The sequence below is a fragment of the Emydura macquarii genome, unplaced genomic scaffold, assembly GCF_026122565.2.
Source record: "Emydura macquarii macquarii isolate MOO-44397 ecotype Brisbane River unplaced genomic scaffold, CSIRO-AGI_Emac_v2 contig_2768, whole genome shotgun sequence".
NCBI lineage: Eukaryota > Metazoa > Chordata > Testudines > Chelidae > Emydura > Emydura macquarii.
The window spans coordinates 27,760,717-27,832,805 of NW_027132905.1; the positions used below are offsets into that span (position 1 = coordinate 27,760,717).

The 72,089-nt window shown below is 44.7% G+C and overlaps 1 protein-coding gene and 1 non-coding gene across 2 annotated transcripts; both read right to left on the reverse strand.

The window, feature by feature from the left end:
- Window positions 1-4,271: 4,271 nt before the first annotated feature.
- On the reverse strand, window positions 4,272-34,935 carry HSPA9 (heat shock protein family A (Hsp70) member 9). Its single transcript, XM_067566769.1, has 17 exons — window positions 34,486-34,935; window positions 32,268-32,326; window positions 30,327-30,414; window positions 30,037-30,218; window positions 27,605-27,729; window positions 25,518-25,591; window positions 25,326-25,432; window positions 23,923-24,085; window positions 23,005-23,097; window positions 20,693-20,902; window positions 17,081-17,308; window positions 15,681-15,785; window positions 14,017-14,134; window positions 10,301-10,395; window positions 7,789-7,881; window positions 5,869-6,009; window positions 4,272-5,038 (listed from the first exon to the last, which is right to left on the reverse strand). The coding sequence occupies exons 1-17, from the start codon at window positions 34,570-34,572 to the stop codon at window positions 4,976-4,978; spliced, it is 2,031 nt and encodes a 676-aa protein (XP_067422870.1). The 5' UTR covers window positions 34,573-34,935; the 3' UTR covers window positions 4,272-4,975.
- On the reverse strand, window positions 16,163-16,233 carry LOC137166008 (small nucleolar RNA SNORD63). The gene has a single exon (XR_010923532.1). It is a non-coding gene; the product is annotated as a small nucleolar RNA SNORD63 (small nucleolar RNA).
- Window positions 34,936-72,089: the final 37,154 nt, after the last annotated feature.

Genomic DNA, 72,089 nt, shown 5'->3' on the forward strand with positions numbered 1-72,089 from the left:
AGAAATGGATCCACGACAGATATTTAGATCCAGATTTTGAAGTTCCCAAAGTACAAGGGCCTTTGGAGCTGAGGTTTGGTTCAGCCCTTTAGCCAGAGAAGGGCCAGCTGCAGAACGGACTCAGATTGGGATTTTTACTCCTCCGGTAGCTGAGGTTTATGTGGATCCGGGGTATTGGCTCACACCTGTCACTAATGTTTAATGAACAAAGTTGATCTGTATCCATTGCATCTTAATGAATGAAACTGTTCCTTTCAGTGCAAACCTGTAGCATCTTGTAGCTTGGTCTGCATTTTTCCTCCTTTGGTCCACATGGCACATACCTCAAGTTTATATGATCTTAAAATGTAGGAATTGCCAGACTGCCCTGGTCAGTCTGGTGCAGTGCCTGCCTACAACACTGCTTACTACCACATGCTTCAGAGGAAGGTGCAAGAACCTCACAGCAGGCAGCTGTGGGCTAATCTGCCTCTCACATTAGGTTTCTTCCCAATATCCAATCATTAGCGATTGGTTGAAGCCAGGCAGCAAGTGGTTTAAGAGCTCAAAACTAGTTAGCTTTATCTAGTACTTAAAACATGATTTTCCAGTTCCCCCCAAAGACCTGTCAGATTCTAGCGGCGTGTTCAATTTAGCTTCATGTTTTCAGTTCCTAGACTTTACATCATCTATATCGCATCTATATCGCCCTAAGCTCTGGGGAGGAATGCTTTTATGCACGCAGATGGAGGCACATGGCACATATATTGGCCAGTAAACCCCTCTCACACCACTGCAGACGTGAAAAAGGTGCCAAATTATTATTCAGGGATCAGCACAAATTACTCAAGAACCATATGGCACAGGACATAGGCATCTCAAGATGAATATCAGCTTATAGTAACAACGACCAAACTCAGTGACTCTAAAATATCCTCTCTGCTGACCGATGCCTTTGTAAGACCATGTCTCTGAAGCAGGTACTCTCTAGAACGGGAGTCACGCCTTTTATGAGCGATAAGGGCCATTTGTATAACTGCAATGGTGTATCTCCTGCCAGCTCAGCAGTTTTTTGCGGGGAGCTGTTCTTCCCATGAAAGAGAAAACTCCTGGTCCCACCCCTTGGGGGCTCTTTTAATAATTTAGTTTTCCAAGAAAAGGCAGAGCTAATGATAGCATTAAAACTAGAATCTTCCCATCCAACAGCTGTAAGCAGCTGGGAGCTCCAGCAGTAAAAGAAAGGATTCATTCACTAAGTAAAGGTCAGCCTCAATCAATAATGAAAATCCTTGAGAGACTGTTTAGGAGTAAATTCTTCTTTATATGATGCTTTTGTCCTGATGGCTCGACAACCACAGACAAGATCCAAGAGCAGGAGATCAGCAGTTAGGATGCCAAGATTCTGCTCCTGTCTCTGCCACTGAGACATTGTGCAATATTGTGCATGCTGTTTGCCTGTGGGTGAAGGCAGGAAGTAGCCAAAAACCACCACAGAATCCATTTAAACCAGATCCTGTAGCCATCCAAAACACCCCTTAGTCAAGGAAAGTCCCTCCTCTTTTCCAGACAATCAATAACTTGAGTTGGGGAATCCCTTTTGGTGAGGCCAACTGAGTGTAGTGAAAACTAGAGGATCACATTTGCGTACAATCTGGTTTGTCAAGATTGTTCTCATCAGGAGATACAGGAGTAAGCAGTCCCTGCCATTAACAGCTCCTGCATACAGAGCCTTGATCTTGTGCCACAGTGTGGAAATGTTAAGCACACAGCTGCACGTGCAAAATGCAGGCACACCTGCATGCCTAAATTACAGCAACTGCCACTCCATGGGGGTAATTTTGTGCACACATTTCCACAGCCAGACATTTGCCCGTGCAGCTGTGTGCTGGGCTGCTGAGGAAGTGCAACTTTCTTACTCACAATCCTTTCCATGACACGTGCTCACTGATTCTAGAAAGAAACCTGGAAAAGTTGGAACACAACAGCCCTTGAATTTCAGTGAAGGCCAATTGTGCCAAAAGGTTTATAGCTGCAGTTTTAGCATATAGAATACAATCCTAGCCCCTGGGATGTGAGTTGGAGTCCCAGTCTAGTTCTTAAGCAGAGGTGTCCACATACATGAAATTTCAGTTTCATACAGAAATTGCCCCATGACACTCCACAATCTAAATGGGCCCTGGAGACAAACTGTCCTCATCTCCGTGGGCTAGCATGCCAAGGTGCAGCTGAAGCCTGCGAGCTACAGTCCGTGACTGAGATCTGTGAACAGAAATCTCTGAGAGACTAAGGACCTACTACCCCCATCCCAAGCTATAAACAAACACCCCCCGAAGCCACCAGAGAATCAGGCAACAGCATCAACTTTCACACCCACAAAATTGACTGTCAAGTCACAGAACAGTCGGCTCACGAGAGATGCCCATTTTGCATCACTCTTAGCTACATTCCTCCATGTGTCATCACTTCCCTGCCCTATGACAATTCTGTCTACTCTGGAAATGCCTGGCAGCCACGATGCCCCGTATTGCCTCTCTCTCTCTTTCTGCAGTGATACATTTCTGGCCCCTCTCCCCCTCAAATGTGTTTGAACTTGGGAAAAAAAAATGCAAGTATATAGCTCTGGGAGAAAAATAATCAAACTCATTTAATTCTTTGCCACCCATCTTTTTCTCCTCAAGGCCTTTCCCTGGCCTCACTTACATTTGCGTCCCCTTTAGTAGCAGGGGACCACTGTTTATCCCACTCTCCCACCTCTTCTGGATCATCAGTGAAGCTGTTCAACACCAGACCCAATTCTGACCATAGTGGCACCACTGTAGATACCTTGACACATCATGTTACTCTCTGTACCAGCCTTCTGCCAAGTGCTCCTATTCAGTTTATTTTCCAAATAGACTTGAGACACCACAGCAATCACCTTCCTCAAATCCATTTCCTTCTTTCCCTAATTAGAACAGGGCCTTTAATGTCTCACGTCCCCTGTGTTTAGCTCAGCCATAGGCATCAGTACTGGACTCTTTCAGTCAAGGCATAGAACACTTAGATCAGATCTATTTGTTGGGACTATTTATATCTTCCCCTCAACATCGACTGAGTCACAGTTTTACAAAGCCCCCCTTTCTATAGGTGTAACATGCACAGCCTGTTCTCAGTTCCTCTCGAGGAATTGGCTAAAACCTGAATAGGCTTTTACATATGCCCCATTGGAGATGAAAGTAGCAGTTGACCTGACTCAAACCAACTCACGCAAATAGCACCAAGTTTCCTGGTAGAAACTGGCAGCATTAGTGGGTTAGTAGCTGAGCGAACAGTCTCTGGTGTTATAGGAAAAACAATCTTGGCTTGGGGGGGCAGAAGGAGGGTCAGCAGCAAGGGATGCAGGACACTTTAATCCTAAATCAACAGCTGTGAGTGAAGTTTAGGGAAATTAAGCAGCTAAGAGTGAGAGTTCAGGGTCAAACACTTAGGGGGAAGGGCAATTTTGGGAGAAGACCCTCAGGATGAGATGCTTTGGGGGAGGGGGGGGAGAAGGGTCAGGATCTAGTGTTGTTGGGAGGGTGCAGGAGACAGGCGTTTTGCAGTTGGGATGAGAGTGGGAATTGGATTTATTACAGAAGTGAAATCATCGCTGGGCACTTCAGAAGGAAGTTTGCGAGCTGAGAGATGAAGTTAAAAAGAGTTCATTTTCACAGATTGGGATAGTCAGGAGGCAGTTGATACACAATTGACTTTTCTTGCCTGTTCATGGAAATAGGACTTTTGACCAAATTTCAATAGATAAAGGCTTCTCCACTGCCTCACTTTGCACTACTAGGTATGCAGTGCCCTCCATTGTTTGGACAATTCCAAGAACTGCACCTAGCTCAGACAAGTAGACATTTATATGAACATCCAGTCACATTCATTTAAGTTTGGGTTATGAATGTAGTAATGATGGGTATAAAGCCTCTTTCTTCATAGCAATAGTCAACTGACTGCCTGGAAGAAAATTCTACAAAATGTGCATTATGGGGATTTTTGCACCACCTTCTGGAGCCAGTAATGCCAGGCTCCAAGACAGGACATTGACTAGATATAGCACAGGAACTGTCCCGGTGGCTCAGACCAATGTTCCAAGAAAAGCAGGAGGAACCTTTCTGAAGGTACACTAGGACTTAAACATCAATGCAGCTAGTTTACTTCAGAACATGTGGTGTTCAGGTTTTCCCCAGTGTGCTCACACTGTGCCAGCAGTGGGTCCACAACAAATGCCACCTCACCAGGATGCAACTAGCTAAAAACCTCAAGAGAAATTAAGACATTTTTCCATTTTTATTTAAAAAAAATCCAGAGTAGATCCAGTAAGAACAATTTTATTATCAGGGAAGTTGTTTTACCATATGCAGAGAACAGACATGGTATGGAACAGAAAGCTTAGATAAGCAATGCATGTAACTTCATTGCAGCCTTATTTAAAAGGAATAAAGTTACAGCCAAATTAAAGTAACCCATTCTCCTTCAGTACAATACTAAGCTAGCTGCAGATTTCATGTTCTCTAGCAATGTAGGTGGCCCTGCTACTGCTGAACCCAGGACTTGTTACAAATCAGTCCACAAGCACTTGACTCCACGAAGAGGATCCATAAGAATGTTATTCTGTTTCAGGCTTCATCAGGACTCCCATCCCCACCCCAGGATTTGTGACATGGTTTCAAACCTTTAAACGTAAATTTAGAACACCACTGTGTCAAGTGTTGAGATTCCCCCTGGCTGCTCAGCTGCCAACACCACAGGGCTGAATATTTAGAACTTTCTGTCTTGCATGAATTAACTTTCATGAAATGATTCATTTAGCGGACACATCACTAAATTTATACATTAAAGAAATTATATATAGAATACTGCAAAAACACAGTAAGACTGAATTCTGCCCATATCTGCTCAGGAAGGTCCCTTCGCTCCCAAGCTTCAGAATTTTCACCCTCTTCCTGCTGCAGTTGTGCGCAAGAGTGGCATTCTACTGCTTTTCTTCCTTCTGGTCCCCAGAACTGCCACCAGAACCCTCTCTCTCCGATGCCATCTGTGAAAGACACCGTCTGTTAGTCACCACATGCTACTCCCATGGAGATATCCTGCTAGCAGGGAAGCAGCTGACCAGGTTTCTTCTAGACTGATCATAAGACTTCTCACATTGGAAGACAAAGCCTAAAGCCAGACTGTTGACGGTATTTAGGTGCCTAGTGGGAATTTCAAAACCACCTGAAATCAATGAGTTAAGCACCTAGGTACTTCTGAAAATCCCATTGGGGCCTAAATACCTTTAATAATCTGACCCCAGCTGACCATTCTGGACAGAGCAGACATAAACCCATGCTGAGTCTGCAGCATCCAGTGACTACACACACACAAATTTAAACAAATGTTTGCCATCATGTGAATGTTTTTAAATAACTGCATTTGAACATCTGGACATGCCACTCTTTCTATACTCACTGAAAGATCTACAGTCATACTTCAGATCACAAGTTTGTTTGCCTGATTGATGCCCATTTATCTTTATGGATGAAAATAGTTTCAAGCATTGCTGGTAACCAATCAAGAGCTTTGTAATGACTGTTTCTACAAGATACTTTCAATAACGAAACTATCAAAGAATTGGTGGCACAGATCAGCAGCACAGAGAATGCTACATAATATTGAGGGTCTGACTTCAGAACTTCCAGGACTGGCTGGATAGCTCATGACATTGTGCTAGATGTTGCAGAGATGTCACTAGTGCAACAGTTGCCATTTTGGAGGAGTTGAACTGTGGCTTCAAATGCTTCACAGGCAATCTTCTAAGGCTTCATTTGGACCAGCTCCCTCCCCCCAAACAAGCACCAGTGTGATCCACAGACCCTACACACCCACCTTTTTGTATGCCATCTCAAAGAGCTTGAGTGAAGCCTGCTGGAGGCTGGATGCTGCCTGTCGGATGTTTTCTCCTGTTTCAGTGTCTTTACGAGCCAGCAGCTCTCTCATTTTAGCAATCTCTTCCTTTAGTTTGTTGCACTGTAAACAAGTTACAAACAATATTGTTACATCACACTTAGTTCATTAAAACTGAGTCATTCCCTTCACTTCTAACACCCCCCTGGCTGCTGTGGACTCTCAGCTTTTGCCAAAACTAGGGATTGATGTCTCAAATTAAGCCATGAAGGCTGCAGTGCCTAGTAGCTTGTCCAATTCCTAATGGGCAGACATCCTCATCACTAAAAGCACCACAGCTGGCACGAACTGCTCATCTTGCTTGCAGTCTCAGCACAGAAGCCAAGGACTGAAGGAGCCACAGAGACTCAACTGCCCCCTCTGGATGAGAGCTGGCCTCACTGACACCTCATGTCAGTAGAGACCAACTGCCAGCTCAGAATTAAGAGCCACAAAGCACAGTATTCAACGCATGAAGCCCGCAATAGTTTCCTCCCTGTGTGTGTAGGAGGCATGACAACGCAAACCAAAGCAATATGATCCCATCCCAGTCTCTGCTGCCATCTGTCAAACCCACAATCTGGCACTGTGCTCAAGAGGGCAGGATTGGTGATGTGAGGGTACTGTGGGGCAGCTGCACTGACAGAGCTGCGAGGGGGTGGAACACTCACTCAGCCATGTCTAGAGGCAGAATGTGGGCAGGCACTGCCAGTCCTTCACTTTTAGGCCCACAGGTTGGGAGGAATAAGATGTTCTTGAAGCCTGGTTTAACAGATTTCCCTGTTCCATGCAGGCCAGGCTCCTTACAGTGCCCATTACCACTGCCCCTCTGGTCTCTCACAAAGGCGATGATGGGGTTACACGTTTCCCATGCAACTTCCCTTCTGAGGCTAAGTATGTGGTCTCTAGCCTTCCCAGCCCCTGCTAGTTTGGAGAACAAGTTCTAACCTTTCACCGGATACCAGAGCACCTGGTGAGTCCACACCCATGTTTTAAAGAGAAGCCTGACAGGGATCTGGGTAGAGCCATTAGATCTTTACCTAAGCTGACTGAAGGGTATTTGCCAAGAATCTCCAGCCCCACCCCCTCCTAAAATCCACAAGCCATTTTACTCTAGGTATGAAGTTGATTTACAACTTTCGCAGCTTATGAAATCAGTGTTAAACATTTTTGAAATTAGGAACAATGCAGAGATGACGCAGTCACTGTGAACAGTATTAAAATCCCTCGGATACTAAGCATCTGACTAACTCCGGGTAGAGGAAGGAAAGTAAGTTAAAGTGATTGCAACCATTTAAGCTGCTCCCAAGTCCCTGGTGCTGCACATGCAAGTTCACCCACTGTTCTGAAACGCCCAGTACAGAATGGAAGCCTTCACTTAATGCTTATTAACTTAGAGGCAAAGAAAACTTGTTTAATAGATTCAGTGTCTGAAGAAAAAGTGCCCTCTGAAATCAGCCAATGCAAAAGGTGTCTATGGAGCCAGTACAAGGTCAGATCAAGGGTACGGTTAATTGAAAAGCCTTTCACATTAAGGTGTAAATGGCCTGTGAAGATGTTAATGACACTTGTGACCCAGGGTTTGAAAAATTCTCTGCTACAATAAAATGTCCTCCCTAGCAGGCAATCACCTCCACTGTTCAAGTGGGATGAAAAGCCGTCAAGGGCTGTGCCTGCTTTCCACAGGAAAGACTCCTTCATGTATCCTGGAAGTCAGCCTCTCTAGAAAGTCTGAGCCACATGATATTTTAAAAACAGTTAAGTATCCCTGAGAGGTTACGTGCTAACCAATTCTTCACTCGAGAGGGAAGATAAAGGGGCCCAGAGTTCCCTACAGTAACAAAGGCATCAGAAAATACCCACCTCATCTGCTGGCAGCTGATCCTTAAACTCCTCCATCTTGGATTCGGTATCATGGATGATGCCTTCTGCCATGTTCACAGCTTCGACAAGTTCCTGAGCAAATTGATAACTGAGATAAGGGTCTATGCAATACAACATTCATAACTGCACAACTCAGTTACAGTGTAAACAATAATGTGAGTGGCAAAGAACTGAATGGCTTAGCAGAATGGCAATGCGTAGAGCTCAGACAACACTGAGAAACTGTTTTCTGTGACTGATTTCCTTCCAAGGCTCCCCCACTCTAAACAAACAGAGTCACTTACAGGTGCATCTGTGTTTGGAAACACAGGGTTAAGCCATCTCAACCCTCATGCCCTGTGGAAATCCCCTTGTGCATTCCCAGATGGCAAGGCCAAGCACACAGCACTGTCTGCGTACAGACTGTCCTATGTGCTGGTAACACCAACTAGGGTAGGCAATATGGTCTTTGCTTCACTATTTTCAGCAAGACACCCACACAGCCTCAGCTTTCGGGCCTGGCTACCGAGTTTCTCAGCAGCAGAGTGGAACCCTGTGCATTCTGTGAATTCAGGGTCGTCCTTCAGCTTTTTGGTATCCCTAATGCTTTTGGCACTATGTAAATTATTTTTGCATACCAGGTATGAGAGTCAAGAAATGCAAGTCCCTAATAGCTTTTCTGGTTGCAAAGATAACCAGCATGGGACCCGATGCAGTGCTGCCTTTTGATATGCAATGCAAATGAGTTAATCCATGTGGCAATGTGAACTATTGCATTGATGGCAGCCTCAAACAGAGCAGGGCTGGATATTCCACCAGTTTGGAAGAACCCCTTCTTCCCCACAAGAACAACACTACAAGGTGCAATGGAGTTAGTTTAAAAATCCCTTTATTTTCTACTAACCCTCATCAGTGGTTCAAAGTTCCTAGCACCTAATCTGAAACCACCAACCCACGCACCTGAGCTAGTACACTCTGCAGAGAGGTCAAGTGTTAAAAATGCAAATTAGCGAGAATGGTCCTCATCCGTGAATGGGATCACTCCAGATCATGGTTTAAGCATGTTAGCAGGCAGACCAGGAAAGCTTATGCTACTATCTGTGGAATGGTTTGTGTCCCCCATTTCAGTGCCTCAATCTGAGCACCTGAAACCACTAAGACTAGTTTAGTGGCTTAGGAACACAAACAGTGACAAGACAAGGAGATGGGGTAGAAATTTTCAGACACCTCTACACAAGTCCTCCATATCCACAAAGTCTGCCTGATAGACTACACATGACAACAGACAGTTATGTGAGTAGCCAGGACCTCTCAATAGGGTATTTTGCACGTGTAACCCCTCCAGACGCCAAGGGGTCAAGAATGTGGGGGTTGCAATAGATGTATGAAGAAAAAGCTATAGTTCCTCCTAAGAAAACTCAGTTCCTTTCACAGAAAGCTATTCCAATATTCTATCCTTTTGTCCGTTCCTGAACCTTGCCCTTCTGAAGGTCAGAGTTTTAGAAGCATTACCAAAACAGAACCACAAGTTTGGTATAAAGAAGAGCAGTATAAAGCATCTACAGTATCAATTTCTGCAGTCTCTAAGCATATGCAGGTGCCATATCCTACAGTATCATCTGCTTAAATCCATGTGCTATATTTAGTAGTGCAATTCATTGATAGTTTACCCTCATTAAACCAATTAGTCCCAACCATTAATTTTATAACTATTATAGATTGGATCACTTGAGGGCAGAAAATGTCACTCCTTTTTGATTAACTCAATGTGGACTCTGGTCAGATATTCCCTGGGGGAATGGTGAACACACATGCACAGAAGGCATAAATACCACGACTCAGATGAGATCGGGCACCCCAGATGCTGTAGACCAGGCTTTTAACATGTGCACTGCGATTGCACATTGAAGAGGACAATGGTAGGGAAGTTAGGATTAACATTATTTTGGTTTTGTGAAATTTACATAACTTCATGAATTCAATGAGTTTGGTGAAAACAATGTAAACAGTCTCCTGCAGTGTTTGCAACTAATGATGCAGCATTGCATTATTCCATGAGAAACTACAAGTGAAAGTGGAAAAGTGAAGCTTGACTTAACAAGATGAATCAAATGTAAATACTGAACAGCATCAGTGGTGAAAAGTAGATTCAACAAGATTTTTAAAATTCAGTTAATGTATTAACAACAGATAGGGGAATTTGTCTATTTATAACATGACTATGTACCTTTAATTTTCTAGAAGAGAATTAAGTGTAAAGGCAGCTATTGAACAGAGGCCAACGAGCTGGGTATTTATATGCCTATATCTTCTTGCAGTTAAAAGCCACATGTAGAAATCTGGTAGTAGGGGGACAAGTGGTTATCTAGGCATCTAAATATCCATTTGCACATGTAATTGCAGTCATTGCACATGCGGCCCTTAAATGTCAAGCCAGAAGCTCTCTGGAGGGCAGTTTCATAATATGGAATGAAGATTTCTGACCAGCTGGTAATGGTCACCATCAAGTTACCTTTCTTCGCCTATCTTCCTCTGCATATTTCTCTGCATTCTTCACCATGTTCTCAATGTCATCTTTGCTGAGGCCACCAGAAGACTGGATCACGACTGCATTAGAAAATAAAGTACAGTATTTAAAATGTGTTTTTTTTTTTTTTTTTTTTTTAAATCTCTTCCCTTACATCAAAGATCAAAATATTCATGTCCTTTTGAAGACAAAGCGCCTATATTAATGCTCCACACACACCAGCTAGTTTACACTGCCAGGGATCATTTCCTTGTACTAACTAATGAGCTGCTAACACAAGGAACATATCTGAGCCAATTCAATAGTGACACCTTAGAGAACGCTTAATATAAACACAAACAAAGATCTGATGAGAGAAAAGTGACGATCCCCAATGACATTCATTCCTAGTGCCACATTTAACAGTTTGTAGGTAAACCACCTCTTTTGCCCTCGCATGCAAAGCGAAGACTGGCTGATGCGCACAGCATTCTGCTCTTGGGCTCAGAGAAGAATCCTTCAAAGTATAATACAAAACGGCTGCAGTTTCTCACAAAATTGCCAGTAGTCTGCATTATTCTAGTTTGCATACCTATCTAAGGAGAACTACTAGGAAATTTAAGGACACAGCACTTGGAGAGGCTTGGTATAGTGGACAAGACAACAGCCTGGTAACTCAGACTCAGGGCTCTGTTCCTAGCTGTGCCAGAAACTTCCTTTGTAACCATCTGCAAGTCACTTCAGACTCTTCAGTTACTCCATGTGGAAACGGAGCCTGTGTATATGGCCCTCAGGCCAAGGGGGCATTCTGGCTCAGAATGCAGGAGTCGTCTTTTTACCAGGTCATGGAGTTTTCTTTCACTTTTAGAAAGCAGTCCAGAGCAATTCTGAAGCAGGCTTTCAAATAAAGGCAACTTATTTTTTCATACAGCTGCCCTGTGAACACTGCCTTGTTTGAGCCAATACTGCAATCCACACATTTCAAGTGGGGTGATGTAATGCAATTTCATTGGAAAGTGAGGGACACAGACATCACTGGACATTTTACAACACTTCAAGAAAAGACCCAATTTTAGGTTTTCATCTCAGTAAGCACTTACATTTTTTAACAGAGTATTCTAGGAATCAGTGAGCCTAAACTCTAAAAACCTGACCGCACACGTCTTTTGAATTTAGGAGCTAAATGACTCAGCTTTATAATAGGATCATGGTTGTAACCTTAGTTATATATTCCAAATAGCCAAAGTGCTGGAACAAGGAACCTGGGCCCCCATCTCCAAGGGACAACATCTATCCTACGCTTTAACAGTACCTGTTGAACAACACCTGCAATCAGCTAATACAAAGCAACAAACAATGCATGTTCCTGCTCCAAATGAATTTGGTGTTCAACTTTTTTTTTGGTCAATAGCAGCAGGACAGAGCCCCAAAATATCCACAAAGATCATTAAAGCAAGTTTCTAATTATGTTTTCTTCAGCTATAACCCCCAAATAATTCCTCAAGGAATTCCATAAATCTGGAATGAAGAGGCAATAAAAGCCCTTTTTGAATGGAGACAAAAAAATCGGAAGTCACTTTCCTGTGAGGACAATTTGTTACGTGTCAAATGACAATTTTTCTTCAAGCTTTGTAGAAATCCTGAAAATCTGGCAATCCAGGCTAAGAAGTTCTCTAAGCCAAAGATATAGGGGTCTAAAATAGCACTTCATCATGGAAAATGGTTACAACATTAATTGTGGAGGCAATATTGCATCCACAAACATTTGATTGTGTTATTAAACAAACCTACTGACAGCATCAGCTCCCCAAACTCCCTGTAATTTCAAGATGCTGTTCCTAGGCTACCAGAATCAGCTGGTTATCAGGGGAATCTGCCTTAAGCACCTGGGTTTTAAAATCCTTGTAGCTAGGAATAAAGTAAATTCTCAGTACTGTGTTTGTCTGATTAGATGCACTCTTCATGCCTTGGCCAGGTGTCTTGCTAATTAACCTCCTCCCCCTCACAGTTTGGCACACTGATGCTGGCTGTCCCACAACTAGATAATAAGCTGCTAGGACTATTAACATATGACACTACTTCCTCAGATGGACAGTGTGCCAAGGAGCATAGCATAGCAAACAAGTGAAAACAAGCTCCTACCTGGCCCAGAGTTCCCAGTGACATCCCTCCCAGCTCAGCTTCCTCTCTTCTGTTCTTCCTTGGGTTTGGGAGAACAGTCTCTGCCCCAAATGCCTCACTGGTTAGGTAGCTATGCTTCTTGTAGGTGTAAGAGGGCGTGACTTACAGATGCTTGTCTATCACTGCAAAGGGACTTCCCTTCTGCCTATTTCACAGAGTGGAAGACTGTCAGGCTGCTTTCAAGGAGACTTCATCTGCTGAAGTGAGGATTTAAGAGCTGGTCCTATTTTCCATCAGTGACGAGTCTCAACAGAAGCAGCTCATGTACAGGGCTTATTTTAAATGGAAGTTGGGCAACTTTAAGGTGTTAGATGAGGGTCAAAAAAGCTACTAAAAGCCTTCGATGGGCCATGCAGAAATAAAAGTTAACGAATGAGCCAGGTCATTGAGTTGCACATCTTTTAGTGAAGCTGCTGCCGCCTCATACAGCTCCACTCCCACCATCAACACAAGTTCCGACTCCACCCCACACCACACAGCTCCTTACTGCCTCCCACTGGCTGACTGTTTGACAGCTAAGAGCAAACTGCAGCAGGGGCAGGGCACACCTCTGTCAGTGGGGAGGAAGTAACCAAAGCTGGTGTCCTGGAACAGAACCGGGGACCCAAGCTGTTGGAGAGCCAACTGTATGGGTGGAGTCTGGGTCCACGGGGGAGGCAGAGTCTGGGGGCAGAAGCCAGTCCAGGTCCCAATGCCCCTCAGATTTAGCCCAGCCATGTGTTATAGCAGCAGGAAAGGGGCTCTGATGCTCTGACCCCAGCTCTAGATATGTCTCCCCACGAGCAGGAACACGCTCTGATTCAGGGGCTGGCCACAGTCAGACTGGCCATGGGAGGGGGGAGCCAATGTGAAGGCAGTAACCAGAGATGGGTGGCAAGGGGTGGAGTCCCAGCTCTGCTCCAGTGACAGAGGTGACTGGGCCATTGGGGGGCACTGCAACTTGGTATGCGGGCTCCACTCACTCAGTGACCCATAAACCCTTTCACTTTAAGTCCTGTGCCATGTGCTCAAATCTGGGTGCCAGCTGTGTGGATTGTGGCTCTGGCCGTGGCTACATCCCTGCCACCTATCAGCAGGGCAAATAAAGTCATCTGGTGGACTGGATGCTGCCACCAGCAGCCCATCCCTGTGCTCAAGGTTTAACGCTCTGGAGCAGATACCAGGCTGGATTCAGGCTTTGCTTTCTTCCAGCAGCAGAGTACAGGCTATAATTAATCCCCCATACCCTTTTCCCCTGCCTCAACACCTCCTCAGATCCTTCTACCCTCCATCTTAAGTGAATTCTTAACTTCCTTTCAAGGTGCCCATCAGGCCCTGGAGGCATGGGTGTAACTAATACAACTTATCCTACCTCTCCCCTTCTCCCCACTGGTCTGCTTATTACCCTCACCTGCAGTGCCATGTCTGACTGACTTTTTTGGGGGCAGGGATCACATACAGTACACTCGTGGGCGCTCAGCAGTTCTTACAGAGTAGCTAAGAATAATTCCCTGTATTTCCTTCCCTTCACTATAAGGGAGCCAAACGATAGTTGCACTTACTTTGCTGTTCACGTCCAGTCCCTTTATCCTTTGCTGAAACATGCACTATGCCATTAGCATCAATGTCAAACGTGACCTCGATCTGGGGCACTCCACGTGGAGCTGGAGGAATTCCAACCTAGAAACCAGAAGTGTTTCACCATTAGTTCCCCCAACAGATGTGGGTTTGGTGTACAAGCCTTCAGTGTGGTGCATATCATCTTGGTGAACTGCCAATTCAACTAGAAAAACCTCAAAGCAGATCCCAGGATATGCTTGTCAAAACTCCTGCGGCAAAATGAGTGTTATTTTACAGACTTCACAGGACAGAGCTAATTTAAGGCAGCAGCACGTATCTACCCAGAAGTTGGGGGAGCTGCCATACACACCACGAGAAAAGTTCATGAGTTTGGCTTGCAGAAAGAAATGCTGTTTAGCAACATAATGCCAATAAGTCACTTTCCCTCCCTCTCATGCACCGCAGCAAGTTCAATTTCCTTCAGTTAAAAACTAGGGTCTATTCTGGCAAGACCCAGGCCACACCTTGCTAATACATTCCTTGTGGCTACCACGTTTAAATAGGGAGATATTTACCATGCTTCAGGAGGTACAAAGCCTGGCCTTAGTAGAGGGCTCCTTCCAGCAACTAGATTTAATATTAAGTTTGTCAAGCAGGAAGATGCCTCAACAGCTTGGGAGAGTTCGGAACCTGTGTAAGCTTGAGGCAAAGCCCTATTCAACGCAATTCTTTAAAGAGATTGCTAACAGCAGACACCATATTTCAGGATAAGATTGTGTCACGGAGATCACGGACCCAGTGACTTCCTATAACCTGACATTTTCTGCTTCAGCTAGCAGCAGGGCAAAAGCTGTCAGCCTGTGGGGAGCCCTGCACCGCAGAGGAGAAGGAGGAGACCCCCAGAGCTCCCAGTCATAGGCCCCACAGGATGGTGGGGGCTGCAGACCCAGAGCTCCCAGCTCTGGCCCCCAGCTCCTTGCCTCGGCAGCCAGCAGGGGGACCCTGCCCCACTGCTTTCTCCCCACCCCCAGTCAGCCCCACTTTGTCATCGATAGTTATTTTTAGTAAAAATCAGGGAGCAGTCATGGCTTCCATTAATTTTTTAATATTGCCCGTGACTTCTCCCTGACTTAAATCAGAAGCATCCATCTGGATCAAGAGGACAAATGCCTGTACAGACTGATTATGTATGAAGAGTCCACTAATCAGCCATGGTGGATTGCAGAAGCTATGTCCTATGCACAGTCACCCCTGGAGCATGGTAATGGTAATCTAACACAATCTAGACTGCACCAAAGGGACTTGAAGGGAGTGGGTGATGGGCCAGCTACTGGATGCCTCAGGGACAACTGTGAAGCAGCATGGGATCTAAGTACTGAGTTGTATTTGGCAACAGGATCTAACATCCTAGTTCCATGGGTACAAAAAAAACCAACGCCTCTTCTAAGAGCGTATGGCTACTGAAGGCAAGTGGACCGTTAACCCTACTGATTCGAAAGCCTGGAATAACTTTGTACATGCTTTTGGTTTACTTCTGAAGGGCAGGTGAAATCAAATGGCTACTGTTCAAGTCCCCACTTTCAAGGGAAGGGTGTTAAACAAAACGGAATGAGGCTTGGAACTTTCTGAGTAAACTTAAAGTCATGAATGTTTAGAGCAAACATACCAAAGTGAACTGGCCAAGAAGCTTGTTGTTAGCAGCCATCTCTCTCTCACCCTGGCATACTTTAATCTCCACTTGAGTCTGTCCATCAGCTGCTGTAGAAAACACCTGTAGAAGGGGGAGAGAAGCAGAATATTTGACACCAGGCAGCTGTTGTGCCTTACACCTGAATTAAGCTAATTACTACCCACAGACTAAAGGAGAGGGAACAGGATGAAAACCAGGAAGCTAGGTTGACGGGATAAAGAACCACTTTAAATTATCATCCCTCCATGCCTCAAAAGCTTTTTAACACAATAAAGATTTTAAGGCAAAAAAATAAAAGGTTAGTGGACAAGAAGATAAGATTTAAATAAAGACAATCAAAGTGTCTGCAGGGGGAGGAAGAGAGGAACAAGGAAATGAGAACTGGAGCCCAATCGTTTCAGTATCCCTGCAAGATAGGGGCAGTATCCAGACCAGCAAAGGCAGTTTTGGCTATGCACTGCGCTCAGTCACATTAAGTATCTGCACCAGTTGCCTTCAGAATGATGTGTTGATAGTAACATCACAGCACAGACACAGCCTAATTCTGTCCCAAGACAAAAGCTCAAGGGATTTCTCACCACGTGCTTCGAAGGGGAAGAGTGGGGAGATGAGTTTATTGGGCTGATAGCTACCTCCACCTCAACCAAGAAAAGCTACTCACTAATCTGCCTCATTTTGTGTTTTGATTTCTGCTCTTCTTCCAGTTTGAATTCTGTCTAGGTTTTCTGGGGCTGGAAAGGAGAGAAGACTCTTCTGGGATCCCTTGCTCTCCTCCCCAAAGGCTGCACATTGCAGGGACCCTCATTAGCTAGTTGACAATCTCTGACTCAGATGGTTGCTAGAGAGCAACACAAGGCATATCCTTTCCCTCAGGGACAGAGGACAGCCTCCACAGGGTTCCCAGCCTTTGCTGCTGTGAAAACACAGCTTAATCCTGAGCCCTAAAGTGCTACCACATGACCACTAAGTTGGCTGCACCATCCATGTGTGTCCAATTCCACCTGCCCTATGCCTATTCCTGTTGTATCTCCCACCTCCTCCCTTCCAAGCAGAAGGATCACGCCCATGCTGCTACCTCTGCACACAGTGCTCCTCCAGTCATGCTGCCACAAGCAGCAGTGTGAAACTGTCAAGCTATTCAGTTTCAGTCTGCTGGGCCATGAGGAAAGCACTGAGTGGCATGACCAGGACCTTGCTGGGCAGAAGGGATGGGGGGGAAGAAAATGAGATATTGACCATAATATCCGCATGGGACTTAAATACAGGGACTGGGCAGAAATAGAACAAGACTGGATGCCTGCAATTGTGCTGTCCACATGACGACAGCCCAGGAACTCCATTAGAGGCAAACAGTTACCTAGCTGTTTAGACCTCACCTGGCTCTTCTTGGTTGGAATTGTTGTGTTCCTGTTGATGAGCTTAGTAAAGACGCCTCCCAGCGTCTCGATTCCCAGGGACAAGGGAGTCACGTCCAGCAGCAGCACGTCGGTGACATCACCAGCTAACACGCCGCCTTGAATAGCGGCACCAATAGCAACAGCTTCATCAGGATTAACTGCTTTGCTAGGAGCACGGCCAAAGAGATCCTGCACAGTCTGCTGCACCTGAATGGGTACAGAACACAAGCCATGTGTAAGGATCTCCTGCTATCACAGCCCTGCTGCCAGTCCACTCCATGGCACAGTGAAAGGCATATATGAGGGAGGCAACCCACATTATCTGTCCTCCAACCAGTTCAGTTACTTTCGCAGTTTCCTTCCCCATCCCTACTACTTCTGCAGGCCAGTGATGGATGAGACTTCGCTTCAGGTCCATGACTGTCTTCTACTCCCCGCATCCCTCCCTTTGCTCCTTCTAGGGCCCAGCGGAGTGGACCCAAGTGCATCCATATCTGCTCTATGCCTATATTGTTCATGAGGATAAAAGACAGTTAACCCCTCCCCAGAGCACTGCTTCCATCCCATTTAGCCAGCAGTAAGCCACCCAAAGAGGGGGATGAAGAAACAGTAGCCCCCCAGAGTTCACAGCATCATCTCACCTACACTGACCCCTAGCTCACCACAAACAGCAACATTACGCTTGAGCAGAAGGCAGATCACTTATCCCATCTGTGCACAAGTCCAGCATTTTTCTTTTTAGTTATCAGCGCATTCCAGGTTTATTTTTCCCAGTGCTGGGCACAGCTATGGGGACTAAAATGCAATAGCAAGCACAGTACAATGGGGACAGGTTAAAAAAATCCTCAGAAAGGAGGGAGCACCTTATCTTGTTTTAGTATATTAAAAGATAAAGCCATACGAAGGGCAACAGCATCTCCAGACCCTTACTTAATGTGCTGTTTCAGCAGAGACTTTATGCTCTGTTATTAGCTTTCCACTGCTCTGCCTTTCAGAACAATAAGCTGATGAATACATCAGATACATGGCTGAAGTATTCAGACAAGAATGCAACTGGGTGTTTGAAACAATACACAGCTCTCAATTCCATTCCCAGGGGCCCACCTTCACCACTGAGATTTTAGCTGATGCTCACAGTTCCTCTGCATCCCAAGATGCATTAGTGGAGTAGCCATTTTCTGCAGAGGTGAGCACTATCTGTGCTTCTGGGGAGCTGCGAGCACAGCTTCAGCTCCTCTGCACTTGAACACTCCCTGCAGATCAGACCTAGCTTGTTACAGTGAAACAAAGGAAGACCATATAATTAACTGGAAATCTTCCCCCCAGGGGACATGTTTTACAGTGCAAGGGGAAGCATTACTTCTGATCACAGACCTGACATTTCCCGGAGCACTGGCTGTGTCAGAGTGGTGCCAAGAAATGTAAAATTCCACCCCAGCAGTAGTGAGTAGGGGAGCTGGGGAAGATGCAATACAAGAGGGTGAAAGAGGGTGAATACAAGAGGGTGAAAGCTACAGATCTCAGTGTGCCTGTGCCCAACTCAGCCTGCAGTTAAAGCTTTGAGTGAGAGTATTCAGGGAGGCCTTATATAACCTTGCAAGATCACATGGTGCTAGAAAGGTATAAATAGGATACTGACATTTAAGTAGTGTGTTCCACCCCCCAAAGGATTCTCAGTGCTTCAGGAAGGGTTTCCCCCACCAGGAAAATGCAGCCACTTCTGGGGTGGAAGGAGACAGCTGTTTAACAGAATATGAAATTCAGAAAGAAGCCAAGGAAAATACTGTACCCAGTTGAAATTGCAAGGACTTTAGCAAGGGGAGATGCAATCACGGGAGTTAGGCCAGGCCAGCAGCTTTTAGGGATTTCTGTCCTGCACACAAACCTTACAGTCATTGAAACTTCCAAGGGTGTGTCTACACTGCATGCGGGAACAGCCTCCCAGGGCTAGTGAGCTGGGATTAGCACTCTACGTAGACAGCACTTGAAGTTGAGGCTTGGGCTCCAAAGCCCACGCCTCTCATTAGGCTTGAGTGTCTGAGCTCCAGCCTGAGCTGCCAGGGCTGTCTACATATCTATTATCAGAGCACTAGCCCAAGCCCCACTAGCCCCATTCTGTAGGCCTGAGCTGGGAGGCTCACTTCTGGGCACTCCAAAATGCTGTGTAGACATACCCAGAATGAACAAGGAAGCAAAAACTCAGTTCCACTAACAGTATTAATTGTAGTGAAGGTCACAAGTCCCCAAGCCACCAGGGACAATCAGCACCATTAGCCATGAAATTGTTTCCAGGCTGACCCTCCCCAGGGCTTTGGATCCTGGGCAGCTGTCAGTCACAGTAAGACACTGATAACATTGGAAGAGTACCACAGCACCTACAGAGTAAAGCAGTCTTTACTGCTCTCCACTGACTGGGAAAGAACAACTGAGGGTACGGCCACATTGCAAACAAACCTATGGCAAGGAGTCTCAGAGCCCAGGACAACTGATTTGGGCTCAAGCTGCAGGGCTAAAAATTGTGTAGATATTTGGCCTGAGCTTGGGGCCCAGTCTCTGAGGTCTCCCACACCTTGCTGGGTTTCAGGGCCTGGGCTCCTGACTGAGTGTTTACACTGCTATGTTTAGGCCTTCAGCGCAAGCCCATGTCAGTTGATCTGGACTCTGATACTCAATGCCATGGATCTTTTTTTGCTGTGTAGACGCATCCTAGAGACCTCCAGTAGCAGCACAGTCCATGTAACTTGAGGACACCCCTGCACAAGCATGGTCCCCACTGACTTTGAGGGAGCTAAACAGTTCTTTGTGGAGCTTAGAATCTGAGGACAGTAGACAAGTCCTAATCTTCAAGATTTTACATGTCATCAAAGCAAGTCTAAGTCACCTGTTGGTGCTTATCACCACTGTATACAAGAGTCAAGTATCTAGGTAGCCAGTGCTAAGAGCATAAAATCAGCGAAACATGCTCACCACTCATGCCAGGGAGCAAACACGTAACCAACTATGCATTATCGGCAGGTGACAGAATGGCTTTGCTGACAGCCAAGAGAACAGTCAAGCTACCAGATCCCTAGATGGCAAAGCTAAGTTGACAAGAGGGCCTGAATTCCAAAGGTCACACGTCTGGCAGCAGCATATTGGCCACACAGCTACTCTCCAAGGCTAGAGAGAAAAAGCCAGAAGTTCCTAAATCTCAACAGTACTGCTTGTGTTCAGTTCACATCAAGCAGCAGAAGCCAGAAACAGAAATGCATATCACCACTCCTGCCAACTCTCACTGGTTTGGGCAAGGTTAACCCCCCAAGTCAGCAGTGTCCTTCAGACAGACCCCTGGATCAAAGACCAACCCAAGCAGGGAGAGGCAATTGTTCTACTCACATTAGCAGGGATGTCTGATGCTGTCCGCCCCCCCCCGCGCTCGTCCTGCTGACTATATAGGCAGCCCCTCACTCACAGCATCTCCAAAGTTTCTGGAATTAGGACTTTTCTTTTGCAGATCCCCTTGAAAATGCTTTTGTGCAACACAAATACAAGTGACTCAATCCTTGGGACAAAGGTGTTAAGTGGCGTGTGTCACAAGGGAACATGCCATACCTTAGGCATTCGGCTCATGCCACCAACCAGGATGACTTCACCAATGTCGCTTTTGCTGACTTCAGCATCCTGCATGGCTTTTTGGCAAGGCGCTACTGTCCTTCTGATCAGATCTGTGACAATCCCCTCAAACTGGGAACGACTCAGCTTCATGTTCAAGTGCTTTGGTCCAGAAGCATCCATAGTAAGGTATGGCAAGTTAATGTCAGTCTGCAAAAACAAGAATTCCTTGGGTATCAGAAGCAGGAAATAAAAACAAGCAACTATATGTGGCTTTCAGCATTATGTCACAGCTCAATATAACTATTCACTTACAGATGAAGCTAACAGGTTCCTGCAAGAATCCCTTTAGGAATCTTTTGAAAAACATACTGAGTTTTCATACATTTTAAGATTTCTGAAAATCTTTACACCATCCCATAAAGCCTCAATTTATGATGTGTGACCGGACTCCATATTAAAGTTCCAGTTATAAGTGGTTTATAAAGGACACATTTTTATTATAAGCAAGTTACAGACATGATCAACGTATGTTAGATGTTTATAACTACAGCTGCAAGCAACCCATTGACCCGTTAGTCTTTAAAAATCTAACAACTGATTAACCATTCATTAAAACATCAATCATTAACCCATTCTAAACTACATCTAAATGGAAACTTATTAAGTGCGACCACAGACCCTCCATGATTAAGACAAATCCTAAGTATTCTTCCCAGTTTCTTCAGAGGTGGAACTTTTCTGTACATTTAAGCTTCTTTAAATTTAATAGAGCTGAGCCAGATGCTGTTCACCATTAACTTTGCAAAGCTGTGACTTGTTGGCTGTAACTAACATGTGTCAACACACAAGAAATGGCAGTCTATAAACAAAACCCTTAGTTCCTTATTACTCGCAACATATTTGATCAAGATCTTCACATTTCACATGTCACGGAGTTAAAAATCCAAGCAGACAAAAGTGACAAAACCCTGCAAAGAACAGTGCATGTGAGACAGAATTGTAGCTGCTAAGAGAGTCTAGAAAATTTTGCCAAATACCCCTATTTTCTAATATTTTATATAGGACAGTTTAACTGGGGTTCAACATATTCAGCAACAGACTGTTCCCTCACAAATCAAACAATGAAATATCTATTTTATAACTTTTATGCGTGAGAGCAAAGCCAATTTAATATTTTAAGCAACAATTTTCATTTAAAATTAAGCACCAGGCATTAAAAATTTAAAATGCTCATTTTCTCCAACCAGTTATGCAAGAGGTTTAAAATCCAGTGTCCCTGCTTGTAAATCCACAGCAATAACCTGAAGGCACACCAAAATAATGGCAAAAGTGCAGAGTCATGCTGACACCACTATAGTCACCACAAATCACTGCAAAACATTAAAGCCTCAAAGCGCACGCGCACACATGATGGAGTAAGTTTGTAAAACCAGAACTGATCCTTTGTTATATACTAAAGCCAAGCTCTCTCCTCTTAAATAGCAGAGTCAATAAAATCATGTAAGACGACTTGCCTGGAAGCGCTCATTTAATTCTTACTGGTGCAGTTTAGAAGTATTTTCCGGTAGAATGGAGTGTAGTTTCTAGCTATCCTATCTAGCTGACTTCAACAACATTAAAATGAGACTGCCTCCTTCACTGAAAAATGGTTCATCATTAGCAGCAGATAAAGAGGGTGGGTCTGGAAGCATCTGATACATGAAGCAGAGGGTAGGGGAGATGATCCTTGGAACCTGCACTCCTACTGTCTGGTGACTATCCTCTGTGTGTGTAGCTTTTAAAGGAAAGTAGTTTTGTTTTTTTAAACCGATTTTCTTGCCATTATGCGAATAAGTAGTTCAATCAGAGGTCACATTTAAAATTAAGATTTTGAATTGCTAGAAGTAAAAAGACACAATGTATCAGAAGCAGGATTACCAGCAATTCAATTCCTTGATGCCCTCCACAGCTCTGGAATAAATAGCATGCAGAGTTGAGAACAAGGTCAGATATTCCCACAGAAGAAAAAGGACTTATTTTGGGGTCAAAGCTAACAGGATTAATATTCCTATCCAGGAGGCAGAAAAAGCTGCTATCACTCCAAGCCTCAAGCAAATACCTTGCATCACCTAACAAATGTTCAGTACTAATACTAACTTGTCAAAGCATTTTTCTAGAATGATGTCCTTTGTGCATATTCAAGTTTGTTTTACCAACTGAAATTATATTGCTGTCTCTGCGTTCAGCTGGTCTTTACCTGTTAAATAAAATGTGCAAAGTGATACATCAAAGTGGCCAACTAATGCACTCTATTATCCCAGACACCTCACCTGCACAGATGAAGAGAGCTCACACTTGGCTTTTTCCGATGCTTCTCTCACTCTCTGAAGAGCCATGTTGTCTTTGGTCAGGTCAATGCCCGTCTAACCAATAAGAAATATTTTTGTTAACAAAAAACCTGTCAGTTTCCGAGAACCCACGAGCCCCTTCCATAGAAGCAGCCTGCAGCTCACTTTTGCTATAGCTCACATTGCCCCCTTTTTCTCCCCCAGTACTATGAAGACATTTGTAAAAACTGGAATTTGAATCCTGGTGCTGTACTTTTCTTATCTCCTACACTTGTAGCCATAATGATCAATACATGTATTTAGCACATTACATACATTAACCCTAACCACCATGTGAAGTAGTTTTGTAGTGATATATCCATTAACGATTAGAAGAACTGGGGCAGATCCAGTATTGCCTTCAGCAAGGCACAGTATCAATGAGAACTGGGATTAGACCGCACCATTTCTCAGCTGCCACCCTTGTCCTCCATCTATTAGACAGTAGCATCAAGCAGCATTAGGGGATCTACTTGGCTAACTCCCCCGTAATATGGAAGACAGGTGAATTATCTGCAGGACAATCCCATAGAGACAGTGTCAGAGGAACAGAAGACCAGAAGTCTTGCTATTCTGTTTGACCTAGACTCCTGTGAGGTGTCAGCTCTTTAATTCGTATTTGTCTTTACTATTCTGTCTCATATTTGACTAAAGAGCAGCCCGACAAGTCATTTTAACAACCATTAACCTAAATGATAAAAGTGTAAGGTAACACTCAAAACGCACCAATACAGAAAGGGATCCTCATCCTTCTAAAGCAATCTGAGACTCCCTAGTTAGAGAACTAGTTTTAAAAACATTCTTAGTAACACCACCAAAATTGCACATGACATATTATTTGTGCCAAAAGATCTCATTTACCTCTCTCTTGAATTCCTTAACAATATACTGCAGCAAGGCCTGGTCAAAATCTTCACCACCCAAGAAAGTGTCACCATTGGTAGATTTCACCTCAAAGACTCCCTTCTGAATTTCCAAAACAGAAATATCAAAAGTGCCACCACCCAAGTCATAGACTGCAATACTAAGGACAGAAAATAGAGAGAATACACGTCAATACCTTTTCAAAACAGTCTTTTGTCTTGAACATTTTCAAACTCACGAGATAGAGGTGCAGACAGTCAAGTTATGCATGTTGTATAAAGGTTAAGCTATTGTCTACAAAGGTGAAGGCTGATAGTGGGCCTGATTCTGCATTCCTTGCATATCCTAAGCCCCCATTTGAAGACATCTGACTCCTATTTAAACTGAGAGTTTGGGAAGCACAAGGAATGCAGGGTCAGGCTCTTTATGTAATTTCAGAACCCGGTTTACCACAATATTCAATTCACTAATCTCCTAGAGAACTACTTAATCGTAAGTTTCCCCTGAAGAAGCCTTCTCTAATGACATAATAGGCCCAATTCCTTGCACACCTGGAATTCCAACTGACTTCAAATGAGAATTCTGGGTGCACATGAACTGCAACTTGTATTACCGGCCCTACTAGAGAAGGCTTCTCCAGGGGAACTTCATATTCACCAATGCTCTTTGCCTACCACTGACCACATTAAAAAGACAAACTGGATATTGCCACTGAACCAGCCTTAACACTTTTATTAAAAGGAGAGTGCATTCGTGGTTTACCCCACATAATGTCATAAGGCAAATTAAGGTATGGAGCTGAAGTCCCAGCATTTCAGTTATGAAACAGCTTTTGGGAAAGACAAGGGGGAAGCAGAGAGAGTTTACACACCACTGTAAACTATGAAAAATGCTCTTCAGTAACATGAATTTACAGATTTGTAAGATCTGTCATTATAGCAAAATTGTTAAGGCAATACTGATACACAGGATAAAATGCCTTAACAGGTATGTAGGGAAACATGCTTTTAAGGCAAAGATCTTGTTGCCTGCACAGACAGAATTTATGTCACATTTAAGCTTAAATACACGGAGCCTCTCACTCAATCATCTTGAAGAATCACGCTAAAATGGTCACTGCTAGCCACAGCTGTGGGCTTAAAGTAGTGGTGTGCACTTCTGCTGCTGTGATCTATTGCTAATTAATTTAAGATGCAGTTTTTGAATGAATGTCTAAGGTTTGGGTTTTTTTTTTTAAATTGGTAAGAGTGAAATAAAGCTCTGAGAGCAACTACATATAACTGAGATTACTGTGGTTTAGTTTAGCAATAGGGTATGAACTGGGATTTTAAGCAGCATAAAATATTAATTTATTTACAAAACAGTTCTCTGGCTAAGAGGGATTACTAGCAAATATTTACACTTTGTCTTCAGACTTGTCTAGACCATAAGCCAGGGCAGCAGCAGTTGGTTCATTAATCACCCTCAGAACATTCAGGCCAGAAATCTGCCCAGCATCTTTAGTAGCCTGAAAAAGATAAGAACATTGACCAATGAGAGAAGTTAGATACTCTACTTATAGACAAAGAAAATCCAGGAGCTTGTGACCCTACCTGCCTCTGAGAATCATTGAAGTAAGCAGGGACTGTGATGACAGCATTCTTTGCTGAGTGTCCCAGGTAGTTTTCTGGAAAAGAAAACCAGCAAGTTATCGTAGTTAATATAAACTTTAGACACACTGTAAGACATTGATATTTTGTTTCTACTCCCTCAGCTTTAAACAGAATAGGGTCCTCAGTCTGGGTTTTGTGACTACCTTCTCTTTATGGAGAGATAGGAGAGAGAGTCCCAATGCTCTTTTTGTTTTTAACATGGGGCTCACAATATGGAAATCTTGTGAACCCTTAGAATAGTAGGTGACCTCTGGACATTTCTATGCTTTCCACTGGTGATCAGAAAAAGCTGGTTAGTGTGAATTCATCTAGAACATTTGCAGACTTCTTTTCTTTTATAGGGTACAGAAAACAACCTTGAGGCTATGCCTTTGCTTTGGAATGTATCATATTTGGTCAATAGACTATTTTACCCATTTATCATTTGTATGATTTGTTTGTCCAGTATAAATATTTTCCACAGGAATTTGATGTACTGCAGATTAATGTTTGCAAATAAAAATGTAATTTACGGTCAAACAGGAAAGCTCCTAGTTTTCTGGCACACCCCTATTCAGTATCGCAACTTGCTGTTCTCTTTCAACCAATATCAGAAGTAGAAGTCACCATCACTAAACAAAAACAAATCTGTGCAAGTATTTGGATGCATGTTGCCCATGCAGGAGACTTCACAGTGCTTTATTCTTTGCTTTAATATCCTTAGAAGCATTCTATCCAGTCTAATTTACAGACTGTCTCGTGACTGGCCTATCTGGGATATGGGTCAGCCTGCTACATAAAACTAAAGAATGTTATTTCCAAAGTCTGGAGGCAATCTCTAACCTTCCACACACTGCAACTCCCTCTTCTAGGCCTCTCTTTCCATCCCTGCTAGGCCTTGGTGGCTACTCCAAGGGTTGAATAATCTATGTATAATCAACACCTAGCTGCAGTCTTATTTGTTGATCATTTGATATTGGGGGTGCATGAGTGCTCTCCAACCCACTTCAGGTGAAGTGTAGTGACATCAAAACTAGATGTCAAACCACCCCACCACCTCTTTGTAGTTTGGGGAATTTCCTTGAGATGGAAGGGGAAAAAATATCTTCAGCTCTGCAGGGAGCTCCACAGCCACCACTAGCTAGGGAAAAGTGCTTCATAACATGAGGTCACTAACATTTCTTCTCTTGCTGATGATATCAGCTAGCCACATAAGCATCAGTCAGCCACATAAGCATCAGTCTACCCCATGGTCATTCCCATCAGCCTAATTGCTACATAAAGCAACTGGGCAGAGCTCAACTCCATGTGTAGAACAGAAGCAAGCTTAGAAAGCTGACATGTTACAGCCAACTAAGCAGAGGACCCAACGTTGTCTGAATAGAAAGTCAAATAGCTGCTGTATAGCTAAAAAGTTAGCTATACAGCAGTTAGCACATATTTAGTTAGCTATACAGCAGTTAGCACATATTTGTGGCCAGCAGCCATTATCCCAAAGGGAGGCAAGTATTAGGAGTCTCAATGGCAAGTTCCCTAAATTGCTCTCCTCTGCAGTGTTATCTGGAAGAGATTAATAAAAGCATGCACAGAATCCTGGGAAGAGGAAGGAACGTGCACTACTTCACAGCCAGCATATATGACTGACATTTTGTTTGAAACATGTCAAGAATCTGCAAATTGAGATTTCAAATGAGGGCAATCAGGATAATGCACCAAGAGATCTGACAGATACTGCAATTACTTGGATAGTATTCAGCTTTACTGGGAATACATTTTGCCTGTAGCTCTAACTGTGTCAAATACCCTTAACTTGGTCAGTACAAAATTAAGGGTCTTTCATTCTCCATGAGAAAGAAAAAACAGCCTACTACCTTATTCCTATACAATCTGATGTAATTCGGGCCATGGTTTACAATAGTTCTAGAAGCTAATAAGTTCTTATTATGGTTGTAACATGCTCAATATATTTATCAAGCACCTAGCGCCAATACAAAAGTTCAACTTGTGCTCAAGCAAGTCAAACATGGTAAACACCTTGCCGTACCAACCTGCAGTCTCCTTCATCTTCATTAATACAAAGGCACCAATCTGGCTTGGAGAATACAGCTTCCCATGTGCCTCTACCCAGGCATCGCCGTTGGAGGCACGGACAATTTTAAAAGGAACATTTTTACTGAAACACAAGAATTTCACATTGAGTAAGATTTTTCTAGATAACATTTGCATCACACAAACCTTTAAACCATGATTTGAGGACTTCAGTAATTCAGAAAGAGGTTGTCGGTTTATTACAGGAGTTGGTGGTGGAGATTCTGTGGCCTGAAATGTGCAAGTCAGACTAGATGATCATGATGGTCCCTTCTAGTTTAATACTCTCTAAATCTAAGGCCTGCTGCGAATACACCGCTTGTACTGGTTAACCTGAAATTGCAAAACAGTCACACATTGGTTTTAAAGGAGAGAGATCCTATAGTAAACCTTTCCCCTAACAGCCTCAGATGTAAAGGAGGCACCTGAAAATACCATTTACAAAGATCCCAGATGCAAACCATTGCATTTCTTGAAAAAAGTCTACACCAATCAGTTTGACTCTGCTTGATGTATCCTGGCACCAATTACAGCCAAGGACCCAGGTAAGCTCAGGGTCGCCCAATCTGCTCCCTCCCACAGGGACCTTTACAGGCTGTCAGCCTCCTGACAGCACTATTCACTCAATGAAAGTGAGGCTCTGGCACCCTCATTTACTGCTTTGCAGTTGGTGGCTGCTCCCTCTTCCGTCCACCCCTCTCCTCCCACTGCAACCATTCAGCTATCCAGCCCAATCTCACTAGCCATTAAATTCCTTGCTACTGTCCTCCCTTCTCCTTTACAGCCACCCTCCCCATTAATCTCCTCCCCTGATGAGTACCTACCACAACACCCAAATTTTATCAAGTACATAAGAGCTAAAATGTGCTATTGCTACAGAAGTCACAATCAGAACCCAGTGTGCGTGCCCATTAATCCAGCAGCACAGTCTCACTGTAACCCATCCTTTCACATGCACTAGCTCCTTTGTTTTTTCTTGTATCTGTGATGTCAAGTCTTTATTGAGACTAGACTGTAAGCTCTTTGGGGCAAAGAATGTTTTCTCAGTGCTGTAAAATAATCATCAGAGCCTCCTACTGGAGTCCAAAATAACGTTAAACCCTATACCATCAAAAAGCCAGAATAAGGTTTAAAAGTTTTCACACTAATCTGTGCTGGATACAGTAATTTTGTATAAAACATCTGCGTAAGGTTTTCTGCACTCATGTGTATACACAAACTTGTTGCAACATTTTGCAGAAAGTGCTGGGATTAAGGGTCTACAATACATAAAACTGTAAAGACACAAGAATTTCTGGGCACACAATAGAATTAGTGAGTACTGAAACTGACACTCAGTTTATTTTAAGAAACCCATAATAAACTGTGCCATGGCTGCTTTCATGCAAGATGGGCATTTTTACTCTAAAAACTTTAATTCATGCCACAGAACTGTAAAACATCAGACCAGTGGTCTACCTACCTACTCCAGAAGCCAGCCTCTGACAGTGGCCAGTACCACCTGATTCAGAGGTAGGTGCAAGAAACCCAATTATGGACAATTAAGAGACAACCTTCACACGTAGAAAATATTTTCTTAACCCTCCCTCCCCCCCAAATCAGCTAGTGATTAGATACTTAAGTGGATGAGAAATACAAGCCAAACATATTTTGAATCCCTAAATTCCTGGCCTCTGATATCCTGTGACAATAAATTCCATAGGTTACTTTATGCACTAGATAGAAAGTATTTCCTTTAGTAAGCTGCAAGCATGCTGCTTTCCATTTCATTAAGTGTCCTTGTTCTTGTATTATGAGACTTTCCTAGAGTGGGACAAACCACTAGAAAGGAACATAAAGTAACTGTAATCCCACGGAGAAGGAGACACTAAATTAACTGTCCAGCCTCACACCCATGAAAGAAAGATATTCAGTATCCCAATCACAAGGCATCCGCTCACAACTTTCACTATGTAGAAAAAGTATAACCCTCCTTTAATTAAATGAATATTGTGTGTGCAGCAGTGTTTTATAGCAGGAGGAATCAATCGGAAGTCAGATGCAGGAAATCTTCAGGGCAGGGGCTCTCAATGTTCTGTACAGTACAGAATACAATCAGCACTTTGTCATTTGATCCACTCCTCTTGCCAATGCAGACAGCATCAGCTACACTGCATTGTCAAGAACCTAATTACAATTATGATTCCACCCCTGAAAACCTAGAAAGCATCAGTAATAAATGCAGTGAAACACAGGCTAAATTTTGGGGATTATGAGCACACACCACATGTGGCACTACGCACCAAGTACCATGATCCACCATGTGCAAATAGCACTTCGTTTTAGGCCATGCCTGAGAGCACTGCATTCTGCAAATTCTTTACAGAACAGAGGAATAATTAGTTTTACTTACATATCTTTCTGTACTTCAGAATCGTCATAGCGCCGTCCAATGAGACGTTTGGTAGCATAGAATGTATTTTGTGGGTTAGTTACAGCCTGGCGTTTAGCTGGCATCCCAACCAATCGTTCACCATCAGCTGTAAATGCTACAACAGAAGGGGTAGTTCTGGCACCTTCAGCATTTTCCAGCACCTAAATAAAAATGGTAAGAGGCTATAACCAAGGAAAACCACCTGTAAAGGTGGCAGTACTGATTCTGTATCAAATAGATTGTTACATTAGTAGTTATCAGTTATTTACCTTTGCTTGTTTTCCCTCCATAACTGCCACACAGGAGTTAGTTGTGCCAAGATCAATACCAATAACAGCACCTTTGACTGCTTCTGAGCTGCAAAATACATTTAAAACAAATGTTAAGATTACTGCTAAAAGAGGATGCAATTGGTGAAACAGCCAGAAAGCCTTCAATCCTGGGAAGACTGGGGGTTGGGAGGAGATGCCTTTCAACCAGATTCAACCCTCTGTTGGGAAAGCAAATCCATTTTCCACTCTAGGCTAATAGAGGACACTAGAGAACAACCCAACTTATGCTGGAAATCAACCTAGTATCAGCAAATTGTGGCAGTGTATTAGATTTGGTTACCCCAGGCATTTGCTGCGTATAAACTTTTACTTGATTTCTATGTTCTACTGTGCAATCCCATGGACTTTTTATTGCTTAGCATCACACTTTAAATACCAAAGGGTCTGTACACTATATGTGAGTGTGGTCCTTCAAAGACTGATGTCAAGTCAGTTTTAACATCCCTAATCATGCTTTCCATTTGACATTTACCATAGTTTACCCTATACATAGTTTTGATTACAAATCCCCATGTAAAAAGCTATTCCTTGCACTGTAACCTGGACAATCTGGAACAGATTTATTCCTTTATATTGGAAGCATAAAAACTGTAGTATATTTATGAAGAGTTAATATAGAAATCCAGGGTTTTTTTTGCAGTCAAACAGAGCCTCCCATTTTTATCTAATAATTCAGATGTTAGTAATCACACCTGCTTGAAAGCAGCTGCTTGGAGGAAAAGGCTAAGGAAAGTACTCAGATCAGTTTATTAGGCAATTCTCAGTGTGGAAAAGTGCACATATAAAGATAAAAAGGATTAACTAAGACTGTGCTGAGGTCCTCTGAGCCTGAGGTATTGGAGCTAGAAGTAGCTTTCTTTTTGAAAAAAGATGGTGGGGTAACAGGATGGGTGGTATTTCTGAATGAAATAATTTACAGGGAGACTGATTTTTCCTTTTTACTTGAGAGTTACAAGTTTCAAGTAAATTTACAGTTGACTTGAGAAGAATTGCTTTCAGTGGCAATTACACCAATTTATTAGACACGCAGAGAGCAGAGATAGGGAGGTAGTTTCTCCTCTAGGGTCTAATCCAATTTTCCGGCCCCCCACACAGCCTGCTCCCCCAACACACAGAGTTATCTTACTTCTATGATTTAGGCATAATATATTGTAAGGGAGCACAAACTACTTCAAAGAAAAATATCAAAGTAAACTGATCTGCAGAGCTGTGGAACTCTCCCCAAGACAACACAAGAAGATAATGTTAATAATGCATCAGGATTAGTGGATAATACTTTGTCAGACCCACTTAATGTTTTGATTTCATAAGAGATAGGGATTCTTAAATATAAATAAACTTTTTCAGGGATTCAGAGTTCTAGTGTTTCCCGAGAAGGTCATGGAAACAGATTAGGAGACAAAGAATCAGTCCTGAAAAAGAATTTGCAAAACTTGGTGCTAATACATCAATCTTGCCCTGTCAAATATAAAGTAATGAAGGAAAAGTGTGTATTGATTATGTCCCCAAAATAAATGTTTTTGCTCCAAAAGGAGTTTCATTGGCATCTATGGAACAAATTGATGGGTTAGATGAAGTTAAACTTAAAATCTTTTTCTTCAGTGTTCAAATAAATAGGTTTGGAATTTTATTAGGTCTAAGAACTTCATGTACAGCAAGAAATTTATTGCCACACTTAGTATCTGATTACCTATGCAACATTGTGCCAGTAGCGGCTGTTTTGTTTCTCCTTAATTAACAATACATACACCTGAGCAAGGATTTCAGATTACTAAATTGAAGTCAATTTAGGTATCATGACTATATTACGTTTTTTGGTTTTTTTCCCCCCTTACAGTTCAATCTTTTCCTTTCTAAAAAACCCAAGGGGATACTTACGCATACTTTCTACTTGATACTGTTCTGAGAACATCTTTACTTAGAGTATTCCAGACTGCCTATAAAATAAAGTCAGAATATTACAGCAATGAGAGATTTCTTACAATTTATTTCAAGTAAGATTACTTCACCCCCAGTATTTTCAAAGGCTCTGTAGCTATTCTACGTTAAAAACAATAAAAAGTGACGCACCTTTAATACCACACTAGCTTTGTACTTAATCTTCCAATTCCCTTTACTTAACTGAAAACTAACAAAGGGCTCAAACAATTACCATACAAGTCTTATTTATTATTTGATGTTTATATGAAATGTGAACATTTTAAGACACTTATTAGCCTAGCTGAGCAAGTTTGCTGGTATAGAAGATTCTTGCTATGTACACGCACAAGTTAAACTTGTTGCAGATGCTGTGACAAGTAAAACTGGACCTTTAGCATGACATAAGCAGCAGCAGCAGCAGATAAACAGCCAAGTTTCTTGAAATTTCATCAAGTGGTAGACTACGTGACAATGCATCAGACTTACATTCTTTGGACTAAAAGATACTGGATGCACTACGCACTTGAGGTTTACACGCAAAAACAGTGATGTAACATCTTAATATGAATGAAAGCACATCATAAGAGGATATTGCTTTGTTAATGCTTCAGCAAATACAAACCCCTCCTGCTTAACAGGCACCTTGACTTGGGGTGAATGGGCAGAAGAGAGGCTTCAGGCAAAAAGGAGAGAGTAATGGCTGAGATCTGGCCTATACTTAAAAATTAGATCAACCTAACCACACTGCTCAGGGCTGTAAAAAAGTTTCATGCCCTGAGCACTGCAGTTAGTTTGACCTCCTACTCTGTGTAGATGTGGTTAGGTCAACAGAAGAATTCTTCCACTGATGTAGCTATCACCTCTTGGAGAGATGGATTAACTACAACAGAAAACCCTCTCAATCAATGAGGGAAGCATCTACATCATGGTATTACAGCTGCAGCACCATAGCTGGGCCCACTGTAGAGTACTCTGAGATCTTGACAAAATATACCCATGTACACAGACCAGGGGGTTCAGAAACTACATTGCTGTTCAGCATTGACAGGGACTTGCAATATGATCACAATTGCCCCTGAATTGCATAACCTTTTGTATCTCACTTGCCTCATCTGTAAAATGGGCATCATATTTATTTACCTCACAGGAAAGTCAACAGGCTTAACCAATTTAGATTCTCATTACAGGGCCAGATACAACTGTCACTAAAACCAAATAGAATCTTTCAGTTTCAAATCCACCAAGTTAGCTCTAAAGCTTGGAAACAAGGTCTAAAATCTCATCTGTCAGCAATACCAACTGTCAAATCCTCTTAAAACTATAGATTCTCCACTCATTTTTGCAGTTTTGAGGCGCAGACAAAGGAAGCACAAAGCTTTTTACTTTTAAAAATAGTGCCTACAACATGTGCTTAATTAGACTAGGCAAAAACCAACTGAAAGTCTCACAGTAGTAATATACTGCTGTACACCTAGGAGCATAACTGAACTCTGGCACTGAACTGTCAGCACATGCTCACAATGAAGGTTAAAAGAAGAGGTCTACCCACACCCCAATGACCGTGTTGAACCATCTGTATTAGTTATTCCCATTCACCAGTTTGGCTGTTACAAGCAGAACTCTCCCAGTTTTACAGTTAAATCCATTTTAAAGACCCAGATTCTAAAACAGCCCCACACCCCATCTCTAGCTACCCGAGGTCACTGCTGCCGCCCCCTCGCTCACCGTAACATCCGAGCACCTCAAATCGACTCGTCATAAACCCAGTCCCAACCAGCCCTACCCGCACGGTGCGGATGGGGACCGGGCACGGAGATGCCATGACTTGCTCAAGGGGGCCTCGGGGCAGCCAGCGATCCAGGCTGGAGCGTTACATAACCCCGCACGAGGCGGGCCCTGCGCTCGCCCCGGAGCTCAGCACAGGCTCCGTCAGCAGCACCGGCTCCGACAGCCATCGTCCCCCGGCCTAGCCGCCCCCCCCAGCGCCTAAATCCCTGACAGGGCCCAGTCACGAGCGGGGAGAGGGTGGGACCTTACCCGGGGACCGGCTCCTGCACTACGAGCGAGAACGGCACTGGGGGGCAGCCTCACCCACGGCTTCCAAGCGTGCCCCTCGCTTCCCACCCACCGCCCCCCCGGGAACACGCGGGCCCCCCCGCGGACCCTAGCTGCGCACCTGAGAGAGGCTGGGGCCGGGGCTGGGCGCGGCGCCCCGGCGGGGCAGCAGGTGCAGGCGGGCGGCGGTGCGGCTAGCACTCAGCATGGTCCGGGTGCGGCAGGGCCAGCCAGAGACTCGCTGGCACGCGGGGAAGAAAGGACAGAGCAGGCTACGCAGCGCCTCTTTCTGGAAACCTCCACCCACGTGGGTAGGGGGCCGCGCTCAGCCCGACAGGACCCCGGGGGCTGGCGGCTGCAAAGGCCCGACTCCAGACCAACGCCTCAACGCGTCCTGCGCAGCAATAGAGACCCCGCGACGGCTCCGCGTAGCGCCTCCCCGCGCACGCTAGCCGAACCCGATCCCACGCTGCAGCCGACAACACCGCCTATAGAGCACTCGCACCCTGGGGAGTTCGACACAGGCAGTACGATGGGCAGCTGGGGTCCTGACAGACACTGCGCGCACTCAAGGTCGGCCGGGAGAAGCGCTGGGAAATTGCAGCGGTCTTACGTCAGCGCGACTGCACAGTACGCTTGTGCGCCGGTTGGAGGACTAGGGCGCATGAGCGAGCCGGGGCCTGCTCAGGAAGGTCCGCTTCGCACATGCGCAGATGGGCTAGAGGAAGGAGGCCGTTTCCGGCGCCCTTCCCGCTCATGCGCAGTCGGAAGGTTGGCCAGGGTTGGCGTGTGCTGGGGGCAGGGCTTTGACTCTGCTAATGAGCCGATGACGGCTACGGTGTGCGTCATGGGTGTCGAGCACGGAGCTGGGGGAATAGCCCCGGTGGGGGGGGGGGAAGGAGGCGTGGGCGCGTTCCGCAGGCACAGCTTCCCCTCGCAGGTGCAAGAGGTTACACGCTCGTTGCTGGCAGTATAGGGCTGTGACACATGGTTATATCAGCCAGCGGGGGGTGGGTCCCTCCAAACCTGCTCAGCTCTGCTCTCTCCTTATCGGGTATGGGCTTGATGGGCTATTGGCCTGTTCCCCCGCGGCCGTTCCTGTGCCCACGGGTCAGTGCTGGGCATGGGGCGCCTGTGCTGCGCTGCCCTGAAGAGGGGTGCTGGGCACGCCGCACCTGTTAACCCAACCGGCCGTGGAGCACCTCATGCACCCTCGGGGTGGGGGCCCTGCTGTAGCAAGGGCCCATCTGCCGCACTCTGTGTTTAACGTCAACGGTTTCAAAAGTGGCACCTGCCCAACCTCAGCCACCAGGGGCCTGCTTATCTGAGTTGCTGACTGAGCCCAGCCGCAGTCAATGGAGATTAGGTCAATGGTTCTCAACCTGTGGCCCAGTTGGTGCACAGCTGTGGCCCATGTGACATTCTCAGGGCCGTACAGGTAGTATTAGATGCAGTCCACATAACACAGTGGTAAATAGGTTTGGAATCACTGCTCTAAGTGCTCAGCATTTCTGAAAATCAGGCCCAAGGTGTCAGCTGGGCACCCAAAAGTGAAACACATAAAATCACTGGCTGCTTTTCAGAATTTTGGCCTAAGTGGTTGCCCAGAGTCAAGTAGTGAGTCCGTATTGGAGCCCAGAATGGGACCCAGGTGTTCTGACCACCAGCCTCTCTTCTTAACCATTTATTTCCCAACTCTGCCCTTTGTGTGTGTACTTACCCCAATTTCCACATATATTTGCATAAGCTTCACCATTAAGACATCGTGGACATGAACAAGTACAGTTCACATTTTGCTAAAAACTGTTGTTGCAGTCTCTCTAAGGCAACACTGTTGGATCATAGTTGGAAGTTTATCATCACAGCCAGAAAGGCTGGAAACAATTTTCAACTATTGAAACCTTACACTCTGTATGATGACTCTATTACAGGAGTCAGATAAACAGATAAGTGAGGCCTGGTCTACACTTACCTGGCGATTCGGTGGCAGTCGATGGCAGTTAGCTTGCATAACTCCTGTCGACTGCTGTGCTTCTGTTCTGCGCGGCGTCTTCACTGCACTGCACTGATGGGAACCACGTTCCTGTCGACATAGCGCTACGCTACTTGAGAGGATGGTTTTACTGCATCAACTTCTGGATCGATTGAGCGGGTCTTCACTGACTGCTCCATCGATCCAGAAAGGTCAATCTGACGGCGGCGATTTTGCCACCATCAGTGGGCGGGAGTACAAACAATATACCCATGCTAACCACTATACCAGACTCCGCCTTCCCAGGAGCCAATAAAAACCACTCCCATCCTCCGTGCGCATGCTTGTATACACACATTCATGGCTAAAATTGCCACTCAGCTACACACACGTATCTGTGTGTGCTGCTCTCTCACATTACCAGAGAGGGGCAGCAGACAGCCATGCTAAAGTTTGTCTCTTTCAAACTGTTCTTGGGAAGGATGAGCAGTATGAGAAAGACAACATAATTCAAATTACTGACAAATAATTTGCAAGTATTGGCAAGGCTGCAATTAACGCAAAAGTGTTCTCAGAGGGAGCTGTCTTAAAATGTTGTCTGTAACAATCCCCCTGTTTTCTTTTCATCTACAGAGTCAATGATAGAAAGAATGGCTGTCCAATCCTGCAGAAAATGAGTCTTTAATTCTTGGCTCAGTTGCATTAACAGTGCAGGCTGCTATCAACAAAGTAGTGGGCAAATTCAATTCAGTAATCCACAGCGAGGCTGTAATAACGAAGGAAGAAAGCAACTCTCGAGTAGCTGATGTCAGGGCCTAAACATTTCCTCCGTATCTCTGCAGGGGTAAAAGGCTAACGTGCCCTGCGGCAGCTCTGGGCACAGTGCCCTCAGAACGTCGGTGGTTTGTTTAATATTTCAGAATCTGGTTGATTTTAGCCAGGGAACATGCTCCTGAAAAGTCAGTGCCCATATTTACAATTTCCAGATGTGGCCTTGCACCGTTTGGTGAGGGCACTAGGACACTGCTGGACTCCAGGCTCGGTGGGTGATCTAAAGAACAATTACTGAAATGTCATGAGTCCATCTTGTGCAACATTAAGTGCAAGATCTTCTGTGTTCAATATGCCCTTAATTAACTTACTAGCCCGCCTCCCCCTCCGCTTGTCTCTTTACACTTCTCTTAACACCACTACTGCACCTCTAACTGCCCCCTTTCTTTCCTTGCCCTGTTCTCATCTCCAACCCTTCTTTCATGCAGTCCCTACTCAGACCTGGCCCATTCTCCATCTGAATCTTTGTCTCTGAACTCCCTCCCTGACCAGGTCTGCCATGGATCCTATCCACCTCTCCTCCTCCAAGTACTTTCTTAAAATGCACTTGTGCTGTGAATCCTATTAACCTTTATCCTTCCCACAAGGTAGCAAAAACAGATGAAATAGAAACATCCAGACAGGCAACATGGTATTCACCTCACCACTCAATCACTCTGACCTCATTCTGCAAGACACTGAGCACTTCTTCAGCACCTCTTGCAGGATTGGGCCCTATATTTGCAGTTTCCTGGATCTGAGCCATTCTAGGGCAAGGCAGCTGGCAGGCAGAGGGGCCATGGAGAAGGGGACTCTAGCATGCTCTCCATCACATACGTTGTTGTGACTTCCAGGGGATTCTGTGATATTGATTCGGTCTCTCAGAATACCTTTAGGGACCCACATTAGGTTCTCTCGTAAAACCTCTTTAAGGGTCTGTGCTGGGAACTGTGGGATGGGTATCCACAATGCAGTGGTTCTGAAATGGTCAGAAGGAGTGTTGTGTGTGGATACAATTAACCATTTTTATGCTAATTGGCACAGTTAGTGATGACATTCTGCAACATTTCAGGACCAGAGCCACTTGGGGTTCTAGCCTTGACATGATGTAGTCGGGCCAGTGCAAACAAAAGGAAGAGACTCCACAAAAATATTCTGCGATTAGGGCTTAGTCCTGCTCCTATTGAAGTTAATAGCAAAACTTCCCTTGACTTCAGGGGGTGCAGCATTGGGTCCTAACTGATTTTTTTATATGGGTTAAGTCAGTTTCAGTTTCTTTTGGGAAATGTCTTGTTAATTCAACCTGCAGATGTAAGACAGATTCCCCCGTAACTGCCAGCATGCAAGAAAGTTACATGTAGTTTTCAGTTAAATGAGTATGTTATGAAACAGGTAGTCCATTATTCTTGGTCAAGGTTCACATTTTTTGGTGAAGGTGTAGTCAAGGTCCAGATTCCAGAGAAAATAATAAAAAAAACCCAGTAATGATAATAAGTAAACAAAAAGATGTTGGAGTCCATTCAAAAGCATCTGGCGGTCCAGATTTGGCCCACAGTTCGTCTTTTGACTACCCCTGTTATAAAACATCTGTCATTGCCAAGGCAACTTAAATCAGTAGACAAATGTGACAAGTTCTGCAGGGAACTATGCGTTAGGAAATAATGACTGTGGAGAAGCTATATGCAGCGACTCTCGGGTAACTGCTGCTCTCCGGCTCCTAGGTGTATGTTATAAATTTATTGCTTATATGTCCTATTATGAAAGGGTCTGGAAGAGCAGCGTTTGGAGTGAGCTGCCCCCCAGTTGCTTTCCTACACTGAAATAAGGTCCAATAGAAAAGGCACTGATTGATCAAACATAATATGGAGTCAAGGGCATAAATGGAGAATAAGGGGCCAAATTCTGCTCTCTGTTATTGTTACAGCATACAGGCCCTTAGTAAGCAACAGATATTCAAGTCAATGGGAATATGCATCTGCTTAAAAGTTATGATGTGCTTGAGTAGTTTCCTGGATCAAGGCCTGAACAGGGACAAGACGGTGTAGAAAACAACAGAGAGGTGGCAGGGAGGAGAGTTGGAACGATCAAGGAGACATAAGTGGAGGGGGTTGATAGTTGGTATGTTCATTTTTGTTAAGAGAGCAAGAGATGCTAAGGAGTCACTGGCAGGGCACTTGCCTAACCATTATCATTAGGCACTTTACCCTGGGCATCAGAGGGTCTGAGAATCTTCACAAGTTATTTGAAGGATGACAGGAACGACTGTATTCAGTGATTGGGGAGGGGTGTTCAGCACACAGAAGGGAGACATTTGTACTGTGCTTGGGTAACCCCATTGACTTCAAGAGTTACTCCAAATTCTCACCAGTGCAACTGATAGCAGAATCTAGCCCATCTAGTGCAGTTTAGATCCTCATCGACAATTACTACAGTACATTTTATCAGATATGTGGATGTGACTTTCATTACTTGATGCTGGCTCTGACGGAGATGGAAATAAACTGGAAAATCACATGGAAACAACAGAACAAGTAGACAAAAAAACAAAAACAAAAAAACCACCAACCCTGGCTGCTTTAGAGGCTGTTAGCAGCTCCCAAAAACACTTTCCTACTGTTTTAGTGGCAGTGACTTGTCACTCATGCTAAAGATACAGGCCACAGTGGGGAGCAGCAAACCACATTTCACCCTGGCACAATCGCAGTTGTGATATGTGTATGTGAGGCGCCTGCAGGAACCAGAATAATTAAGGCAATTAGCCTGTTACAAATGAAAACCTCCCCATTATACATTCTGTAGCTTGTTTCCCTGATCTAAAGCTTTTCCCAGGTAAAAGAAAAACACAGAAAGAGGGAGTTTCTAGAAGGCATAGTTCAGTTGTGTGAAGATGCGGTCTCTGTACAAAAAGCCATGTTCAAAGAAGGCTAGCTGTTTACATGGTCAGGTTAAAGAAGACACTGGTAAGGCTAGGTTAGCCCCATCCTTGAGTCCATCATTACCCATTCAGTAGGGGCGCTGAATGGGTACAATTTACAATTAAGCCACAACTTGTACATTTAAAGTGGAATGAGAAATCTACACAACACCACATTTTAACCCCAACTAAATATTTGTGGCTGTGACATGTTCAAATCTCACCCAGGCCAGGGCAGAAAGGGGTTAATGGTCTGTACTGGAGACAAGGGCCAAATCATCAGCAGCCTAAATCAGCATAGCTCCCTTGACTCCAAGGGAACTACACCATTTTACATTAGCTAAGGATCTGGCCCAAGTACCTAAATCCATCATGCAAGGCCTGTCAGAAGGGTCACATGTGGAAAGAGGACTCTCCAGGTGGAGTTAATATCAGGACAGAACGGGGCATAAAGGAGGAGTCAGGCATCATAGGTGGTGAGAAAGCAGCTGGCCAAGGGAATACAGCTATTTGTGAGACTGAGGTGGGTAGTTTCCATGCAAAGGGAGGACAAGACAATCAACAAACCTCCTGAGTGGGACTCCCTATGCTAAAGACACAGACTATACTTAGGTTTGTATTTTCCCCCAGCACAGTCTCTCTGTCTGCTCAGAGCCAAACTCTACCACCTCTACTCTTGCTGCGTAGTGCTGCACTCTGCAAGGAGTTCTATGAAAATCAATGGGGGTCACCTGAGAAGTATGGTACTGCTCAGTGAGTAAAGGTGGTGGAATCAGGCCTTCTTGGAATGGGAGAAACCAACCAGATAGCTCCAAGAAAAGGGAAGATCTAGGCCTGGACTAGAAGTATTCTCCATCCTCCACTATGGAACTGACCCAGGCAAGGCCAGGCAAAAATACGTTCATGGAATTGCTTTACCTCTTTTAAGCAACAAGGCTTCTTCTCCTGGAGACATGTCCTTCTTGACCTACTAGTGAGCACTTGAGTGAGGTGATACCTATACAATAGCAAGGCCCAGTATTATTATTGATCTTACAAAACACTCAGCAAATTATATCAGGGATTCTGAGAATGAGGAATTTAACTTGAATCAGGAAAGAGTTACCTGGCATAATAAAGAATCAATATCCTGTGTGAGTCAAACTACTACAACCAAAAATAATGCATAGAACATAGTGGGCTACTGTGGAGGTAGAAATAAAAGTAGAATTACAAGCCCCTCTGGATGCTGTAAGGGGATGGTTTTTGTTATTAGTATAACTGAAGAAATGTATGTGGCCTAAGAGGTCTTCCTCCAGTGAGAAGGTACATCAGCCTTTGTCTGAATGGTTTGCAATCTTGAGGTTTTACAAATCCACAAAGGGATGAAAAAGAGGTTGAAACACTGCCCTGGTACTTCAATTATTTGCTCTGCCACAGATTTCCTGTGTGACCTTGGGCAAGTCACTTAGCCTCTCTGTGCCTCAGTTCCCTAGCTGCACAATGGAGATACTAGCAGGTGGGGAGGCTGGCATAAGTACATGAACCCAAAACACAAGCTCTCTTCATTGGCTCAGTTTGCTTCTGGGTGCGATTCAGTTAGCATCCATAAAGCCGTAATTAGCCTGGGACTTGGCTGGCTTCCCGAGAGCTTTGCCATCGTTACAGAACAGGATCTCATGCTTTTGGAGCAGATGAGTAAGACAACGGCTCTGAGCCCCACTGCACTGTAATCCAGGGGAGCTTTACCACTGACTTCAGTGGAGGCAGGATTGGGTCCATGTTGCATACTTGGTGCAAGCATTGCTGATTGCATTGCTCTGATACAGGCCCACGTGGCCATCCCACTGACACGTCCAGTTTGTGCTTGCTCAGAATAAAGATACGTTTGTCGGAAGATTTGTGCTACTGGAACTGGCGTGTTCTGGGGAAAAAGCTGACAATAGCTAGGAAGATGATGCTGATAAATCAATATTGAGGCCCCATAAAAAAACCTGTGAAATTCATCTACTGCCAGGGAACCAAAGTCTGCACAGTTCTCAGCACCTTGTCAGATACGGCTCTCATGGAGCAAGAATATCAGCTCTCTGCTCTGTAAGCTGAGGCCTCTGTATGTGCCAAAATTGCATTAGCTTTTTCAAGTGCCATATCCCATTCCAAGGTCAGATCTAATCTGCTTTCGGGATCACCCCTAGGTCTCACTCAGCATTGCTGCTCTCCACATTTCTCCCTCTGATTAAATGTGGTTTAAATGGTTATCCCCCAGATGTACTAGACTTCATTGATCAGTGCTGCATCTCATTCACTTATTCTCTGCCCCTACTTCTAACCTGGCTGGCTTCTCTGTTCTCATGGGTGTTTGACACCCCCTCCCCCAATGTCCCATCATGAACGTAATGGGCTGTTTATGCCTTCTTCCCAAGGAGTCCTGAGCTAAGGCCAACCCCTGCAGTAATCCCTGGGGCACTTCCTCCCACCATCTCAATACCCTGTCCTTGATCAATACTAAGTGGTTGCACCTTTGGCCTTTTTCCGTCCTTATGATGGAATTATTGGGTCAGTCATTTCGCCTCTCTGTTTCCCCATATATAAAATGGGGATAACAGTACTGAGCTCCTTTGTGAAGTGTTTTGAGAGCTGCTGCTGAAAAGTGCTATATTTCTATTATTTATTATTCTCTTCAGGTTCTGACACTGTGCCCATCACCATGGTATCTGAACATTTTTAACCCAAGCCAATTTGAATTTATATTTCAAAACTGGCTGGAATGATCCACTTGACATGTGTGTCAAGCATGCAAATCATGAAGGCTGCTGCCTGGATACACATTGAGTGACATACTGAGTCAGCCTGTGAATGACACACCGCGTCCAGATATTGAACTGCTTGTTTTTGCAATTGATGCAAACGATTATGGCAGTTTATAGTGAAAGCAGCCCTGTGACAGATGCATGTACATTGAAATGGAAGGTTTAAATTTAGAATGAAAAATCAACTGATTTAGACATAAAAAGAACAAACACTCATTTTCATCTAGCCTGGTGATGGGAGGGAGGATGGGGAGAAAGAGATTAGAATTTCAGATACTTTTCTTATCCATAGCTCCAAAATATATTTGGGGTAGTTTTTCAGTATGTTTTCATGTTACAGAAAATCAATGGTGAAGTATTTTTTCATAAACATTAGAACACCACCACCACAATATTAAAACGTGATACACGGCACCTCCTCCCATGCGGAGCCGTCGTGCCTCGCCGAGAACAGTGTTCTCCGCTCCTGACTCAGGCAAAACTCCCATGGAGGCTGGTGGGAATTTTTTGCAGGTGTAAAACTTTTGCCAGTCAGTCAGCAGCAACAAGGACCGGGTTCAATACCTAGGGGTTCCTTTCAACAATATAACACAAAACCAGTTCGAGCCTCCACCAAGTAATTGCTGGGACAATTACTCACCCCCACTCCTTTGGGTGCCTCTAGAGGCAATACTTCCCCTCTCGCAAGCACAGAGATTGAGCGTAGAAGAAAGAGACTTTTAATAAAAAGGGGAAAGTAACCTGGTATTGACTCGGGAAAATTCTCCAAGCAGGTTTCACACGCATAAAACCACAAACAAAAACACCCACCCCAGAGTATGTTGGGCAGTTTCCTTTTACTTCAGGTTCTTAAGTCCAGCAACAAGAAGTTCCTTTAAGGTGCTCCTCCCTTCAGAGCACCCCACTCATAGGTGTTGTCCTTAGTCAGGGCAGACCCAGAGTCTAGAGGTGCAGCTACAGAGTTCACCTCCCACCCTGGTTGGGGGAGGAGGAAAGAAGGCACCTTGCTTGCTCTGCCGTCCAGCCACTATGTTCCAGCTGCCTGCCACGCTGCTAGCTGATCTGGCAGCTGCTCTGCTGCACACCATCACCTTCTGCTACCACCTGCTTCTCCACTAGGACCTCTGCAGATTGGTCTCTTGAGGTTCCACTCAGCTCTCAGCGATTGTCCGCTCTCGGTGGGTGAACCTCAGTGCTGAAGCTGGGCCGGAGCGCTGTCCCCCAGTAGATGAGTTCAGCTCTAGCAAGCACTTAATAAAACAAGACTCCTAATAGAATCTTAATTGGTTCAATCTTTGAGCAGTGGGAGGGGGAGATTAAACCATGCCTGGGGCTCTTAGGCAGAGTCCACACTTCCAAGCAGGAATACCTGTCCCCACCTCCTATCCATCTTCCCAGGGTGCTGGCATCCTAGCCCCTGGCTTAGCCAGTTCGTTTCAGATGATAGTGACCCTTCCATCAGAACAGGCTAAGCACAGTTCTCATACAATAAGGGCAACAACATTTCATTATCCCTGCATTTAACACTAAAGTAGTTTGTAACCCAACACCAGCCAAAGGGATCATTTGGGCAAAGCAGTCCCATTACGCTGAGCACCTAAGCAAGGTGGGTGTGCTCATGCAAATACCAGCTTGGCAGGGGAGAGTCCATTCAGACCCCGCTTACATCTTCCCCCCAGCCGAGAATTTGTCATCCCAGCAAATCACACTCTGAGTTATACCAACGGCATGAGTTCTCCCCAAAAGAGGTCTGGGGAAATCTTCTATTGCTTCCACAAGCCTGTGAACTAAGTGTATTGCTTCTTCACTAATCACCCCAGGTGCATCGTAAGTTAACCTGTTTACTAGCCTTATAACTCTGTCACACCTAATGAGTGTGGGCCTGGCAGGGGCATGGGGGACTTCTTCTTGGCTAGAAATGATGAGGGTTCCCATGAGGGTCCCTCAGCTACTGGTGCAGGCCCCTGCATCTCCTGTGCTGGTACTACAAAGTCCAGGGCACCAGGGACACCTTCCACTTGTTTTTCCCAACTGTCCAACAGCCTAGGTGTGTCATCACTGGCTTGTTTTTCTTCCAGGAGATCTGGGGATCATGGTGGGACAAGCTCATTATCCCAGGCTGGTCTCACTGTTGGCATGGGTGTGCCAGCAACAGTCCTAAATGCTTCTGCCATAGGATTTAGGGCTGAAGAAGTGGAACTGTTACTGGGTTCAGCTGACTGAGGCCGGGATCTGGTCTCCATCTTAGGGTACACCACAGTAGTGTCCTATTCTTCAGACTCACTCTCAAATATGCTAAGTAGGGATGGGTTAACCCATGGGGGCTACTGCACATATTGGGTGGTGGATTTGATCCAGTACCCCTTTTTCACCCAAGCCCCACGTCATGGTCCGTTCCATAAGGGGTGCCTATCAATTCCCCCACAGATAGTAAGAGGTTTCTATGTACTGCCTTTATTTGCTCTGGCGCCACCTCAGGTTTAATCTTATAGACCAGCAGATTTCCCAGCTTTTTCACCACTAGATAAGGTATTGCCTTCCATTTGTCAGCTATTTTGTGTTTGCCAGCAAGACCCAAATTTCACAGCAGAACTCCGTCCCCTGGCTGGAGTTCTTGCAAACGCACCCTCGTTTCATACCAGTGCTTGTTTCTATCGGAGTTCTTGTGAGCAGCAGTTGTAGATAAGTGATAAATATCCCGCAGCTTTTCTCTTAGTCATGAGACATACTGCTGATGTGTCTCATAGCTATCTCCATCCTTGGATATGCTGAAGCACAAGTCTATGGGTAATCTTGATTCTCGCCCAAACATCAAGAGATATGGGGTGACTCTGATAGCATCTTTCTTCATGGCATTATAGGCATGCACCAAAAACGCAACATACTGGCTCCAGGTTGCCTTTTACTCTGGCTGTAAAGTCCCCAGCATATCCAATAGAGCTGGATTAAACCGCTTTGGGTGAAGGTCACCTTGTGGGTGATAAGGTGTTGTCCTGGACTATTTAATTCCTGCTTACCTTAGCACCTCCTTCAGAAGGTGACTCTTAAAGTTCCATCCCTGGCCAGAGTATATCCAAGCTGGGAATTCATACACTGAAAACTATTTCTCCCACAAAATTCAAGCAACAGTGGTGGACTTCTGGTCATACATGGGGTAGGCCTGCCCATACCTTTTTGCAAGCAGTGTGTCACAAATGTCACTATCTTGCAGTTGGGCTTTTTGCCAGTTAGCAGCATTGAGCATGGGCAATGGAGATTGGTCCAACAAAATATAATTCATTGAGGCAGGTGGTACACTTTCAAGGAGCAGGCCCAGAGTTTCTGCGACACACCCATGAAGACTCTAATGGGCCTCTGACTCTTGACAACTCCTACTGCAAATAACTTTCACTCCATCCATAGGAATCACAGCAACGTCCGATCCCGGTGGACACCAGAACAATGCATCCACATCTACATTGCTTCTCCCTGATTGGTACTGAATGCTGAACTTGTTGCTAGCCAATGCAGCCACCGGTCTCTGCCCTGTAGTATCCAGCTTAGCACTTGTTAACACACATCAGTGGATTGTTGTCTGTCCACACTTGAAACTGGGAACCATATAAGTAGTCACAAAACTTCAGTGATAGTCCACTTCAAGGCCAAGAACTCCAGCTTGTGGGATGGGGTAGTGGATCTCACTATCAGACAGTCCTCAGCTAACGAAGGCCACAGGTTTACATTTGCCTTCAACTTCCTGGTGTAGGACCACTCCTAAACCTTCCACCAGGCATCTGTTTGTAGGATAAATGGCTTGCTTGGGTCAGTGAAAACTAGGACTGGAGCATGAGTTAGGCAATTAATGATGTCTTGAAAAGCCCCTTCATGCCTCTCTTCCTATTGTGGTCCAAAGGGCTCTAACAGGCCATGGTGTCTCTGCTCAGGAGGTCTTGGGGGACCTCCCTTTATTCTTGGTCTTAGATTTGTTCTTGCTGGACAGGTGTCCCCTGGTGAGATCATTCAGAGGCATTACAATGGCAGCGTAATTCTTCACAAACCTGTGATAGTAGCCACTAAATCCAAGAAAGGTCTTACGCGCTCTGTAATTATTTGGGTGCAGCCATGTAGTGAGTGCTTCTATTTTATCCGGATCAGTACTTACATCCTCTTGGGACACGATGTGACCCACGTACTTCACTGCTATTCTGCAGAAATGGCATTTATCAATTGAAAACAGTCCATAGGCCTCCAACTGATCATGCATTTTGAGAAGTCTTTCTTCATGTTCCTCCAAGGTTCTTCCAAATACAATCAGGACATCTAAATAAACTAAGACTTGCAGCAGGTTCATGTCTCCCACAGCTTTCTCCATAACACGTTGAAATGTGGAAGGTGCTCCAGAAATCTCTTTAGGCATGCATTCAGACTGATAAAACCCTAATGAGCAGAGGAAGGCAGTCTTTTCCCTATCTTCTGCTCCCAGAGGGATCTGGTAGTATCTGCTTTGGAGAGCCAATCCTGAGAACCACTGGTTCCCCAGCAAACAGTCCCAGGCATCTTATACTTGAGGCATGGTTTACCGGTCAACTACAGTGAGCCTGTTTATGGTGCGGTAGTCGATACACATCTGGATTTTCCCATTCTTTTTACAGACCACCACAATGGGTGAGACGTATGGGCTGTGGGACTCTGTAATGCCAGTCGCAATCAGCTCCTGAAGATGATGTCGCACATATTCCATCTCTGAGAGAGCAATCTTCCTAGATTTTTCCCTGAAGGGTCATGAGTCTTGTAGTCTGATGTGTGCCACTCCTTTTGCACATCCCATGTTCCACTCATGCAATGAGAATACCTTGGATCTTTCACAAAGTTTCTTCCTCCGGCGTTCCTTCCACTTCCAGACAACGGCGAATCGCCAAAGTCAAACTTTGCAGGATCTATTGCCGGAACTTCAGTTTCACACTAGGGTCACACAGTGGTTTTAGGCTCAAAGAAGTCCGCTATCTTCTGACCTTGCTTCAAAACAACATCACGGCTTGTTTCATTAGCAATCAGTATAATTACCTTTTCCTGAGCTTCAGCAGGTAGGATTCCACTGGGGACTAGCACTCCTTAGGGAGCCCTCCCTCAGCCGGCTGCTCTACCATTGCTAACATTCCTTTACTGCCTTTTAGGCAGGTACTCATGACAATCATCTCCTTTTCCATCTTTGCAGGCACCACTAAGAAGGTTGTGCTTGTGTACCTCAGCGTTACCATTGGTAGCTCAGACATCTCCTTCTCTGGCAGCCTCCTCTGGAAATTCCAAGTGCACTATGACATACCCTTGGTAGTGCTGTTCCTCCATGCTCAGGCCACAGATTGGCTATATAGGCTTACACATGATTAACGATCACAGATATGAGCCAGTCCTGCCAGGTGCTGAATGCCTCTTGCAAGTCAGTGAGAGCCCTCAACTACCATTGATTTCAGGGGAAGCTGAGGACACTCAGAGCCTGGTCCTCTGACATGCTAAACACCTTCAGCCACCATTTAAATCAATGAGAGTGGAGAGTGCTCAGTCTCTAGCTGGTGGTGTTCTGCACCTCAGAGGATTAGGCCCTACATTTTTTTTTTTTTTTTTGGTGGGAGAAGATATTAAAGATTTTAAAAGGGTTGAAAAAAATTGCATCTGATCATGCTCAGTGAGCACCTGCCATGGGCTGCATGGTGCCCCGCCCCTCTGTGAGTACCCAGGAGGAGAGGGAGAAAACAAAGAGATCTCCATGTCTTACATCCCTTCACAGAGCTGACCACAAGCACAGCACTCCCAAGGACGGCGAGCAGTGCTGGCAGCCCCATTGGAAGCAGGAAGGAGGCAGGGTCCTGGCCCTGCCACCCCAGACTGTGCCAGGAAAGCTGGCTGCTCCCACCAGAGGGGTATGAGTGCTGTAACCTCTGAGAGGGGATGGAAGTAACAACTTAAGGGAGCACAGCAGACCCCTCAATCTTCCTGAAGCGCCACTAGTCTCCTGCAGTTCCCAGTGTGGGAGGGCAGGGCCTACGGCACAATAAACCAGCCCATAGAGTTTAATGAGCCCTATATGACATCATGTAGAGAGATAAGGGAGAAGTCAGACTGCCCCCTCCAGCAGACCGGCATGCACAGGGGATGCTGCTTAACTGAAACCCATATAGAAAAATCTCCCTGTAACAACTACACCCTGGTTGCAACTACACCAACGTAGCACAGCCCATGTGCTAACTCCTGCATTGAAATTCAGCTGAGTGGCATAGGCAGGGGCATCCAGACCGCTCACCCAGGAGGTGGAAGTGTGGCTCTTAGGATTGTGACAGAGGTGGCACTGGAGAGAAACGCAAAGAACAGCCAAGCTTAGGGAAGACACTGCTGTTTAGGTTGTGTGATTCAGTTACCCATAAAGCCAACGCCCAGGAAGGGGGTAAACTGAGACACTAACTTGGAGTCTGGGTGTTCTGTTGAGGATGGGCTAAAGATTCAGCCTGTTCACACCTCCAGCTCTACCCTCCACCTGACATCTTCTCTGGGTGCAACTAGACAAAATGGAGGGCTATGCAAAAAACAGATATGATTTTAGGGTCTTACCCCAGTTTTTGCTGCATTCTGCAGTATTTTATCCATTCCACTATTTGTTAAGAGGACCTGTCTCCAGGAGGGAAATTTGTACTAGCGTAACTACACCTGTGCAAACCCTTAATGCAAACACACTGCACCAGTGCAAAATGAGGCTTGCAGCTTACCACTATAAGTTACTGGGGCGTCAGGCCTGTTTTGTACCAGTTCAGACTATCTACACACAGGGTTTGCACAGGCATGGGTGTATCTGTGCAAGTTTCCCTCATTTCAGCAGTCCCAGAGTAACTGAAACCCCTGGGTGTAGTTAGCAAATTCACTACTAGCTTCAGAGGCATTTATCCCGCACCAAGACTGTGCACTGAACTGCGTTGCTTAGATCGAATCACTTAAATCGAGAGGAGAACGGCTCCAGCAAGGACAAACGGGAGGGGAAGGTCTCCCCTCGCCCCCAATCTCTCCTGTCATTAACACCTTGCAGCTGGTTTCTGAGTTGGATGCCTCAAGCATCCAGAGCAGGCAATGCCAGCTAGGCCTGAGGTACAGAAAGTGCAAGTACAGTGAGGGTTGAGGCAGCAGCTGCTCAGGTGCATCTGCCTCTGGTTGTGTGGCCATCTAACTTGGGCAAACAGATGAACCTCTCCTTCCAATAGTTTTCCTTCACCTCATGTGCTGCTGCACTCCGTCGAACCCCCCTGCCTGTTTTAGGCCAATGGATACTAGCCTAGAGGCAAACATGGGAGCTGCCAGACCTGAATGTCTCAACTGTCCATCTAGTCAGGTGTCCTCTTTGGGCAATGGCCTATAGCAGAAGCTGCAGAGGGAGGTGAAAATCCATATACACTTGGCCTCTTGTGCAGTTAGGAGCGGGTTGATAGATTTATTCTTGAGCCCAGCTGGCCAATCGGGTTACACCCAGAGCCTTCTTAAATTGCAATTCTTAGCATTCACGTCTTTAAGTATTATACAAAGATGGGTTAGTAGCATTCTTTCCATCTTTAGAGATGAGGAAACTGAGGCTCTGACTCAAAGGTCACACAGCAAATCAGTGGCATAAAATGCAGTGTCCTGACTTCTACTCCAGGGCTCTCTCGACGGGCCCTTGCTGCCTCCTTGGTAACCCTTTCAATTTTCAACCTCGTTAACATCATTACTCTAATCTGACTCAAGATGAGCAAAGTCCATTTTTAAAGCAAGCTTAAGTTATTTGCTTCAATAACAACCTGTGGAAGTGAGTTTCATGGGTTAATTACACACTGCTTTACAGCAGTACAGCATTTTCTTTTATATCCAATTTGAATTAGTGATATGAAAGGTTCCCTGCATGCAGTTATTTTCTCAGAAGATCATGTCACTGAGTCTGCAATCCGACTGAGCTTGCTGATGAAAAATAGCACAAGGCTCACAAAACTGGGCAGAAAACAGAGAGAGAATTAGACTGACAAAGCTCTTGTTATTTCCAGGGAGTCACTTAGGATGCTGTCTATTACTGTGCCTTTCAAAATGTGGCCATAGTTAGGTACAGTGATTAAAGTGACCTTAGCCATTAACCTCTGTGGTTTTTCCCCCCTGCAAGATACTATAAAATTTTAGCCCTTTAATCATTTTGTGTTGAAATATGTAGTTTTAAGATATTCTTCTGAGAAAAGAACTAATGATTTTGTCTGGTTTTTAACTCCCAAACTTCAGCAGTAAGAATGCATAAATTGTGTGACATAGCTGCCTTTTCATCTGTCCAGGGAGTTATAGACTGCACACATAAGACAATTCATGTACCTCTGCATAATGAGGTGAGTTTTATAAATCATAAATCTTCACTTAATATGCAGGCGGTGTTCACTGCCAGGTTTAGGAAAACTGATATAGTTGCCAAGTTCATGAATGTCGTAAATCATTCATGCTAAGGTAGCCTGCAATTGCTTAGTCCTTTTGAGGCAGACCAATTTCAAGGTGGTTGTTTAACACACAAACGCGATTCTCGTTGATACAAATATCTATTTTCATTTTTTTAAATATACCTCCATTTTTTCCTCTTTAGTTGAAAGCCATTGTGACCTGAAGAATCCATGTCTAATAACGTCATTCTTCCTAGTCTAAAAATTCCATCAGAAATACATTACCCAACAGATAAAAATCTGTAGATTTGTGGTAGAAAAAAGCCTCTCAATGCTCCTGTAATTCAACTTGGATGTCTCAATAAATCTTGATGCATGTGATTTAAAAAAAAAAAAAAAAGAAGATATCCTCAACTCTTAGCAGGGTGGCTTTTGACATGCTGTATTTTCCATGAAATTGGCATTAATTAAAGGTGCACTGATCCCCACAGGCTTTTGATCTCTGCTTGAACTGCAGCTGCTGAGTGCAGAGAAACAGGTAATAAAGCAGCCACAGGGCATGATGGGCACAGCGCTGAACGTTCGGTTTGCATAAACATCCAGATGCTTGTTCAGTGCTTATCAGGATTTGTTGGATTTGCAAAATGCAGGTGGAAATGTCATGGGGAACAGGCTTTATAGTGATTATAGGGCATGGGACTGAAGGGCCCTCATGGGTCATCGTGTCCAGCTCCCTTTTATCCCATGGGCAATCCCATCCTATCATCCCAGTCATAAATTTATCAGGTTCCATCTTAGACTAGTTAGGCTGTTTGCGTGCACTGCTTCTATTGGAGGCTGTCCCAGAGCCTCTTTCCTCTGATTGTCAGAATCCTTCTTCTAATTTCCAGCTGAATTCATTGCCAGTTTCTCCCTATTTATTCTTGTTCCAGCATTATCCTTTAGCTCCAGTAGCTCTTCTAACTCCCTGTGGTTTATCTCCTGATGTATTTATAGACAGCAATCAGATCCCCACCGCCTGCATTTGACTAGGCTAAACAAGCCAAGCTCTTCCTTTCGTAAGATAGGCTTCCCATTTCCCTGCTCATCCCAGTAGCTTTTCTGTGAACCTGTTCCAGTTTGAATGAATCTTTCTTGATTAGGGGTGACCAGAATTGTACACATTATTCCAGATAAGGTTTTACCAGTCATTTGTCCAATGGCATTAATACTTCTCTTGCTCTACTGAAAAACCTCGCTGGATACATCCTAGGATCTTGTTTGCCTTTTTCATGGCTGCATCTTATTAGTGGCTCAGTCATCCTATGACCAACTAATGCACCCCAGTCTTTCTCCTTCTCAGTTCTTTCCAACTGATGAGTCCCAAGCTTACAGCATAAATTCTTGTTTTTAGTCCCTACGTGCATGACCTTCCACTTTGTACTATTACATTTCATCCCATTTCTATTATTCCAGTCCTCAAGGCCATCCATTTGCTCCAGTATAACATTCTGATCCTTCTTTGGTTCCTCCCAAGTTTGTGTCATGAACAAATTAGTGTACTTCTACATTTTATGCCAAGGGTATTAATGAAAATATTAAACAAGATGGGTCCCAAGATAGAGACTTTAGCCCTAGTAGCCTCCCTCCAACATCATAGATCTCCTTCTGGCCCAGCCAATTGCTGCCTCCGTGTTAGCCAGTTCCTTACCCACCTGACAGTTCCTGTAGTAGTCCTCGTCTTCTCCAGTTTCACTAACCATTTCCCACATGGCACCCTATCATATCCTCTACTAAAGTCCAAATGGAGTAGATCTGCAGTTTGTGGGTGGGCTGGGAGTTAGAACTGGGTGAATCCTGCTGGGGTCCTGCAGTTCCGCTCATGAGGGGCTGGAATGTACAATCCCCTTCAATTTTGCTAGGAGGTGTGGGTTCACAACCCCAATAGATCTGGGTTTCCCTACTTATTGTTACTGTCTTCAAGAAGGCCTGGTAACCACTCTTTACCCTTCTCGCTGACTCTTGGGCCTCATGGCCCCTGTGCTGAATCTGCAGCCAGCACTGAATGACAGGGAGTGGCCTGGCAGCCCCATCCACCTGAGCAGAAGAGTGAAAACACTTCCTTTGCATTAAGCCAACATACATACCTTTTTCAGTCTGGGCTTGATTTTTAAGTCTCAGTGAGATCTGCAAAACAAGGCAAATTTGAAGGAAATTGCTTGAGTTGTTAAGTTATTATTTACATTTTAAATTTGAATGACCGAGTTTGAGATTCACCCATCGTCTGAGGGAATCCAATATTCCAAATCACACTAATTTTGAATGGGTCTAAGCAAAACTGGATTGTTTGTGTGTGTGGCGGGAGGAGAGGGGGAAGGACAAGATGAAAGTTCCAACTGCTGATTTGAAATGTTCATATCTTTCCTCATAGTTGGCTCATCCTTTGCTGGAATAACTAACTCATAGGGAGCAATTTAGTCAGTGAATTCTCCCTCTTTGTGAATTGCCCACAAGTACTGCAGTTTCTCCAATTTCTCTCTTCCAGAGTTATTCACTGAATAATTTCTGCTAATAATTCTTGAGCTGTAGATTATTCCCAAGCAGTTCATTGCGAATACTCTGTGTCCGGAATTGGAAATTTCAGCTGTGCTGGTTAGTTTTGACTGGACACAGATCTGATGATACTGATTCTCTTCCCCTGTTTGGATGGGTACCACTCTTAGAATCTAGTAGCCAGTGCAAAGACATTTTGAGTTCCATAAATATTCTCTGATATTCACTTGGCTCTCAATCTTGGGGGTCATGATTTCATTGAAATCGTGGTTCTCTGTACAGGAGCAGGACCTTAAGATGCATCTGTGAATGGCTTATCCCTTTAGCTCCTGGAAACCCTGGCTAGTAAGCCCTCCTGATGAATTATTATACATCTTCACCACATGTGTTTATTATTGTTTCTTCCTTATGCTTCAGGTACAACACAGTATAGCAACAGGGGGACAGAGGCCTCTTCCTGCTCCTAGGGTGAGCCTTTTATATTGCTTGCTTTCTTTCCTGGGATATCCAGCTGGTGCGCTAATCACCTCCTTAGTTTATCTGGCTCCCTACAGATGTAAGCAATCCCTCCTGCACTTCCAAACTCCCCCACTATGCTAACCACAACTGGTTCCCTGCATGATCTAAGTGACCAGTATGCTGGCCTCCAACGAGCTCTCTTTGTAGCTGCTAGCAGCATCCTGTCATAGTATCATTTCTACATACCTGCCAGCAAACTCCTTTCATGGAAAATGCACAAAGGCATAAACACAAACACCAGACTGACCCGCCCATCTCCCAGTCACTGGTATTAGTCTTCCACACACTCGGACATATGGGTTTCTTTTGCTGTGTCAGCTCATTCCAGAAGCTTCTGTAGACTGCTCAGCAAAGGTCCCTGGCCTTTAACAGTCACAAAATCAGTTACTTGATGTTCTGATGTCCGTGTAGCACTAGTGTGACCCTGAAATGCTTCTAAAAGGGGACAAGTATCTAGAGAGCAATTCATCCGTAGCTACTCAGAACATTTTATTTCCTTTCTTCAGGCTCAGCAAGCCTCTTGACTTCTGAACAACACTTAAATAAATATTCCTCACGGACTCTAAGGTGGCTTTAAAGCTTAAATACTACTTAAAATTACTTCTGATGTAGATTTTATTTCCAGCTTTGGAGTACTCGGAAAGTTTCTGATATATGCTTGGATGTCTTTAAAAACAGTTCATTTGCTGAAGCCGATCTTCTTATAAAAGCAATAAACTAGGAGCTTCTTGAGAGGGATGGGAGAGATGGGAACATGTAGGAAGTGGAACAAAAAGATTGATAAGAACTTCATAGGCTTTTAACAAAGACTTACAGATGGGCAAACAGAAGCTTGTACAAAGGGCAGAATGAAATGAGGTCTAGGATGAAATGAAATGAACTAAAGGAAGAAGGGGGGGTCTTGTGGTTCAAGCACAAGAGTGAGAGTCAGGAGACAAGGGGGTCCGTTGTTAGTCCTGATTCAGCCCCTTTTATGTTCCCCCCTGTGGAAAGAGACAATAAACCAGACAGAACTGACCACTGTGAGATAAACCCCTATGTCCAGGGCTTCCACGGGTGGCACGGAGCCAGTGCCACCAGCTCTGTCCCACCCTCTGGGGGTCTCCTATGAAGAGGATGTGCCTGCCGCATTGCAGCATTCCAACTATTCCAAGCTGCTGAAATGACAATGGGGCAGATGGCAGTCATGATCTAATGTATCATTGCCTGAGTGCAACTATAATTCATGCTAGAGATGTGGCAGAAAGTATGGTAGATAGCAAAGTAGCATAAACCCACCTTTGCCCTCCACCCCTAAACTCCTGGGTCCAGTGTATCTCAAACAGAACTAATCACTGGGACAATGAATTCTATTCCAAGCTCTGGCATGGACTTGCTGCATGAGCTTGAGACAAGCACTTTCCCTCTCCATGCCTCGGTTTCTTTATCAGTACAATAAGGCTAGTATTGGTACTAGGATATTGTGAGGCTGTACGAATGTCAGCAAAGTGCTTTGGCATCCTCAGAAGGTGTCATAGAAGGGCAAAGTATCATTTTTATCTAACATTTGTCAGATATTATTGTCAGTTTACTGACTGGAATCTACCAAAAATCTATTGAAACCTCAGCTCTAATTCTCTAGGGAACTGGAATCAGCAGAAAGGATGTTGGTTCCCATGAAGTGGGTGCTTTCAGGGCAGAGAGGCAGCTGCCCTTCACAACTTTTGAGATCTTCCTGGGTGGAATGGGACCAGTCCTCTCAACTTCCACTCAGTTCCACAGCTGGGCTGCCAGTTCCCCACAGCTGATTGTTTCAGAGGCAGAAGATAAGTCCCGTAGGAATAGTGTGGCTGTCTTTACACTGTCCATGTCATGAGATCTTCTATCATCCCACCCAAGTGCTATCTCCATAAAATCTCATGAGATTTCACACTGGCTGAGCTTGTGAGATGGCCAGTGTTTTGAATCCAAACCCAAACCATGAGATAGCCTCAAACCTTGAACCCTGAGCAAAAACTAATCCAGAGCAGATCCAAATGCCACCCTTTTAGCACATCTCTGCTGTTCAGATTAGGCTTTGTAAATCTTTCCCTAAGCAAAAGTGTGTGAGGGTCTCCTTTCTAGACCACAAACAGTTCTGTTGCAAATCAGCACACCGTTCCCAATAAGCAAACTAGAGATGGCCAATTAAAAACAGACCTGAGTCTTAGACAAGAGAGGTCCCATAGCCAATGCTCATTTGTTATGTGCACTGTCCTGGACTCATCTGAAAATGGGCAGATATAAATATACATATAAAGCTTATGATAAATGATGGAAAAGGGATACATATATTTTATATACAATGTTGATAAATAGACAGAGAAATTGTTTTCTAGGAGTTTTAAGCAGAGTGATCTCCGATTTGAATAAACAATGAGCACTCTTTGCATGGATTTAAAGTCAGTATGGAAATGCGTTAAGAGGCAGAATGACCCTGAACCAGCATTGTTTGTTCTCAGCATTGTGCAGCATGCAACGCCTCCGCTCAGTAATAAATTGAAGCTCGGCCCTTCACATTAGCACTATAGACACTGAAAAATGAATTTTGATGTTTTCCCTTTACAGATCATTTAAATGTTATGCGATTCCTTAAAAATATGAATGAGCTGCCTGCTAGTGCAAGATGAAAGTTTATCTCCATACCAGTGATTTTCATGAAGATCCTTTTCATCTTTGGCTGCTGGAAGCTTTGACAGAAAAATTTATTGCATTTTTCTCTCTAATAAAATGTGATATTTTTACTTATTTTTTATAGAAATGTACATCTCTTTTTGAATTATATTGAGCGGTCGGCTCTAGCTGTGTTTGAATCTGCAACATGGAGGATAAATCTCATTTCTCTCAAGTTTCTGCGGCCTAATTCTTCTGCTGCAGGGTATGAGTAACTTGTATTGACTTCAGTGAAAGTTACTTGTATCCTGTGGCGAGAGAACAGGGCCGTAGGGATTAATTTGCTGTTGATTAAGAGCAAGAGACTAATAGAGCTAGGCATGCTTTTGTGTGGGCAAGCATTGCGGAAGCTTCCCACACGCAGCTTTGTCAATGCATTGACTTGCAAAAGCACAGCTGTTGCAGTCCCAAGGCCCCCACACAGCTCTGTTAATACACTTCGCTCCTGACCTGCAAAGCCTCCAGTTTCAGTTCTCACCCTCACCAAACAATGCAGCTTCCTTGATCCTGATATAAAACACACCTATTCTAGCCAGTGCACCTCAGGGTGCCGCTTGGCAGCATTTTCTGCTCTTTCAAACCATCTATACACACAGCACAATCTTGACCCACAACAGCCCATGCCTGGAAACATGTCTCTAATGCTGGTGCACCTCAGTCTTTCGCTATAACATCCAGGTCTGCTATTTGTGCAGTCAACAGACGTGCAGATGAAACTTCCCCACTCAGTTTTACTAGTTACCTGGCAAGATTTGAAATGTGGCCTTTAGTCATGAAAGAGAAATGCTCTAACCTACTTTGCCTCTGACCTCTCTCCATACCAAACCCTCATTTTGTTTCGGGTTAAATCATCCATGTCTGGAGACACTGAAGGAAGTAACAGGAAAAACAGGAAGATGGCAACGCCAGTGAGATTCTTGTTATTGTGTTGCCTAGAGGCATCACTATGCAAAACATGTATAAATACATGTGGTCTGTCTGTGCCTAGGGGAGCCCACCTGAAAATGCCAAGGTCAGGGCAGGCTGCAAAAAAGGAGAGCAGATTCTCCCAAACTGGTTGCTAACACTGCAGGTAGATTCACCAGCTAGTCACAGACAGTGCTTCTGATCCCCACAGTAGTTATCCAGAAGCTAAAAACAAGAAGTTACACAGCCCCCTTTACTGCATTTCAGTCTCTGGCCCGCAATTAGGTCCAGTAAAGAGAGAAGTTATTAAATCTGTAATCCCTTTACCAAAAATCTTCTTCTGATCTCCAAAGGGTCAGCCACACTACTACACTAATATAAGTTTGGAACTTATCCAAAATGCCATGCTGCTAGCCAATCCTTTAGTAACTAAAACTAAAGGTTTATTACAAAAGGAAAGAAACAAATAAGAGAAATGTTAAATGGTCAAAGCAATCAGATACATACAAAATGACTTTAAAGTCCATATATATCAGATTCTCAGAAGAATTGTGGAGTTTGCAGGCTAACTCCTGTTTGTACAGTTCCTCTGGTGTACATCCAGTATCTAGATGGATCTCAGTCCTCTGTTTCACAGCTTCATTTGTAGATGAGTTGATCCAAAGGTAGGAAGCAGGAATGAAGACAAGATGGGGATGGTGCAGCTACCTTTTATGTTCCTTTTTCATGTGGCTTGTCCCAAACACAGCACATGGCATGGAAAAGCCCCAGAGTCCCCTCTCTCTGGGCATGTTCTTACATACCCTGGTGTCTCATAAGGTGCAGCCCCTGGGTTCTTTCACTGGATTCATTGTACCTGTGAGTTCCCTTGATGGGCCTTTAAGCAGGCTTCGTGCTGCTGCCATTCTGGCTGGGGAGTCACCCAGAAATAACAGCCCAAGTTGAAATACAAATATGCCATTCATATTTAGAACTTCTAATACAAAATTCACACACATGCTTATCAATCTTAGCGAATTATAACCTTCCCAATCATACCTGACATGGCATATCTCGTACGAATTATTATAATTTGCAATATTAATATTAAGTAATGTTATAAATCATCACCCCCTAATCCAGACAGTGTCAGACATGATAAGAAGCAGTCACTGCCCCAAAGACAAAGAATGATTATTATTCCCATTCTAGAGATGGGAACTGAGGCACAGAGAGATGAAAAACTGAGATTTTCAAAGCAGCCTAAGAGTGTTTGACACCATGGACTTTCAGCAGGGCACATCTAACTCCCTTAGATTTCTGTGAAAATACTAGCCAAAGTTTCTTCTTGCCCAAGGTCACACAGAGAGCATGGGGCAATCCAGGAACTGAACACAGATTTCCTGAGTTCAAGGCTAGTTCTTTAGCCAGCCGACCATCCACCCACTTTGATCTGATTGAACATAACGAGCTATGCAAGAATGAGAGACAACTTCCAGGAGACCTTAGGAAATACACCATCAGCACAAGTAGAGCTGTTCTCCAGGGAAACAGATACGACAAGAAGATGGGAAGATGACTGGTGATGGAAAAGTAACAGATGGTCTTTCTCAAGGATAATGATAGGACGGTAATTACAAGAGACAAGAAGAGCGTTACTGGCATCCTTACAAGAATTTGTCTAAACAATCACAGAAAGCATTAACCTTTCAGGATAGCAAGGAAGAGCGTGCACAGGAGGAGGAAGAGGCTTGCCTGAATAATACTAAGGCTAGATATAACTTTACAGACTGCCCCGAGAGAGGGGCAGCCCAGACCTGCACTGCCAAGGAAGCAGGTTAGAGTACAAATTGTGGCTTAGAGAGTCACAGTTCTTGGCCTGCTCTTGCTTGTTCTGGGTGGGAACTGACCTACGTCTCCTTTTCTACAGATCATCTTAGCCTGGTACACAAGGGGCAGGCTATCTACTCCGCTGGTCAGTAAGGAATGCGGTGCCAAGGCTCCTATCCTACTTCACCACTCTGCATGTGCCCACATGCACGCACGCACACTCTCCTCACTCTTACAAGCCTGCACGCTCCAATACTGCTGACATATATGGACTTTGAAGTCATATGTATCTGATTTGACCATTTAACATCTCATCTTGTTTGTTTCTTTCCTTTGTACAATAAACCTTTACTTTTAGATACTGAAGGATTGGCTGGCAGTGTGGTATATTGGGTAAGATGCAAACCAATATGGATCTGGTAATGTGGCTGACCTTTTGGGGATCAGGAGAACATTTTGGTAAAGTAAATGGAGGTTTTAAAAATAATTTGTCTCTTTACTGGACCTAGTTGCTGATTGGGAGCTAAAGACCAAAATGCAGTAAAGGGGGCTGTGTATTTCTCTTTTGGGGCTTCTTGATAACCAGTGTGGGAAATCAGGAGCATTGTTTGTGACTGGTTGGGGAATCTAACTTTAGTGTTAGCCATCAGTTCTGCGAGAATCTGCTCTCCTTTTTGCAGCCTGCCCTGATCTTGGCATTTTCAGGTGGACTACCCTAGGCATGGACAGGTCACAGTGTCTTCTACACTGCAGTTAGACACCCACGGCTGGCCCTGGCCAGCTGTCTCGGGCTCACGGGGCTCAGGGTACGGGGCTGTTTAATTGCTGTGTAGACATTTGGTCTGCAGACCCAGTCCAAGATGTGGAACTCTCCTTAGCCTGAGCCCCGAGAACCCGAGTCAGCTGGCCAGCCGCAGGTGTCTAATTGCAGTGTAGACACACCCTATGTGAACATACTGAAGCAGGAGAACTCCAGCTCCTCACTTCCACCCCATTCACACTGCTCACTCAGATTTAACAGACTCAGAATAAAATTTGAAAAAGTCCATATAGCAGATGACTAGGAGATTACAAAAATCCCATTTCTTATTCAAGGGGTCCATCCATCTCCTACTCATTTGTTATTTGCACATTTGCATATGCAAATGTTGTTAAGAGAACATACTACACTGCAAATGGGGCAGGGCGGGTGAGTTGGGAGTATATGGCCGTGAGGCACTGACTGGGGCAATGCCCAAAAGGGTCTGTGTTTATAGTGAGATAGCTAACGATGTAAAACCCAGTGGAGACAAAGCACTCCAGGCGCAGGGTCTCAGAGGTATTTAGTTGCTTTACCTTCCATTGAAATTGATGGGAGTTAAATTCCCAAATACATCTGAGGATCTGAGCCTGTTATATTTAGCTTCATAGCTTCTAACTTGTCAAGGTCAACCCCAGCTGGTGGCATGGGAGAGGGCTTGAGTGTTGTCCTCCGCTAGCGACAAGGAAGTAAAAGCTACCAGTGTCTTATCCCCAGTAGGATTTTACAGTGAGACAACGAATTCGAGAGAGCTCTTTCACTGTAAAAGCACACCTTTTATGGCCATGAAGATAGCACCTAAATCCCAACGCTGCTCATCGCTAGACTTTCTAAAGTTTGGGGTTTTCTATAGGGCATCACATTTTTGTAACAAATGTGCCATTTTGGGGGGTCGGCGCATGAACTTTAAACCTTACCTCTTTTTCACTGACTTTATTTTGTTTATTTACAACTATTTAGTATTATGGCAGGGCAGCAGCCCTATCTATCTAACAGCTGCCTTAAATCAGGAACTTCTGATGAAGCTGGATTGCACTCCCATCTATCTATCTATGTTAAAGATTTCTGCCCATCTTATCCTGGCAGCTTGAGCTGTACATTTGGTCATGTTATAGGTATGTCCATTAACACATTTTCCCAATAACAGCCAAAACTGAGTTGAGAGAACTGGACACCACGAGGCTGCACAGTATCTGAAAGGATCTGTCCAGCTAGAATCACGCTTGTATTCCATTTTGCATGGAGTCCACCCCAGAATTTGTGATGAGACTGCTCCCAGTGAAGTTAATTGGAGTTGTACCCAAAGAGATCTGTGATCACTCTCCAGAATTGCTCATGTAGAGCAGAACCTCTAGCTCTATTATCCTATGGATAATTGGAAATGTAATTTCCAGGCCCTTTTAGGTAATGAGGTAGTTATTGATTCTATACTTATGTTTTCCACTGGATATATTTTTAGTGATTAATGTTGCCATTGGCTTTGTAGCAGGTATCCTTTGGAACCAATGGAAAGCTGGCATTAGAAGTCAGACTACTGCACACACACTGTATTGTGTGTCTCAGGAGGGGATGGAAAAGGTCTTGTTGAAGAAATTTGTTGCTCTTGCAGATGAAGGTAAACAGCTGGAGCTGGTGCATACAAGAAATAGCCACCCCATCTGCTTCCTGTGAACTATTCAAGAAAAACTGCAAATTAAATTATTTAAAACATATTTGGAGGGAAGATCTGTTTTGCAGAGCAAGTATAATTACTGCCACTGAGGAGAGCAAGGGGGCAGGAAAGTGAGTGGCTTCCTGGGAAATTAAGAAGATTTAGGCTCCAGGGGGAGATTATGTTCCCAATCTTATTAAAATGATTAATCAGTTTCAAGAATTTGTATTCTGAGGAATCTGAAGCAAACTGGCATGGGCAGGAAAGGGGCAGATGCTTCTGAAATCCGTGCAGGGTGCTAAGGGAGAAGAGAAGTCAGCCGTGTTCAGAAGGCTGGTTACAGCCATTTTGTCATGAGAAAGTAGCAAGGCCTGACTCTTAGACCAGTGGTTCTCAGTTCTTAGCCTTTCCCATGCTGTGATCCTTGCACAGCCCCCACCTTTCTAGCCAAAACCTAGCTGGGATGGACCACTCTCCCATTTAGCAAGATGGGAAGGGCAAGATAGTCATAACCTCCAGGGTGAGAACCTTTGTCCTAGCCAAGGTTAAAAAAAGTCCAGTTGAAATCGGTGGCCTCTGTACTAGAAATGTTTTATGACTCATGCGCCACTGATTGCGTGTCAACCTCGTTCCAGAGGGAGTGGGCATCACCCTGTCTTCACGAACCAGCTATGACCAGAGAGTGTGGACTGTGGTTTAACCAAGGAGTCAGGACTCCTGTGTTCCAACTTTGGCTCCGACACTAACTTGCTGTGTGGTCTTGGGGCAATGCACCCAGTCTTTGTGATTTAGTTTGCCTGTGCATCAAACGAGCATGGTAACAATGCTGACGGGGGCATTGTGGAACTGAATTGATCAGTTTTAAAGAGGGAGTCAAACTGCTTTAGCGAACTCCATGTTCTGATTGGCTGATTTCATGTAAAGCCCACACCATGTGCGACATAAGTTAGATCAATTTAAATGGTAGTGTAGACCTGCCCTAAGGAAGTAAAGCACCCAGCTTTGGGAGATCTCACTGTATTAAGTTTATGTATCAGTGTGGGCCAGGAATTGTATGGAATTCCCTGTGGGAGGGTGACTACCTTACCTCCAGAACTAAGAACAGCATATGTGTGTGTGTGTGTGTGTGTGTGTGTGTGTGTGTGCGTGTGCTGGGGGTGGGGGGTGGGGAGAAGTTAGGCAAATGTACTCAGCTGTAACACCTTCAGAAAGGCATCACCACATGAGGGTCACAGACACATTCAAACTGGATACTCCAGAGACTAACAGACAAAGGAAGGATTATTGGATAAATAGCCTGAGTTTAAACTGACTTGGGGCCTTCTTTCTGATCAAGCAAATGGACAGCCGCCACCCCCCACTTCTTCCTGGGAAGGGTTGGAAGGACTTCAGCCTATGAGGCCCCCTAAGGCTGGCAGGTGACCTCTGGGAAGCTTTTAGCATGAGAATAGGAATTTTGATTGTGTTTTAATCTGTTTTCTCTGTCACGCTTTCACCTCAAGAATAAATATGCTTGCTCAGAAAAAGCTGTGTGGTAACTTGTAACTGCTGGCAGTTACACTGTTCACAGCCTTCGAACAGAAAGCAAAGCACAGATATCACAGTGTAGGCAGGGAACCATGCAGTCTGGAAAACACCTGGTCAGAAGGGAGAGAGGGGGACCTGGGTCTCTGCCCAAAAGAGATGAAGGCTGAGGAACCAGGAGCCTACAGGGGGTGCCCCTGAGGGACCATGGAGGGCAAATACCAGAGCAGTGTCCCTGACTGTGGCACTGCACATGTAACTTGCTTAGATGCTTTTAAAAATCCCACTAACTACCTGTCTTCATCCTGAGACACCTAAATGACTTTGTAAAACTGGCCTACAAAGCTGAACACCTTAAGGCAGCTGTTTATACCAGTGGAATTTATCTCTGCTTGAATGAAGCTGTAAATGTATGTAAATCACTGTGCATAGTGGCCTACCCCCAGGGCAGGCATCAGGGAAGCTACGCAGTGGCTGGAATGGGCCCAAACCATCAGTATAGGTATGACAAGGTGCAGCCCTCAAGCCCCTCTTTGTGGGACAGGGTAGTCCTGCAATCTTACTGTTTCAGTGTCTCTACCCCCATTGTCTTGTAGTCCATCCAGCCATAATATCATCTTAGTCCTCCAACCATGTGATCTTAAAATCCCCAACCTCTTCTAGAATAAGGGAGTCTTTCAAAGCAAAGTCCCAGAAGATACAAAACAAAGAAATCTTCCTCCCAGCTAGGCTCTACCTCCAGTTTCTATCTCTGCACATAATTGCCAGTCATTTCCCCTGGCTCCATACTCCCAATCAGACAGGTTGGGGTCAGTCACAATCTTTCTGGCTTAAGCCTTCCTTTCGGCAATGAACATCGCCCGCCCATGCTCTCCAGATGACTCCTCACATCCCAGAAAACTGCTCGTCCCTGGCAGAAGCAACCTGTCTACATTCTTCCCCCTCTCCAATGTTAACTGCTGGACTTTCCCCTTTTAAAGACCAAACCCAACACCAGTGCAGTGGGTGTGGCTAACTGAGCTCAAGTCTGGCCTTTAAGGCCACATCTCCACTGGGATGAAAAACCCACGGCACTGAGTCTCAGAGCCCATCTCCGCTGACACAGGTTCACAGGGCTAAAAATAGCAGCATAGGCATTCAAGTTCAAGATAGAGCCTGGACTCTGAAACCCTCCCCTCTTGCAGGGTCTCAGAGCCCAGACTCCAGCCCAAATGTCTACACAGCAATCTGATGGCTTCTTAATCTGAGCCCCACAAGGCTGAGTTAGCTGGCTCTGGCCAGTCACGGCTGTGCTGCGTGTCTTTTACTGAAGTTTAGATACGCCCTAATTCTGTCTAGCCCAGGATGGGGGCATGCCTCTCACAACAGGCAAGGCCTTGGTGCCACATTTTGGTTGGAGCCAGTTTTCACAGCGTCAGACCCTTGTCACTTATCATACAGGGGCTTTTCACAGTGTACCTTCACTTAGCGACTTTCTGCATCGCAAAGAGCAGAAACAATTTTTCTTTGGAAATGACTAAAACTGAGTCAGATTCAGGAACATATGGAAGTGGGAAAAGATGTGGCCATCAAAACACGTCCCTTGTATGACTGCATTTGAAAGGCAGGGGCCTTGTCAACCTGGAGAATTAAAAAAGCCTTTCTATTTCTATTTTGCAGATTTTGAGCAGTTCAAGGAAGGAAAAAAAAATCATGGTTCCCTTTCAAATCACCAAACTGAGTTCACGGAGGTGGGGACAGAGGGGTAACTCCCCTTGGTTCTATTGGGTGCCTGTTATCATTAGAATACTGACGGCTCAGCATATAAGCTCTTTGCGGGCAGGGACTGCATCTTCAGGGTGTGTGTGTGCCCAGTTCAGAGGAGCCTGTTTGGGACCTCTAGCAGCATCACGAGACAACTTCCTAATGGATAATAATAATAATGACTGCAATGTGTTTTACAGTGAATCAAACCTTCTATAGGGGCTGGGGTGATGGGAGGGGAGGCTGGGGAGGCAGTGGGGGCCAGGGCGATGGGGGGTGGTTAGGGGTCCGGGGAGGCAGTGGGGGCCGGGGCGATGGGGGGTGGTTAGGAGTCCGGGGAGGCAGTGGGGGCCAGGGCCCCAAAATACAAGTTCACTCATGGCACCATTTTCCCTAAGGCTGACCCTGGCTGGGTATCTGAGTCCCTGAAAGGCGTGTCCCTGGCCATACTCGGCAGCTGAGCTACTCTAGCGCTCCTGCACATGAGGGGAGCCACAACGATGCTAGAACAATGGTAGGAGAATTTCTGAAAATACAAAGTGAATCTCCCTTTTAAAATGTTAGTTTAAAATGAAAGGCCCCAGCCTTTGACATTCATGGACCATTAGACATGTAGAGGCAGGGTACAGAGAAGCCTGAACACAGAGCTGGGAGCCAGAAACACTTGGGCTCATGGCTCTGCCATTGGTGTGCTCTGTGCCTCAGTTTCCCTATCTATAAAATGGAAATAGCTCTAATTCCCTGCTTCACAGGGGTGTTGTGAGACTATGGATTAGATTAGCTCTGGTATGAAGTGGGTGCTACATTGGGGAAAATTTGGCCTTATGCTTCTGAAACAATTTGAAGATATATTACGTGTGTTACTAGCTGGAAAAGAAAACATTGACAATGTGTGGAATAATATATAAACTGCCTTTTTGTTCCAGTGTCTATCATGATTTTTTTCTTGCAAGATGTAATATTGACCAAGGCACACTTATCTCTTGGGTCAATCAAGTATGATATTTACCTCAGCAGAATTTAGGAATGCCGGATTTGGTGTGAAGGCCCCAATTCAGTAAGCATGTACTTAGCTTTTAGCATGTACCTAACTTTAAGTACACAATAGTCCGTTGACTTCAGTGGCTTAAAGCTAGACATGTTCCTAAGTAACTTTCGGAACCAGAACTGAAATTATTCATCTGAAACCTTTTGTACTACATTTTTATGCAAGGTACTACACCGAATCCCATACAAAGCTGTGTCAAAAGTACATTATAAAAAGATACAGAGATAGATTAATTCACTAAGATTACACAGGTGCTTGCAACAGCCTTAACTCCGCTCCTTTGTGTGTATACAATACATTGCATTCTTTAATTACATCAGGTAAGTAGGAAAGCTATGCTCTCATGTGCATAGATGCAGTGCAGGAGACGATATAGTTAACTACGGAGTTAACTGCAAATTTAGTTGGGTCTTAGACAAGAAGTACTTAGCCAATCTTAGCTACAACTGTCACCAGAATTCTAGCTCTTATTATCCCTGATGAGAAAAATACACTCCAAAAGTCACCATATCCCTGCCAGCAATGTATTTCAGTTCCCCTTCAGAATCAGTTGTTAACCAACCAAATACTGCAACCAGTAGAGTTTAATAGCCAGGCCATCTGCTCTCGCAGCCCTCACGCAGGCATTATTCCCATGGGCTTCAATGGGAGTTTTGCCTGAGTGAAGCCTGCAGGATCAGGCCCATCTCCGCTTGATCCCTCTCTGCTTGTAGGGGAGAGGACAAGCTTTCGTTAGTCACATATTGGGCTAGTAGTCTGCACATTTTGTTTCCCTAACGCCTTTGCTGAAGCATGTGGATCTAATGAGAAGAGATCAAGTCTTCCAGAAAAGAATTGAGACAGGCAATGGCAGGCACCTCATCTCAGCAGTGATGGGAGGGGGAAGAGGAGGAGGAGGGAGAGGAAGAAAAGATCAATGTCCTCATCTCCAGTGTTGTAGTTCTGTATCCTTTACAGATTTGGCTGCCTGGTCATATCTGGTTGGAGGTCGTCCTTAGTTCCACTCTCCACTGCCAGCTCCTAATCCATCTTCCATGTTAATCGTTTCTAGGCATGGGAGCAAGGAGGGATCACTAATCTGAGGCAGAATGGGGAAAAGTTTGTGTAATAATACCAAAGGAATGATCAGAGCCATCTCAGGAAGCTTCTGTTGTTGAGCAGAAGAGATTTATTCTGAACATAAGCCATAAAGTCAATGGTTAACTCTAGCAATCTGGTATGTACACAGGAACTTTATTGAACAGTCAAAAGAAGACTCTGAAAAGTTCTTGGCCATTAAGAATGGAGGAATATTTTCAGTGCTATCCTGGGAAGTTTGCCAAGAGAGATTTGATGCCTTTCCCCTTTAAATAGATCCCTGTCCCTCCTGAATAACCTTGTCCGCTCAGGTGTAATTTCAGTGGCATCAAATTGAATGGGCCTTGTGCATCTCATAAAGACCAAAATTTCCAGACTGTATACAGTCACCCGCTTGCTTTATTCCCCAGTTCAACTTTACAGCTTTTCCGGCTTGGCTCTGGATAATGCAAGAAAGATCAATAAACAATCAGGTTGTCTTTCATACGCATCGGCCATGTCACATTTTATGGTGTGAATTAATTCCACACTCTTGCCAAAGTCATTTCCTCCAAGATAGATTTTGGTTCAATAGGAAGGAGAGAGGTGACTGTTGATACTAAGTTAACAATGAATCCCTAAAGCTATTTAGTGCCCCAGAGTCTGTGACTTTCCTACTTGCTGCACTCCTTTGTCTAGTACATTTGCAGGTGGTCTAAACACCCATATGTGGTTCTCTGCAGAAAGACTGAGAGAAACAAAAACAGGTGTAGGGGAGTTCGGATTTTTGCTTGCCTTTGTTGTGGTTTTTGTTTTGCATCTATAATTATCAACAGTGCAGCATTGTGTGTGAGAAAAACAAGACTTGCTTCGCTTCCAAGAACCCAAGGACGGGCTGAAAAAAATGAGCTAAAAATTACATATTTCAGAACCAGCTTATGCAATTATGTAGATAATTATGTCCTTGCTGTAGAATTCTATGAAATCCTTGAAACAACAAAATCCTGTGGAAAGAATCTCATTCTTTATTCAATTCTATGGGTATCTGGAGTAATTCCTATAGCCCCCAGAGCCATTTTCATAGAGGTGTCATTATTATTAAATTCTGCAGGACTTTTCCATAAATAACATGCGTGATTATGAGCGTGTGTATGTGTATGTATGAGGATATGAGTGTTTGTGTGTGTGTGTGTGTGTGTGTGTGTGTGAATGCGTGTGTGCATGCATGATTGTGTGTGTGTGTGTGTGTGTGTGCGTGGACCTATATGTGTGCCTATGAGTGTGTGTGTGTGTGTGCAGGTCCCTGATGGTATAAATATGTACATATGTGTATGCATGAGCATGGATGTAGATGTATGTGCACATGGATAAGTGTGTCTGCACATATGTGCACATACACGAGTGTGTGTGCCTGTGTTTGTGTGTCTGTCTGAATGAGAGTGTGTTTGCATTCGCATGTGAGTGAGTGGGGGCATGAGAGACTAATAGAAAATATTACTTCTATTCAATGCAAAAAGGGCTGCTTTATTGCACTGTTAAGATTGAGCATTCCTACACAAGAAAGCCCGGAGATCCAAACGTAATTCATCCCCCATGTGTATTGCTAGTATTTTATATTAAAATATATGCTGTTAAATGTATGCCTTTGTGTGTGTGTGTGTGTGTGTGTGTGTGTAATTTGGCTGCTGTGGGAACTGTAACTTTCTTTCTTTTTCCAAGAGGCTGTTATATGTCTGATTATGTTGTCTCATCTGGAAATTGGCTGGAAGCAGCATTGCTGCTATTAATTCTTCAACAGTGGATGTGCCCAAAGATCTTTTCTTCATGTCTTTCCTCTCTCTAATGGAATTGTCCCCAACACCATAGTATCTAAGTAGGCATCTTGTGTGGATCAGGACCAGATATGAAAACATCATATGCAGTAAAATAGCTATTAAAATATTTTACTTCTCGTTTATTTATTGCTATGTTGGGAACTTGAGGCTTTGTGGAAGTGAGTCCAGTCGAAAAGCCTGGGTAGTGTGATAACTGCTTTAATAATAAAGCACAGTAACACGTAGCATTTAGAGGATTTCTATCCACTGATCTTAGAAGCACATGACAAAAGGTGCAGGGTCATTATTATCCCCGTCTTGCAGAGGGGAAACAGGTACAGAGACGTGATGAGAGTTGCCTAGCATCACAAAGAGTAAAAGGAAGAGTTAGAAATAGAAGTCAGTGACCAGTCAATGTCAACACTCCTCTTAATGGCAGTGGAGCCAGGATTCCACCCTGGATCCTCCACTGGTGTAGATGAGCAGAGATCCTTTTGTGTTAACCTCGCCCCAGGTCTCTAGAGCCCCCAGCCTGACTTTCCACAGCCTTGCTCCTTGAGTAGTTGTTTGTCCCAGTGCACAATGGGTGCAAAACACTGCCGGACAGAACTGGCAGGATTCTGCGCTCTGCACGGGTGAGAGCACAGAAGGGGCAGGGCAATGGAGAATTAGGTCCCTGGCCTGCTGTCTCATTTGCCGCACCATGCTTCCTTCTCTCCACCGTTCTGGCTTTTCACACACAGGGCCAACTTTAACATCTATGGTTAAATCTCCAGAGCACATTTTCCCATCAACTTGATGGGCTCCTGCATGTCCTTACATGAGAAGATTCTCAAAACTGGGGTTGCTTTGCTTTCACCCGGTTCTTCAGCACTTCACCTAGAGCGCTCTAGCCATTAGAACAAGGGTTGGCAGCCTGGGCTCCTGGGCTGGATTCCTGCTCTGCCATGGAATCTCTGCAGCCATGTTGCAAATAGGAAAATGGGTCATGTTTGAAAACACTTGAGTGATCATGCTTAACTAACACTCTCTATGCCCTACTGGCTTAATCGCACCCAGCTAACATACCATGCTCTAGGTGCAGAGCCTAAAAGGATAGTCTTAGCTAACACATTTTAAAACATGGCCTATTTTCCTAGACTAGTAGGGCCCCCTCTGTGTTAGGTGCAGAACGGACACAAGACAATCTTTACCCTTAGGAGCTTACAGTCTAGACATGCCTTGTGCGATGCTGGGTGAGCCTCTCTGTGTCTCAGCTTCCACATCTTTAATGTGAGGTAAGAACATCTTAGCCAACTTAGCCGGACTAACATCGGTCACATGTGGCTTGTTCTATCTCATCCTCTCCCCAGGGGAACAATCGTGCACGCAACAGAGTGCTTTCTCCCACTCCCCCCCCCACCCTGCCCCCTCTCATACATGGAGCTCTGACCTCCTGAAGTAGCTTCCACAGAGTGCCACAGCTGGTTTGTGTCCTCCATCCTTGCCTCAAAAGGGGCTTTGTCCCCTCCATCCATAGAGTGTAGAGGGCAACATGGGTCTGAGGGGCTGAGAAACTGCCGGGCACTCTCACTTCTACTGACTTTCAATGGAAGTTGAAGGCAGCTCTGTAACACTCAAGATTTGGCTCCTAGAGCTCTGTTCAGTGTTGTCAAAGGCTCTCACAGGGTTGTGTTTCTGCTAACATGAATCAGAGTGGTAGCTGATTACAGCCTTTAAGGTGTGTCCACACTGTAGCTGGGAGCAAGCCTCCCCGCCCAGTTCCAGACTCGTGTTAGCACGCTAAAAATAGTGGTGGGGATGTTGCTTTGAGGCTGTGACTCAGGCTGGAGCTCAGGCTCTGAACTCCATCCTCTAGCCCCCAGGCTCCAGTTCAAGTCACAACCTTGAAGCAACGCCCCCACAGCTATGTCTGGTGTGCTAGTGCATGCCCTGCTAACACAAGGTTGTGCACCCGGGCTAGAAGGCTTTCTCCTGGATGCAGTGTAGACATGCCCTAGTAAGCCATGGAACTTGTTGATTTGCTAGGAGGTGGCTGTAAAAAGCTACAGAGATTGTTTAGTGACTCAGTGACTGCAGGTATAAGCAAAGACTGTAGTTTGCAAGCTCATGTTCACGGTCACTGAAAGGAAACAAACTGCTCACAAAGAAAGTGCTTTAGGAAGTGGCTTGTTGTGAGAATCTAAATGGGCCTCTTATGGTTTAATTAAAAAAAAAGGAGAAAAGGGACAACTAGTGTGCAAAACGCATCCAACTATAAAACAATTAGTGCACCAGGTTTAAAAGAGAGGAAACCAATTCTTGCAAACTACATGCCATCACACCAGCCCCTCAGAAGCCCATCTGGAGAAACAGCTGGGCCCTGTCTAGTGCCCCAAAGGCAACTGGTCTGGGCTCTGTTGGCCAGTGGAGGAAGTAAACCCCAGGTACCAAAGGCCCAGCACTGAGATCTCCCTGACTCCAATTGGCAGACATTCCAATCAGGGCACATTACCCCTCAGCTGATCTCAGTGCTGTCAGACTCCAGTGGAAGACAGCTGGTCTTCCAGATAGCCAAGACCCAAACCACAGCTCCCAGCAACACTTTGAATTGTGCCCAGTGCAGAATCGTACAGTCACAGAAATGGAAGGGCCTTGAAAAGTCATCAAGTCCAGCCACCTGTGCTGAGGCAGACCAAGTAAACCTAGACCATCCTTGGTAGGGGTCTGTCCAATCTGTTCTTAAACATCTCCAGTGATGGGG

What these genes read in the sequence shown, in the direction of transcription:
- HSPA9 (XM_067566769.1), bottom strand. Translation starts at nt 34,572, where the DNA reads ATGCTGAGTGCTAGCCGCACCGCCGCCCGCCTGCACCTGCTGCCCCGC. An exon ending in GAAGATGAAGGAGACTGCAG is followed by an intron (nt 25,592 to 27,604) that starts GTTGGTACGGCA and finishes TTTCTTTTCCAG; the next exon opens with AAAACTACCTGGGACACTCA. An exon ending in GCATGAGCCGAATGCCTAAG is followed by an intron (nt 17,309 to 20,692) that starts GTATGGCATGTT and finishes GTACCCATTCAG; the next exon opens with GTGCAGCAGACTGTGCAGGA.